This window comes from Bufo gargarizans, chromosome 4 (assembly GCF_014858855.1).
Source record: "Bufo gargarizans isolate SCDJY-AF-19 chromosome 4, ASM1485885v1, whole genome shotgun sequence".
Classification (NCBI taxonomy): Eukaryota; Metazoa; Chordata; class Amphibia; order Anura; family Bufonidae; genus Bufo; species Bufo gargarizans.
In genome coordinates, this window is record NC_058083.1 from 191,879,548 (window position 1) to 191,942,481 (window position 62,934).

The 62,934-nt window shown below is 45.0% G+C and overlaps 1 protein-coding gene across 1 annotated transcript; it reads left to right on the plus strand.

The window, feature by feature from the left end:
• Window positions 1-16,519: 16,519 nt before the first annotated feature.
• Window positions 16,520-51,289, plus strand: LSG1 (large 60S subunit nuclear export GTPase 1). The gene is made up of 14 exons (XM_044290298.1): window positions 16,520-16,671; window positions 19,942-20,068; window positions 22,572-22,692; window positions 22,815-22,901; window positions 22,994-23,080; window positions 24,595-24,655; window positions 27,491-27,667; window positions 33,987-34,340; window positions 36,005-36,106; window positions 37,188-37,331; window positions 38,227-38,350; window positions 46,901-46,980; window positions 47,078-47,251; window positions 50,937-51,289. Exons 1-14 carry the CDS (start codon window positions 16,579-16,581, stop codon window positions 51,114-51,116), a joined length of 1,911 nt encoding a protein of 636 aa, XP_044146233.1. The 5' UTR covers window positions 16,520-16,578; the 3' UTR covers window positions 51,117-51,289.
• Window positions 51,290-62,934: the final 11,645 nt, after the last annotated feature.

Below are 62,934 nucleotides of genomic sequence, written 5' to 3' on the forward strand. Positions count from 1 at the left end.
TTTGGTACTCCTTTCTTATTAACTCTCCGTTCTACATTGTTCCTCAGAACCAAATCCTTTAACCGTTTCACGGCCAGCACCGTTTTAAGATGGCGCCCGCTGCGGGCGCCATAGCCACAGATGACCACCTACTTTTTTTAGCAGACACCCGCGGCTCATGTCCGCAACCAGCAGTAATGGCGATCACGGACATTTGAACCCTCAGATGTCATAGTCAATCCTGACAACAGCATCTGAGCACGCTGAAACCGAAAGTTCGCACTTTCGGTTGTGCTCTGGCTCCCCCGTGTGGCGATCGGAGGAGCCGAAGTAAGTATGCAGCAGCCCCTGTCTTTATGAATGACAGGAGGCTGCTGCCTAGTATTTCCTATGGAGCCCTTGCCTGTAATAGGACTCCATAGGAAACTAGTAAAATCATTATAGATTCCAATGCAAGTGCATTGGAATCTATAATAACAATCAGATGATTGATTGTTATAGTTCCCTATGGGAACTATAAAAAAGTGTAAAAAAAATAAAATACACATCATGGGTGTCGCAGTGTGCGAAAATGCCCATAGTATAAAAATATATTCCCCGTACGGAAAACAGCAAAACTGAAAAAAAGCGTCCATATGGCCGATTCGTCATTTTTGGTCGCTTCATTTGGTCGCTTCATTTTCTACAATAAAAAGTGATCAAAAAGTCATACACGCCCCAGAATGGTATCAATAAAAAGTTCAGATCGCCCCACAAAAAATGAGCCCCATACAGTTCCATAAACATAATTGCAAAAAGTTATAGGGGTCAAAATATGGCGACAAAAAAATAAAACTGATTTTTTTCCCCACATTTAATTTTTTTTATCACTATCAAAACGCAAGAAAAACTATACATATAACATAACTTTTATTCATACTGACCTGTAGAATAAAAGTAATTAGTCAGTTTTATTGCACATCAAACGTCGTAAATAAAAAACCTGCTTTTTTTTTGCAATTTCACCTCATTTGGAATTTATTTCCCGCTTCCCACTACATGATATGCAATATTAAATGGTGGTGTTGGAAAGTACAACTTGTCCCTCAAAAAACAAGCCCTCCTATGGCTATGCGAACAGACAAATAAAAAAGCTATGGTTCTGGGAAGGTAGGGAGCGCAAAAAAAACAAAACAAAAAAACTCCGGGTTAATTCAGCAATGTCCCTCAAACTATATGCCCCATAAGGCTGGGAATAGATGTCACAGCCACCACATATGGCAAAGAGCACCATTGGCCACCATGGGTGGGTGGGTTCCAGGTTGCAAGAGGCAGCCGCCCTAAGGCTGGGTTTACAAGTTGTCGCCAAAATGCATAACTCCAAAGGAGATATGAAAAATGAATAGTGGAATCTGATTGGTTGCAGTGGGTAACTAAGCCAGTTTTTCTTTACACCAGTTTGGTAAAGCTCCCCCTATATGCCTTCCCAATTTTCTATAAAAGATACCACATGTACCACGGTGCAAGCTGTCCACTTGCCACTCTTTAATGTCTGATTTTATTTGCATATGTATCCTCTAAATCGCAGTATTCAGGAATACAATGGAGCTGTCTAAATTTTATTACATGTTAAGCTTTCTTTTTGCAGCAACATCAGTATAGGACAGTGATAGGCAAACTCCGGGTCTCCAGCTGTTGCAAAACTACAACTCCCACCATGCCCTGCTGTAGGCAGTCTTTACATGCTGGGAGTTGTAGTTCTGCAACAGCTGGAGAGCGGAAGTTTGCCTATCACTGGTATAGGATATTAACAATATATTATGGAAGGCTGCCACCTGCTGGCACTATATGGAATTACAACAAGGCTCTACAATATATCACATTTCTATAAATATTTATTATATCTTTTCATGGGACAACACTGAAGCTATGACACTTTGATACAATGTAAAGTAGTCAGTGTACAGCTTGTATAACAGTGTAAATTTGGTGTACCCTCAAAATAACTCAACACACTGTAGATGCATGGGTTATATTAGCAGGAAGAACTACACAAGCTATATGGAAAACCACACCCATTTTATAAATATTGCCACTGAAATCTATCTATCTATCCATTGTAATTAATCCACCCAGTGTGCCCTATGATCACAGAGAAAGCTGGAGATCTACTGTACATACCTGCTATAGCTTCTGACCACACCAACCACCCTTCTGCAAAGGAATGAGCAGCCCCAACACTGTCTAGTGTTCTTATAAATGCATCATTATGGCGATGTCATGAAATGCTGTGATGTCATGTGCTTATTTGCATATCCTTCTGCCAATCTGTTGTCTTTTAAATTCTGGAAATCTCCTTTTATCGCCACCCATCTCTTTATTTTGTATTTAGCGTCAGACTGGCCCACCAGACTATCCTCTGGTGGGAAATTATATAGTGGGCTCCAAAGGTCCAGAAGAAAAAAATGAGATATTTTTTTTGGGGGGGGGGGGGGGGGGGAGAGCACCTAGGGCGGGTTCCCCTCACAGTAGTTATGCCCAAATTGTGCCCCCTCATGGTATTTGTGCCAACACTGTGCCCCCTCACAATAGTTATGCCCTAATTGCCCTCCTTCACAGTAGTTATGCCCACATTGTGCTCCCCTCACAGCAGTTATCTCTTCATTGTGCCCTTTTCACAGTAATTATGCCCTCATTGAGCCCCCTCACAGTAGTTATCCATTCATTGTGCACCCTCACGGTACTGATGCCCACACTGCCCCCTCATAGTAGTTAGGCCCTCATTGCCCTCCTTCACAGTAGTTATGCCCTCATATTGCCCCCCTCACAGTAGTTATCTGTTCATTTTGCCCTTTTCACCGTAGTTATGCCCTCATTGAGCCCCCTCACAGTAGTTATCCATTCATTGTGCCCCCTCACAGTATTTATGCCCTCATTGTGACCCTCTCACAGTAGTTTTGCCCTGTCTGTGCCCACTTCATAGTAGTTGTGCCTTCATTGTGCCCCCTCACAGTAGTTATACCCTCTATGTGCCCCCTTCAGAGTAGTTATGCCCTCGTTGTGCCCCCTCACAGTAGATATGCCCTCTATGTGCCCCACTCATAGTAGTTATGTCCTCATTGTTTTCCCTGACAGTAGATATACCCTCTCTTTTTTTCTCTTATACTCTTAGCTCAGTATTTCTTCTTTGGCCACACAAATCCACTTGCTGATCTAATTTGTTGGAATATATATATATATATATATATATATATATATACAGTCAAGACCATAAATATTGGGACATCTACACAATTCTAACATTTTTGGCTCTATACACCACCACAATGGATTTGAAATGAAATGAATTTGAGGGTATTTACATCCAAATCAGGTGAACGGTGTAGGAATTACAACAGTTTGCATATGTGCCTCCCACTTGTTAAGGGACCAAAAGTAATGGGACAATTGGCTTCTCAGCTGCTCCATGGCCAGGTGTGTGTTATTCCCTCATTATCCCAATTACAATGAGCAGATAAAAGGTCCAGAGTTCATTTCAAGTGTGCTATTTGCATTTGGAATCTGTTGCTGTCAACTCTCAAGATGAAATCCAAAAAGCTGTCACTATCAGTGAAGCAAGCCATCATTAAGCTGGAAAAACACAAAACAAACCCATCAGAGAGATAGCAAAAACATTAGGCGTGGCCAAAACCACTGTTTGCAACATTCTTAAAAAGAAGGAACGCACCGGTGAGCTCAGCAACACCAAAAGACCCGGAAGACCACTCTCCAGGAGGTAGGTGTATGTGTGTCAAAGTCAACAATCAAGAGAAGACTTCACCAGAGTGAATACAGAGGGTTCACCACAAGATGTAAACCATTGGTGGGCCTCAAAAACAGGAAGGCCAGATTAGAGTTTGCCAAACGACATCTAAAAAAGCCTTCACAACATCCTATGGACAGATGAGACCAAGATCAACTTGTACCAGAGTGATGAGAAGAAAAGAGTATGGAGAAGGAAAGGAACTGCTCGTGATCCTAAGCATACCACCTCATCATTGAAGCATGGTGGTAGTAGTGTCATGGCATGGGCATGTATGGCTGCCAATGGAACTGGTTCTCTTATATTTATTGATGATGTGACTGCTGACAAAAGCAGCAGGATGAATTCTGAAGTGTTTAGGGCAATATTATCTACTCATATTCAGCCAAATGCTTCAGAACTCATTGGACGGCGCTTCACAGTGCAGATAGACAATGACCCAAAGCATACTGCAAAAGCAACCAAAGAGTTTTTTAAGGGAAAGAAGTGGAATGTTATGCAATGGCCAAGTCAATCACCTGACCTGAATCTGATTGAGCATGCATTTCACTTGCTGAAGACAAAACGGAAGGGAAAATGCCCCCAAAACAAGCAGGAACTAAAGTTGCAGTAGAGGCCTGGCAGAGCATAACCAGGGATGAAACCCAGCGCCTGGTGACGTCAATGCGTTCCAGACCTCAGGCTGTAATTGACTGCAAAGGATTTGCAACCAAGTATTAAAAAGTGAAAGTTTGATTTATGATTATTATTCTGTCCCATTACTTTTGGCCCCTTAACAAGTGGGAGGTACATATGCAAACTGTTGTAATTCCTACATCGTTCACCTGATTTGGATGTAAATACTGTCAAATTAAAGCTGACAGTCTGCAGTTAAAGCACATCTTGTTTGTTTCATTTCAAATCCATTGTGGTGGTATATAGAGCCAAAAATGTTAGAATTGTGTCGATGTCCCAATATTTATGGACCTGACTGTATGTGTATATATACATATATATATATATATATATATATATATAAAATATGTATTTGACCCTGTTCACACATTCTCCTGTTTATCCACCTTTAGTGCATTTAGTGGTGTGCTGCTACTTTTTCACATTGTTGCCATTGTAGCTTGCACCTGCAATTGTCTCTGGAGGTGCTGTTCCTTTTTCTAGTATGTATATATAAATATTTATTATTATTTTATATTTCTTATTTTATCTGGTTTTATCTATATTTATTATATTTTTTACATTTTCCTTTTGGCTATTTGTCTTCATTACTCTCTGCCTTATGAAATGGTGCGAATAGCCATCCAAAGGGGCGTTTTCATTTTTAGTGGGATCGGGACTTGGCACCGCCTGAGACCGCTCCACCCTGCTACACAGTGAACCGTCTGACTACCTACACTGAGGAACTAAGGATATTCCATCACTTTTACTGCACATACCTTTCCCTAATCAAGTAACAACTAGGTGTATATATACACTCACCTAAATAATTATTAGGAACACCATACTAATACGGTGTTGGACGCCCTTTTGCCTTCAGAACTACCTTAATTCTACGTGGCATTGATTCAACAAGGTGCTGATAGCATTCTTTAGAAATGTTGGCCCATATTGATAGGATAGCATCTTGCAGTTGATGGAGATTTGAGGGATGCACATCCACGGCACAAAGCTCCCGTTCCACCACATCCCAAAGATGCTCTATTGGGTTGAGATCTGGTGACTGTGGGGGCCATTTTAGTACAGTGAACTCATTGTCATGTTCAAGAAACCAATTTGAAATGATTCGAGCTTTGTGACATGGTGCATTATCCTGCTGGAAGTAGCCATCAGAGGATGGGTACATGGTGGTCATGAAGGGATGGACATGGTCAGAAACAATGCTCAGGTAGCCCGTGGCATTTAAACGATGGCCAATTGGCACTAAGGGGCCTAAAGTGTGCCCAGAAAACATCCCCCACACCATTACACCACCACCACCAGCCTGCACAGTGGTAACAAGGCATGATGGATACATGTTCTCATTCTATTTACGCCAAATTCGGACTCTACCATTTGAATGTCTCAACAGAAATCGAGACTCATCAGCCCAGGCAACATTTTTCCAGTGTTCAACAGTCCAATTTTGGTGAGCTCGTGCAAATTGTAGCCTCTTTTTCCTATTTGTAGTGGAGATGAGTGGTACCCGGAGGGGTCTTCTTCTGTTGTAGCTCATCCGCCTCAAGGTTGTGCGTGTTGTGGCTTCACAAATGCTTTGCTGCATACCTCGGTTGTAACGAGTGGTTATTTCAGTCAACGTTGCTCTTCTATCAGCTTGAATCAGTCGGCCCATTCTCCTCTGACCTCTAGCATCAACAAGGCATTTTCGCCCACAGGACTGCCGCATACTGGATGTTTTTCCCTTTTCACACCATTCTTTGTAAACCCTAGAAATGGTTGTGCGTGAAAATCCCAGTAACTGAGCAGATTGTGAAATACTCAGACCGGCCCGTCTGGCACCAACAACCATGCCACGCTCAAAATTGCTTAAATCACCTTTCTTTCCCATTCTGATATTCAGTTTGGAGTTCATGAGATTGTCTTGACCAGGACCATTGTCTTGTTCCTAATAATTCTTTAGGTGAGTGTGTATATATATATGTATTTATATATCTTTTAGATACAATGACCATTAACATTGTAACAAACATTGAGCGCATAGTTGTAAGGGATTGCGGAGCCTCCTGTAGAATAAGCGCTGGACGCGATTGCTACAGCTGCTCCCTGCAAGTGCTTCTTTTAGAAGAAATCGTTTTTATTGGCATTTTCTGTAACTTGGCAAGATGAGCCAAAATTTGCATTACTCCAAAGTATAACAATACGTGCCTACGCAGTAGGCTTGCTCATAATACAATAGTATACAAGTACAAATTGCATATCTGGTGAGGTCTGTAACACATAGACCATAACATTGAGGGGTAAGGGGGGGAGGAAAAGAAGGGAGGAAAGAAGGGGTTTGGGATGAGCCCTAACGTAGTCTACCCAGGTTCGAGAGACCTGTATCCACTAGGCGTACCTCACTGTCTTCCCTCTCAGTGCAGGAACGTCTTGGTTATTCAGGGGGAATAGTTGGAGTTATGGAACCATAGATCCCAAGTGAGAATCCTGGATTTAAGGGAGATAACCGTGGGAGGCAGTAAACTCTCATATCTACATGACTTGTTAATCTCCTGTATAACCTCTGCTATAGTCGGTGAAATGGATTGCTTCCAATAACGTGTAACAATCAGTTTAGCGCTAAGTAGGACGTGACCAACCAAGTTCCTACCATCCAAGGGGATGGTGTGTATGCCCAAGAACAAGAGAGCCAACTCAGGGCTAGGATCCACTGCCTGAGCTAGTACCCTAGAGATCAGGTCAAAAACACTGCGCCAGTAAGGGGTAATTACGGGGCATGCCCAAAGGATATGGAGTAGAGAACCTCTAGCACCGCATCCTCTCCAGCAATTGGGGGAGGACGAAGGATAGATTGTGTGTAGCCTCTGTGGGGTGAAATACCAGTGTAATAGGGTTTTCAACCCCGCTTCGTAGTGGGTAACGCATTTGAAATTAGAAACCAGAAATCCAATAGCTTGTGCCCAATCTTCACCAGGAAATGACTTCCCCAGTTCAGCTTCCCATTTTTGGATAGGCAAGGTTTTGGCAAAAGTGGCTTTGTCCCCTAGAACATCATATATATAGCGCGTGGTATGTTTTTTAAAAAGGAGCGGGAACTGGAATAATCTCAGGATGTCGGAATTTATTGAGGGTGGATTCTGCGTAATCTGCGCAATAAAGTGTCTAATTCTAAGGAAATTATAGAATTCAGTATGCGGCAATGCGAATAAACGGTGGATAGAAGCAAAGGGGAGAAGACATCCGTCTGACAAAATTTGCGATACAGAAGTAATCCCTTTTTCTCGCCAATTTGTCAAATTAATGTCAGGAATGGTTAATTCCAGTGTTCTCATAGTGGCGTGAGTTAAGAGGGTAGATGTCGTGTCTTTCTGAACAGTATGAATCGTGGACCATAGGTTACAAACATGCTGTACCGTGAGCAGATTCCTGCGCGGCAAGTGCTTCTTTTAAAGGGGTTCTGCACTTTGTTTTAACTGATGATCTATCCTCTGGACCCTCGCCGATCAGCTGTTTGAGAAGGCAGCGACGCTACAGTAGCGCCGTGGCCTTCTCACTGTTTACCGCCGGCCCACTGACATCACGACTAGTATCAACTAGCGCGGACGGGGCTAAGCTCTGTTAACTTGAATGGAGCTTAGCCGCGCCCACGCTAGTTGATACTAGTTGTGACGTCAGTGGGCCGGCGGTAAACAGTGAGAAGGCCGCGGTGCTGCTGGAGCGCCACTGCCTTCTCAAACAGCTGATCGGCAGGGGTCCCGGGTGTCGGACCCCCGCCGATCAGACGCTGATGATCTATCCAGAGGATAGATCATCAGTTAAATGAAAGTGCAGAACCCCTTTAAGGCTACTTTTACACTAGCGGCAAGGAAATCCGTCAGGCTGTTTTGGCGGGTGAACAGCCTGTCGGATACATGCTGCTGCTAGTACATGCATGCCCCCGGACTACCACTCCGGCCCCATTAACTATAATGGGGACAGGCCAGAGTTCCGGTGGCAGCACAGCAAACATGCCGAGAGGCGGCCGGAATAAATCTACGACATGTCGTACTTTTATTCCGGCCCCCTCTAGGCATGCCGGAACAGCCTGCTGGAGTTCCTTGCCGCTAGTGTGAAAGTAGCCTAAGGCTACTTTCACACTAGCGTTCGATCGGATCCGTTCTGAACGGATCCGATCATATTAATGCAGACGGTGGCTCCGTTCAGAACGGATCCGTCTGCATTATATTGGCAAAAAAAAGCTAAGTGTGAAATTAGCCTGAGCGGATCCGTCCAGACTTTTTACATTGAAAGCTGCAAGCAGCGTTCAGGTGTCCGCCTGCTGAGCGGAGCGGAGGCTGAACGCCGCCAGACTGATGCAGTCTGAGCGGATCCGCATCCATTCAGACTGCATCAGGGCTGGACGGAAGCGTTCGGGTCCGCTCGTGAGCCCCTTCAAACGGAGCTCACGAGCGGACAGCCGAACGCTAGTGTGAAACTAGCCTAAGACTGTAGATTAATAAAACAAGCATGATGTATAGATTACTACAAAGGAACCTTATACTATGGACTATATACGATGTATTATGGACTTAGTTAATTATCCAGAACACACATCTGTTGCTCCCCCTCCTCTTCCTGCCCCTGGCCAGCCCGCCAAAAGTGCTTTTAAATTGCCTTATGTATGTCACTCTGTTATTGTCCTGATGAAGGGGACGCTCCGTCACAGAAACGAGTTGACCATTTATTTTATATATATATATATATATATTTTTTATTTTTTTTTTAATTTTAAAAGAACATTTAAAGAACACTACTTCTCCATCCATATTGCTTGCAGCGGTTACCAGTGAGTTTCACTCTTTTTCTTCACATAGTCTATTCTCTGTGCCCCCATAACAATTATGCCCCATCACAGTAGTAATGCCCTCTGTTTCCCCATCACAGCAGAAATGCCCTCTCTGTGCCATCTTCACTGTATTAATGCCCTCTCTGTGCCCTCCTCACAGTAGTAAAGCTCACAATGTATCCCCCCCCCCCCCCCCCACTGGCCTTTGGAGACATTCAATTGTCACTAGGGTCTATTTCTTTGAATCGAAATCTATTAAGCCTCATTCACACGTCCGTGCTCAAATCCGTGAGCAGGTGGTTAGTGATGTATCCGTGTGTCCGTTTTTTGCTGTCCGTTTTACATCCGTGTTTCACTGACACTGATCAGCTGAAAAATAATTTTCAAAGAATCTCTTCTTAATGATCCGTGAAACACGGATGGCATCTGTGGTTTTCAAGGACCCATAGACTATAATGGGTGTGATGAATCTGTGAACATGGACAAAATAGAGCATGCATCCATGCTAAAAACACAAATCAACGGACCGTGCTAAAACACTGATGTGTGAATACACACATTAAAATGAATGGGGACTTGTGCTGTCTGCGGAGAACACATACATCACACGTCCGTGGAACATTGATGTGTGAATGAGGCTTTACACTTTATTGATAATATGGGAGTCTGACATGACTATGCTGCAATATCTCCAGTAAATATGGCCCCGGGCTTCTGCTTTTAGGACTGTATTAGGCTACAGTATGTTCACATCTCCGGCTGGCTGTTCCGGCACAGGGACAGCCTGCCAAATTCTCTACTTCACCGCTAGATCCCCATTGACCGGAAATTAGGTCCAGCAGTGATCCGTTAGATATCCGTCATAAATGCTGGGTTTGGGCTGGACAAACACCGTTGCATACGTTTTTTTGTCTGGCTAACACCCGGCATTTGCACTGGATCTCCAAAATTACAGAAAAATTAAATATGCAATAAAAAAAAAACATCATAGACATCGTCACGTCTGAAAACGCTTGTACTATTAAAATATAAATCCCATAAGGCAAACAGCTCAACGAAAAAAGATAAATCAAAATGGCTAATTTCGCCATTTTTTCCTCACTTCACCTCCATACAAAAACATAAAAAAGTTACAGGGGTCAGAATATGGCGATAAAAAGAAAAAAAAATTCCATTAAAACACAAAAAAAACTATACAAATGCGGTATTGTTGTAATCGTACTGACCGAGACATCATAAAAACAAAACCCACAAAACTGTCGCAGAGTTGTGTTTTTTTTCCAGTTCTACCTTTGGATTTTTGGGGTGAATGGAAAAATAAAAAAAACTATGGCTCTGGGAAGGCAGGGAGAAAAAAACTAAAACACGGAGAGATCACCTGGTCCTCTTTTTGGGGGCAATGAGAAAAAAACTGCAATCTTTATAAATTTTGCGGCCTGAATTTTTTTGCATAAATAACATGATCTTTACTCTCTGGGTCAGTACAACTACACCGATACCAAATATATATAGGGGGTCATTTATTAAAGAGGACCTTTCATCGGTCCAAACATTGTGAACTAAGTATCATGACATATACAGCAGCGCCCAGGGATCTCACTGCACATACTATTATCCCTGGGCGCCGCTCCGTTTTCCCGTTATGCCCTCCGGTATGTTCGGGGACTTGGTTATAGTAGGCGGTGTCTGCCCTTGTTCTGCTGGGCGTCTCCTTCTCTTAGGCTGTAGCGCTGGCCAATCGCATCGCAGAGCTCACAGCCTGGGAGAAAAAACTCCCAGGCTGTGAGCTCTGCGCTGCGATTGGCCAGCGCTACAGCCTAGGAGGAGGAGACGCCCAGCAGAACAAGGGCAGACACTGCCTACTATAACTTACAGAGGGAAGATACCGGAGGGCATAACGGGAGAACGGAGCGGTGGCCAGGGATAATAGTATGTGCAGTGAGATCCCTGGGCGCTGCTGTATATGTCATGATACTTAGTTCACAATGTTTGGACCGATGAAAGGTCCTCTTTAAGACATTTTAGACACCGGTCTTAATAAAGTCCCATCGCCGGCAGTGGATCACTGAAGTTATAAAGAGGCGCCAGTCTCTCCATAACTTCAGACATCCAGCGCCACTTCTAAATGTAAGACTGCTTCCTAGAACAGAAAATGGTGAATGAGATGGGCCTGCCGGACTGTCCCCTTCCCCACCCACTAATATTGGCATATTTCAGGTTGATAAATGACCTCCATAGTTTTTTTTATGTTATATTACTTTTGCACAATAAAAAAAACTCTTTAAAAAAAAAAAAAAGTTTTTGCATCGTCGTTTCCCAAGACCCATAACTTTTTAATTTTACACAGCCTCTTTCACGCGGGCGAGTTTTCTGCGCAGGTGCAATGCGTGAGGTGAACGCATTGCACCTGCACTGAATCCGGATCCATTCATTTCTTTGGGGCTGTGCACATAAGCGGTGATTTTCACGCATCACTTGTGCGTTGCGTGAAAATCGCGGCATGCTCTATATTGTGTTTTTCATGCAACGCAGGCCTTATAGAAGTGAATGGGGCTGCGTGAAAATCGCAAGCATCCACAAGCAAGTGCAGATGCGGTGCCATTTTCACTCATGGTTGCTAGGAGACGATGGGGATGGTTATAAGGGAAAATAATAGCATTCTTTAGGCCTCATGCACACAACCGTATTCTGTTGCCGTGTCCGAACTTCTGTGAAGAAGTCCGGGTTCGGGTCTGGGTACCAAACATGCCGATTTTTCTCACACGCATGCAAAACGCATTAAAACGCTTTGCACTCGCGCTGAAAAATCACGCACCCGCATCCTATCTGGCCCATGTGAAAGAGGCCTAAAAGGTGATCTTTTGATCGCTTCTATAATACACTGTACTGCTTAGGGTACTTTCACACTTGCGTTTTTCTTTTCCGGTATTAAGTTCCGTCCTAGGGGCTCTATACCAGAAAAAAAACTGATCAGTTTTATCCTAATGCATTCTGAATGGAGAGCAATCCGTTCAGGATGCATCAGTTCAGTCCCTCATACGTTTTTTGGACGGAGAAAATACCTCAGCATGCTGCAGTTTTCTCTCCGGCCAAAAATACTGAACACTTGCCGAAATGCTAGATCCGGCATTCATTTCCATTAAAATGCATTAATGCCCCAAGTGTTCTGGCACAACAGATCCGGTTTTGCGGTCTGCGCATGCGCAGATCTTTAAAAATGAGAAAATAAATACCGGATCCGTTATTCTGGATCACAACCGGAAAGATGGATCCGGTCATGCAATGCATTACAAATGCATCTGTTTGCGTCTGGCGACGGAACTGCCTGTCGGAATCCTCTGCCGCAAGTGTGAAAGTACCCTTAGGTAATAAAGAGTATTATACAGTCAGTGCTATAATGACAGTTACCAGATAGGTGCAGCCTGATAGGGATACGTATACTGCAGGCAGGCCAAAGGTTTTCATTAGGGACCAGGCTGCCATGTGAATACACTGGCACCCCACAATCTCATTCGCGGGGTGCCCATGGGAGACAGAGTAGATCCTGTGAAAATCCTTTCCTGTGAGGTCAGCGGGGTACCCTGTTTATTGTGAAAATGTCAACAATGGTTTAGGGTGCGCCTACACGGCGTACCCTTAGGCGTTTTTCACACAAGCAACACAGATTGTGGCAGGATCTGTTAAAAAAAAACTGATTGTTTTTGCACGCAAGTTCAGTCAGACTTGTCTGCACTTGCATTCAGTGTTTCAGTTTTTTCCACATGGGTGCAATCAGTTTTTGATCCGTTTTTCATGCGTGTGAAAAAAATTTAAGAATTGCATCTGGATGCAATTTATTTTTCAAACAAGCCCCATTCACTTCTATGGGACCAGGGCTGTGTGAAAAACGCAGAATATAGAACATGCTGTGATTTTTCCTGAACGCAGAAATGATGTATGAAAAAAAAAGCTCATGTATACCGACCTATGGAAATGAATGGGTCAGGATTCAGTGCGGGTGCTATGCGTTCACGTCACGCATTGCACCCGCACGGAAAACTCACTCGTGTGAAAGGGGCCCCGAGTGAGTTTTCTGCGTGGGTGCAATGTGTGACGTGAACGCATTGCACCCGCACTAAATCCGGACCCATTCATTTCTATGGGGCTGTGCACATGAGTGGTGATTTTCACGCATCACTTGTGCGTTGCGTAAAAATAGCAGCATGTTCTATATTCTGCGTTTTTCATGCACCGCAGGCCCCATAGAATTGAATGGGGCTGCGTGAAAATCACGCACGGTTGCTAGGAGACGATCGGGATGTGGACCCGATCATTATTATTTTCCCTTATAACATGGTTATAAGGGAAAATAATAGCATTCATAATACAGAATGCATAGTACAATAGGGCTGGAGAGGTAAAAAAAAATAAAAAAAATAATATAACTCACCTTAATCCACTTGATCGCGCAGCCTGGCTTCTCTTCTGTCTTCTTATTTGCTGTGCATAGGAAAAGGACCTTTGATGACGTCACTGCGCTCATCACATGGTCCGTCATATGATCCATCACCATGGTAAAAAAAAGATCATGTGATGAGCACAGTGACGTCATCAAAGGTCCAATTCCTCAAAGAAGAAGACATCAGAGATGCCGGCTACCGAACAAGTGGATTAAGGTGAGTTAAATTATTTTTTTTAACCCCTACAGCCCTATTATACACTCTGGGTACCACATTCAGTTTTTTTATCACGCGTGTGCAAAACACATTGAACCCACGTAATAAAAACTAAACAACGGAACGCAATTGCAGTCAAAACTGACTGCAATTGCGTACCTAATCGTGCGGGTTTGCCGCAACGCATTCGGACATGCTCGTCTGCAAGGGGCCTAAGAGTTGTGAATAGAAATCAGGAAGCAGCAATGCTGCTCCCTACTCCTTTCCCAGCCATCATGTGATCTTCACGGTCTATGGGTTTGCACAAGATGCTGAGTCTTAGCAGATCATCTCTGCAGAGAGGCTGTACAGCCTTCTACAATGTCTCTGGGGACTGTATTCTCCCTGTAACTAGGGCTAATATATCTGCTCCAATTACAGGACAAATCAGCAAAATAATAAAAAATTTATAAATAAAAATTATTAAATGCCACACTGCAGCTTCTAGCCGCCCCCCTGGTGACCATAACCTATACATCTTAGATATCAAAATGGTCTTGGGCACTGTCACCCACCCTGAGGATGATCTCTGAAATCTCTCTCTAAGGTGCTGTCGTAGGGGAGGGGAAAAATTATGATTACACTTACCGGAAATCGGATTTATTTTCCTGACCCCACGACAGCACCTCTTTATTCCCTCCCTTTGGTGTGTGGCTGTGTGTTCATGGGTGTCGCAAAAAAAATATATAAAAAAATATAATGTATATATGTATGGAATTTAAACTAACATAAAAGGGAGTCCCTCTCATGCTCTGAAAACTCACTGAGGTGGGAGAGCGGCTCCACCTTTTTATGCTGCAGGTTTCCTGTCCTGGAGGCGGAGCCCTCTCTCTAAGGTGCTGTCGTGGCGTCTGGAAAATCCGATTACCGGTAAGTGTAATCATCATTTTCCAGGTTATAAAAAAAAATATAAAAAATAAAAATGACAACAATAAAGTCAGATATATCACTGAAAAAAGGCGCAAACATTATTCACATAACTGAGCGGAAAAAAGTTATGTCTCTCAGAGACACATCTACTAAAAAGCTGGTCAGGAAAGAGGGAGAGGGGAAATGGCCCAGTCTTGCACAGGTTCTTTCCCACAAGTTGCTCTCAGCTAGGCCTCCATCGGTGGTATGTTCGAACAGCTCTTTCACACCACCGTTCTGGATTTCCAAAAATAACAGAACTGAGACTAGGGGGTCCTGCGCATGGCCATTCCATGCATTGGGGACCACAATGCACGGGCAACATCCGTGCGGATTCTGCAGATGGATTCAGACCCATTCAACTTGAATGGGTCCATGAACCGTCCGCACCGCAAAACGTGTGCACAATTTTTTATGGTGTAGAGGCACAGAGAGAAACCCTACGGAAGCACTCAGTGGCGCTTCCATGGGGTTCCGTGGCGCCGTTCTGCACTGGACCTTCCAGATTGTGGACCCATTCAAGTGAATGCAGGGTGCACACAGTCGGCTATTTGCAGGCCGCAACATGGGGACAGCAGGGCAACGGCCGTGCGCATGAGCCCTAAGGTCTCATGCACACATCCGTAATGTATTTGGTGGTCCGCAAAAAAAAAAGATGACATCCATATTGTATTTTTTGCGGATACATTGTAACAATACCGGTCCTTGTCCACAAAACAGACAAGAATAGGTCATTTTCATTTTTTGGGCAGAACGGACATGCAGACACAGTCATTTCCGTTTTTTCAAGCCCCTTTGAAGTGAATGGTTCCACATACGGACCTGTATAAAAATTGAATGAAATAAAAATATGTTCATGTGCATGAGCCCTAAAGGAGCTGAACTGACCTTATTGACTACAATGGGGTCCGTTCATGATACAGTTTTTTTTCGCTGGTCTTTTTGACAGAATCTGCGACGGAAACACTGAACAGAGCTTCCAACGCAGGTGTGAACAAGTCCATGTTTCTGTCTCACCAGATTGACGTCGTTCATGTCTGTCTTTTTTTCCATACTTTTATATGACCTCTTACACACGACCGTATGGCTTTTTCAGTATTTTGCGGTCCGCAAAAAATACAGATGATGTCCGTGTGCATTCCGTTTTTTTGCAGAACGGAACAGCTGGCCCCTGACAGAACAGTACTATCCTTGTGCATTATGTGGACAATAATAGGACATGTTCTATCTTTGAACGGAAGAGAAAAAGGGAAACGGAATGCATACAGGTTTTTTTTTTGCGGATCCATTGAAATTAACGGTTCCGTATATGGAAAGCAAAAAAAAAAACGGAACGTACACGGAAAAAAAAAACATTCGTGTGCAAGAGGCCTAAGGCCGAGTTCACACGGCGTTCAGCCTTTCCGTTCTCCTGCTCCGTTATAGGACATAACTGTACGGACCTCATGGTGATAATTAGGCTGGGAGCACAGACATTTTTTCCCTACGTTTAACGTATACATTGGAAAGAAAACGGATGGAAAGGCATAGTACGCTGGGCTTTTTCATTCAGACATAATTATCGGCTCTGTAGGCGCCCAGTAAACACTGTACTACCGAGCGTCCCGGGCGCCATATCTACTGAGGTAAGCGGAACCTTTGTACGGCGTTGGGGGAGAGGTTTAGATGCGGCACCACCTCCTTCCTGTGTGAACACGTTCTCCTTCCGTAGTTTCCTGTGTCGAGCGCCTGTGGAGGTAATGGGGAAAAAGAAGGCAACGTGTGGACTGGGGAGAGCCCTGATTAAAGAACGAGCCCAGAGCCAGAGGGGGCTGCGAGGGAAAGACTCCTGGGTGAGTGCCATCGCCTGTCCTTACACTGCCACCTGTGGGCACACCAGGAGCAGCACCCACCTCTCGCCCAGTGCCCTGCCAACAGCTTGTCACACTGGGTGCAGGGAGGAGACTTACACCCTTTCTGATGGAAGGAAACAGGATGATGGGGGCAGGATAGTTCCCTACATTCTGGACGCACACTGTTACCAAATGTAATGGGTATACGCCGCGGAGCGTAATTATACTTTTATTGAGATGCCCAAATCGTGACAGTATAGCTACATTTGTGTCCTTTGTCCTCACCACAGAGCACCAAGGACCCGTATACTGCACTGTTAGGCCATATTCACACAGCAGTGTAAAAAGCAAAACAGTCCACTGAATCCTTTCTGAGAAATGGGCTTTAAAAACAGTCCCCTTCAATTGTATGGGGTCTGTGAAAACGGACAAAATAGAACATGTTTTATCAAAAAAAACTGCTGTGTGAATAAACCATCAGCAGATGGGCGAGGAGAGCAGGAGATTATGAATAACCAGGACTCTTTTCCAGGACTGGGCTGCAATGATTATGATGCTGGTTCTCAGCAGCCACTGACTTTTAGCTGATGAGTGACACACCGCTGACATCGGCATTTCTGTCAGCACTTTATGCTGCCCTCAGTGAGGTTAGCGTACAGTTGATGACAGGTTCCCTTTTAGGCTAGGTCTACACGACGACATTTGTCGCGCGACAGATAGGGCGCAACAGTTGTCGCGCGACATTTTGTTGCACCAATGTCGCGCGACAATTTTTATAATGGCAGTCTATGGTGTCGCACTGCAACATGCGACATGTTGCGACTGCGACGCGACAGTCGCAGAAAAATCCATCTTGAGTGGATTTTCTGCGACTGTCGCGTCGCAGTCGCAGCATGTCGCATGTTGCAGTGCGACACCATAGACTGCCATTATAAAAATTGTCGCGCGACATTGGTGCAACAAAATGTCGCGCGACAAATGTCGTCGTGTAGACCTAGCCTTAATCTTACGTATAACAGACGTAAACAAAACAAAAATCCATCACACATCCGTTTTTTACTGTTGTGTGAATGTAGCCTTACCAAATTAACCCCTTTTTAAAATCATTGGTCCACTGTATCTGTGTTGTTCCCACAGCCCTCCCCTGTACTTCTCCCGGTTACTAGGGGGCAGCTTTTTCAGATTGGTCATACAGTATCTTTGCACATCTGTATGTCCTTTCTGTCAGGTATATAGTGGATCTCATCTCCTGGCACCACCCTGATCATTCAGACGGAATATATCACCCCTGATCAATATGATTTCACATGGAGCGGGAGATAGGTGACGGTCCAGACATTGCTGGTGCCATATACATCCCTCCTGGAAAAAAAACCCATCAGGGATGAAATGAGAGGAAAGGCTCCATTTTTATCACTTCTCTGTCTTCATAAACTTTAGACTGTTGGTAGATCCAGAAATAAAACTAATGTACAGGGCCCTGTCCATAGATCAGACTCTTCGGATGAGCAGATGTTTCTTCTCCAGCTGTGGTTCCAGAGCCATGTTGTCAGATTCTCCCCTGTAACAGTCTACACACTGCTGCTTAGTTACAGTTCATGTGGGCAATGAGTAATCGTTTGCCAGGTTCACAGATGTAGGCTTTGCGATAAAACTGAATGGTACGTATAGAACTTCTCGTCACCACTCCTGACATGTCTGTTTTAATAGCTTCATGCATTCTCCATGTAATAACAATTCTGGAGCATCTATTCTTATGACTGTATGTCCTGCCATTCCTTTATTATTTCTATTAGACGTTCTGAATGAATAGCCAGCAGTCTGCAGTAAGGGTACAGAGGTTCTCTTTAAAGAGGAGAGTCCAGTGTATGACACAGAAGTTCTCAATTTGCTGTTTTTGAATCTGAGTTATGTGCCGCCATCTTAGGCACTGCACTAGACATAAAACTACTGCTAGGCTGAAAATTCATTTCCAGTGCATATTATAGCAACGATCTGTGTAAACCACAGACCAAACACATTGTATCCATGTTGCGTCCATGGTTTTCATGGACATGTAGACTATGATGTGCGTAAGGGATCCATAATTGCTGCCAAAAAAGACATTCTTCTGTGCTGTCAAATCCACTGATGAGTGGATACACGCATTAAAGTGAATGGGTACGTGGACATTTCGTGGAGAACATGTACAGCACATGTCTGCGATTCATTGTGAAAGAGGACAAACTGTTTTGTCTGGATGTTTTTTTTGTTTTTTTTCCAATAATTTTTGGGGGCATTTTTTTTTTGTGGTAGCACTGCCTAAACCTATGAATGCAGCCCAAATGTCAAAGCCAAGCTTACCTTAAAGGGGTTCGACACCCGGGACCTCTGCCGATCAGCTGTTTGAGAAGGTAGCGGCGCTCCAGTAGTATCAACTAGCGTGGGCGTGGCTAAGCTCTGTTCACGTGAATGGAGCTTAGCCCCGCCCACACTAGTTGCTACAAGTCGTGACGTCACTCGGCCGGCGGTAAACAGTGAGAAGGCCGCGGCGCTACTGGAGCGCCGCTACCTTCTCAAACAGCTGATCGGCGGGGGACCCGGGTGTTGGACCCCTGCCGGTCAGACGCTGATGATCTATCCTCTGGATAGATCATCAGTTAAAACAAAGTGCAGAACCCCTTTAACATTTACAGGAGCTAGTGTCGCAGCATGTTCCGTGTGGGAGCAGGATTTCTTGGAATAAACACTACTCCTCTGATGTGAACTCGCAGCATTATAATGATTTATGATGCTGTGAATTCCCATTCCCCACGGGCCTACTTACTAAAACTGTATTCACGGCATTATGGGAGTAAAGTTCAGTAGAAATAAAATCATTCTGATGCTGCGAGTTTGTGTCAGAGAAGCCGTGTTCGTTCTGGAAAATCCTGCTCCTATGCGCAGCTTATTTCCTGCACTGAACGTGCTTGTGTGAACTGGCCTCAGGGTGGTTTCACATTGTCTGTCTTTTTTTTTTTTTTTTTTTCAAAACCCTGCAGCCATATGTTATATTACTGGCCTATAGGAGCTAAAAAAAACATTCTGGAAACATTGTGTTTTTTTTTATAGGGGCATTTTAAGACAGTTTTCTTGTGTTTTTTGCTCCCTTGACTTTTTTTTTTTTTTAGAGCATAGCATGCCCTGGGTGTAGACTTTATATGAATTTCATGGTGTTTTTTACAAGCCAAAAAAAGTAATATGGCAGCACAGCAAAACCTTTAAACTTCTGGTTTCATTTTTGTCTTGCAGCTCCACACAAGTGAACTAAATGATGGGTATGATTGGGGCAGACTGAATCTCCAGTCTGTGACAGAACAAAGCTCTATCGATGACTTTCTTGCCACAGCAGAGTTGGCAGGAACAGAGTTTGTTGCAGGTAAGGAGTCTAAATGCCACTTTTTAGTGGATATAACTATAGCTAAATGTGATGTGCATGCACAGGGCAACTGTAATAGCAGTAGAACTACTTTATAGCAAATGTAGCAAAAAACAGATTTAGATATAGATTTTAAAGCAGCTTTATTTCTAGGACGCTGTACATATGAAATACAAAATGTTTTAAATATGTAACAGTATAAAGAACGAGTACAGTAATCGTGAGCTTGCTGAGTAAATCAAAGGAGTTTGGCAGTTTGTTTAAACTGATGATCTAACCTCTGGATAGATCATCAGCATCTGACCGACAGGGGTCTGACACCTGGAACCCCCACCGATCAGCTGTTTGAGAAGGCAGCGGTGCTCCAGCAGCGCAGCGGCCTTCTCACTGTTTACCGCTGGCCCAGTGATGTCACGACTAGTATCACTGGCCTGGGCGCGGCTAAGCTCTGTTAACTTAAATGGAGCTTAGCCCCGCCCAGGCTATTGGATACTAGTCATGACGTTACTGGGTCCAACACCCCCGCTGGTCAGATACTGATGATCTATCCAGATGTTAGATCATCAGTTTAAACAAACTCCAGAACCCCTTTAATTTACTCAGCAAGATCACGATTACTGCATTCGTTCTTTATACTGTTACATATTTAATACCTTTGGTATTTCATATGTACAGCGTACTAGAATTAAAACTGCAGAGCCCCTTTAAATTTAAAGGGGTATTCTCATCCTGGCCTTTCATGACCTGACCGTGGTAGAGAATACCCAGAGTAATTTCCAGCTGGGGCAGGTGGAGTTATGGAAACACCCGGGTTGACTGTGCTTTGTTGTGCCCATAATTCATAGTGAGTGGGAGCTACGCAAATAAAGTAGCACAGCGAGTTATGCTGTTTCCGCAGCGCTCGAGTTTCTTGCTACTCCATTTGTCTGGCTCCCAATCACTATGTGAGTTATGGAAATAGAGGAGTGCAGCCAACTTGGATGTTTCCCAGCCGACACTTATACAGGTTATTCCCATCTCTGCCTTGAAAGGTCAAGATTAGGGATGAGCGAATTTCATATTTTGAAATTCGTTTTCGGTTTGTGTTGTGGTATAATGTGAAGTGCGTTATGGATTCCGTTACCACAGACCATAATGCAATTCCATGACAGAATGCCTTTAGAAGCAGAGTCCTGGAGTCCTCTCCTGCATAACGTAAACCGGACGGATCCGTTATGCAGCCCATAGACTTCTATTATGACGGAATGAATAACGGAATGCCTCTAAAGGCATTCCGTCATGGAATTGCGTTATGGTCCGTGGTAACAGAATCCATAACGCACTTCACATTATACCCAACACGAATCGAAAACAAATATTTAAAAAATTAAATTCGCTTATCGTTAGTCAAGATGCACAACATTAACCCCTTTGTTTCAATATATTATTGTTAAAGGGGATATCTGGACCCACAAGCGTTGTTGCCTCTCCTACACTTCTGGATATTGGGTTAGACCTGTAGTTTCAGTGAGCTCTGAATAAGACAAGTCCTACCATCCTCTTTGTTTTCTTCATCTCCTGCAATCTCCACCCTGCAAGCAGTTACAATATGCATGCGTTGGGAAATAATATAGAAGATGCATGATAAAGTTGGGGTCTTGCTTCCTATGATCAGATCAGACCTCAGATTAGACCCCAATCGGAGATAAAATAAATAAATGAACTTGCCTCTCCTGCTCCGCCACCACTCTGCTGGTCTGGTTGTCTCTCCTCCAGTCACCGCTCCCTGATCTTCCTCCAGGCGCAGACCTGCACGTGTTCTGACTGTGTACAGCGTCAGGACATAAAGCGTGCACTATGACCTGACACTGTACGCAGTCAGGACACGTGCAGCTCGGCGCCTGGAGGAAGACCAGGGAGCGGTGAGTACAGGCTGCGCTAGCAGTGCTATTGTCACCGCTCCCCACGCCTCCTGCATACTAGTGAACGCATTCATAATGGAAGCGCTCACTAGCATTCGCTTTATAAGACGCATTGACATTTTCCCCCAGTTTTAGATAACCCTTTTAGCATAGCTTAACAATTACACACACATTTTGAATTTTTAAATACTTTCTATAATGTTTTCACAAGTAAAACTAAAATTCCGACCCAATTTTAGCAGATGTCACACACTGGAACACTTTTCTAGTATGATTGTTGCATTTTCTTCACCCTGGAGCATAGTTTGGTAGCAGATGGCAATAGGGAATGGGACTGATGTGTGACTGTTGTGTTCTGTAGCACTCCTTATCAAAATGAGAGCAGAGGAGAGAAGATGAACCTGTGGTATGTGCTCAGGGGTGCTACTGAATCCTTTTTGTTTTTTTTGGTGCAATGTTTTTCTTCATCTTTTGCGACCTACTGCGTGTTATTCTAAAAATGCGCCATGCTTACTGTAAAGGAAAACCAGATTGTGGAAACTGATCCTTTTGAGTTTATTTTCAACTGTTTATAAGACCTTGGTCTTCATTTCTTTTTGCAGAAAAACTCAATATTAAGTTTGTTCCCGCTGAAGCCAGGACTGGATTACTGACATTGGAGGAATCTAGCAGAATCCATAAACTTCACGAAGAAAATAAGCAGTTTTTGTGTATCCCAAGAAGGTACAGACGTGGGAATTGTCTTACTACCGTACTTATTGTTGTGTGCTTCTTCAGGTTCTTTTATATCGTGGGCTCATACAAGCTCCCTATCCATGTCATTGTATTTTGCTCTTTCTTTGCAGACCACACTGGGATAGAAGTACCAGTGCTGAAGTCCTGAAGCAGTCTGAGCGGGATAACTTTTTGGAGTGGAGACGCCAGCTCGCTACGTAAGTTCTTACAAAATGCACTGCATTATTTTGGATAATAGTATAATAGGACACCGATAATCCAACTGTCTATTTTTCTTTTCTTTTATCAGACTTGAAGAAGAAAAGAAACTAATTCTTACACCATTTGAACGTAATCTAGATTTCTGGCGTCAGCTCTGGAGAGTCATAGAAAGGAGGTAAATATTTAATTGGTGTAAAGGAAAACTGCTTTCATTTTCCATAGGAGCTCTTAATTCGACCACTTTGTGTGCTTAGATTTAGTATATATTATCTGTAGCAATATTTGGTCCCCAGGAGCAGATCATGGGCATCACATCTACAGTATTTACATACATTGGGAGAGGTTTCTTTTTTAATTTTGATGTGCCTGTTTTGACATTATTTCATAAAAAAAAAAAAAAAAAAATGTAATTCAGCTTTTGTTGAATTGGATGAAGAATGCTTTCAAGCTGCACTGATTTATTACTGATAACTTCCGAGTTCTGATTTAATCAGGTAAAGCTTATTTATTGTATAGTGAACAGTTATACAGTTTTCCAATGTACTTTCTGTATGAATACCTCAATGTTTCACTATCTCTGCTCGTAGTTGTTTAGTTCTTCTTTGTTCAAGTGCAGTGGGTCAGCAACCTCCGTCTCTCGAGCTGTGGTGAAAGCGCAACTCCCAGTATGCTCCACTCACCTCTATGGGGGTTCTGAGAATAGCCAAGCAAGTGTGCATGCTGGGAGTCGTAGCTTCAGCGGAAGTGCCAAATGTTACTGATCCCTGTTCTACTGGATACAAATCTGTCCTGATGGATGATCACAATATTTGAATTGACTGCACCTACAGTCAGTTTCATTGTGAATGGCCATGTGGTTATGCAGATAAATGGCAGTTTACCGCGCAGCCATTACCAATGAAATTGCTTGTAGCCACAATCCACTTGAAAACTGCTTTAATCGACATAGCTGTGTGGTTTTAGGCGCATGGTGAATGCCCCTCAACATCTGTGACCTGTGAACCCAGCCTAAGAGCCCTATTCAAATGAACTATATGAAACTCTTCCATGTTGTGGAAGTTTTGGCATCCATGCGCGGTCCGTTGTAAAATGGGAGATGGATGGAGCATGCTGCCACTTTCTCAGCGCAGAACAAGTGCCCATGCAGAAAATTGTTCATGTAAATTGACCCATTGACTACAATTTGTCAATGTCTAGTCCAGATGCTATCCGTTCTGCACTTGGACAGCGCCCCCGGATGGAAAAATTGTTCATCTGAATGAGCACTTAGGAGCTCAGCTTGTCACAAGACGCAGCTCTGATAACTGTGCTGTGTCTGAAATAGGTCTTGCTCCTGTGTTTCACATGACCAGGACAGATTTTAACCCACAGGAAGTGAACAATGAAGGTTTCCATTCATTGACAACTAGAAGGGATCTTGAAAATTATGAGGAATTTGTACATAAAACACAAAAACTTTCATTAGATAAAAATAACATTATTTGTTAAAATTGCAATACCTTTTTTAATATTAAGGCTTACATATGCATTTTAGCCTTTCTTATGGGTCACAGACCTATAAAGTGCTGAAATTCTAATGCTGGACTATGTTGTAATACAGTTAGAGAAATGACTAACCATTAGAATTCACATACAAAAAGTGTCACTTTCCGTGTAAGGAGCTTATATATGTTTTATTACTTTTCACAGTGATGTTGTCGTGCAGATCGTGGATGCCAGAAACCCACTCTTATTCAGATGCCAGGATTTGGTAAGTGTAAGAGTTGTTACTAAATTACACTAAGGTTTGAAAACAACGTATTCTCTGAGCAGACGTAATGGGGCAGATTTACCAAACCTGTCTAATATTTCAGATTATAGATGCACCAAATTTATCACAGTGGTTTATGCTGGATGATAAATGTGGTTTAACTTCGTCTAACTTTACACCACCTATTGATTGGATTACTATTATCTGGGACAAGCCCCCTAGTTGCCTAAAATGAAAAATCATGTTGTACTCATCCCTTTCTCCAGCTTCATTCTTTGTGGCGCTGGTCCAGTCTTCCTGATGCTACTTACTTACAAACTGCAGAGGTGATATCCCATGAATATGGCATGCAAGTGTACGGCACGTGACCACTGCAGCCAATAATATATATTTATTTAGTTTAGGCAATTGGGAGACTTGGGCTACTTTCACGCTAGTGTTTTTTGCGGATCCGTCATGGATCTACAAAAACACTTCCGTTACAATGATACAACCGCAACCATCCGTCATGAACTGGTCCAGTTAGATTATAGCTTATAGCCATGACGGATCAGTCTTGAACACCATTGAAAGTCAATGGGGGGCGGATCCGTTTTCTATTGTGTCAGAGAAAACGGATCCGTCCTGACACACAATGTAAGTCAACAGTGACTGATCCGTTTTCTCTGACACCACACAACATCGCGGACAGAAAAACGCTGCTTGCAATGTTTTTTTCTGTCCGCGATGGGGACGCAACCAAATGGAACGGAATGCATTTTGGTGCATTCTGTTCAGTTCAGTTTTGTCCCTATTGACAATGAATAGGGAAAAAACTGAAGCTTTTTGTTTCCGCTATTGAGATCCTATGACGGATCTCAATAGCGGAATTGAAAACACTAGTGTGAAAGTAGACTTATCTGAGTTTTTAATTATCTCTGATAAACCCCTTTAATATTTAATAACAGTTGTACATCTCATACCTTTGCCATTTAAACACTTCCTGCTTTATCACAAAGATTCAAGCAGTTGCATTCAGGGGTCTGTCCATGGTTGTACTTTATGGTTACTTTCACATCTGCATTTTTAATTCAGGTTTTGAGATCCTCTTCAGCGCTCCATAGAGCGCTGCTTCCTCTTCATTACACTGCCCGTCATCTCGGAAGAGCAGTGTAATTACAAATACTCGCTCCATTCAAGTACTTGTAATTACACTATGCTGCCGCAGCAAGGGAGGGGACTTGCAGCGTACCAAAGAGGAAGTATCGCTTGCATACAGCGCCGTCTCCTCCTCAGTTTTTAATTATCTCTGATAAACCCCTTTAATATTTAATAACAGTTGTACATCTCATACCTTTGCCATTTAAACACTTCCTGCTTTATCACAAAGATTCAAGCAGTTGCATTCAGGGGTCTGTCCATGGTTGTACTTTATGGTTACTTTCACATCTGCATTTTTAATTCAGGTTTTGAGATCCGGCAGAGGATCTCAAAACCTGAATTAGGCTACTTTCACGCTAGCGTTAAAGTTTTCCAGTATTGAGTTCCGTCATAGGGGCTCAATACCGGAAAAAAACGCATCAGTTTTGTCCTAATGCATTCTGAATGGAGAGAAATCAATTCAGTATGCATCAGGATGTCTTCCGCTCCGTCCCTTTTACGGTATTTGGCTGGAGAATATACCGCAGCATGCTGCGGTATATTCTGCGGCCAAAATTCAGGAACGCTTGCCGGATCCGCATTAATTTCCATTGAAATGTATTAATGCCGGATCCGGTACCAATTGTTCATGAAATTGCCGCATTGACTGATCCGATTTTCCGATCTGTGCATGTGCAGACGTTTAGAAATGTGAAAAAAAAAAATATCGGATCCGTTTTTCCAGATGACACAGGAGAGACGGATCCGGTATTTCAATGCATTTGTCAGACGGAACCGGAAACAAATGATATCCGTTTGCATACGGATTTTCGGATCTTCTAACGCTAGTGTGAAAGAACCCTTAAACTAATCCGTTTTTTCCCTATTCTTTGTCAATGGGGACAAAAGTGATCAGAATGCGTCAGCTCAGTTGCGTTTTGGGGCTGGACACAAAACCGCCGCAAGCAGCGTTTTTGGGTCCGGTTTGCAAAACTGAACAAACCTGATGAAAATCTAAGTGCCTGATCAGGTTTGTTCAGTTTTGATTTAATACAACTGGATCCGGCTGAAACAGAGCCATCAGGATGTATTAAGTGGAACGGATTCTCTTAAGGGTGGGTTTACACTAGCGGTAGGGATTCCGTTATGTCTTTCTGTTATAACATGGTTATAACTGAATGCCCAGACAGAATGCAAAACGGAAGCCTTTTAAAAGGCATTCCGTTAGCTTTCTGTCCTAATAGGAGTCTATGGGAAAGCATAAGGATCCGCCTGGGTCCCGTTATGCAAGACGGAAAACAAAGTCCTGTCGACAGGACTTTGTTTTCCGTCTTGCATAACGGGACCCAGACGGATCCGTTTTGATTCCCATAGACTTCTTTTAGGTCGGAAAGCAAATGAAATGCCTTTTAAAGACTTACGTTTTTCTTTCCGTCATAATACAAGTCTTTAGGCAGAAGGAACGGATCCTTCCTTTCGTTTTATGGATTCCGTTATTTTTCATTATAACCATTGTAATAACGGAAAGCCATAACGGAATCCCTAACGCTAGTCTGAACCCACCCTTATTCAGGTTTTGAGATCATCTGCCGGATCTTAAAACCTGAATTAAAAATGCAGATGTGAAAATAACCTATCTGATGTGATATAACCACAGTACAGTTGTAGTGGCAAAATTACTTTTCACTTACACCATTTCATTTTTTTTTTTCAAAGGAAAGATATGTCAAAGAAGTAAATTCACAAAAAGAAAATATAATCCTAATAAACAAGGCGGACTTGTTGACTGAAGGCCAGCGGCAGGCATGGGCAGCCTACTTTGAGAAAGAAGGTATTAAAGTCGTGTTCTGGTCCGCTCTAGCTGAGGCACAAAGACTTTCAGAAGAAGCCAGGGTATGTTTCTTTTTAGCTTTTATCAATTTATAAATCAATTAAAGGAATTGTGCAGGTTGTATATATTGACCTATCCTCATGATAAGTCATCAATATGTGATCTGCGGGGGGTCTGACACCCATCACCTGTTTGAAGAGGAGGTGGTGCTCCATAGAGCGCTGCTTCCTCTTCATTACACTGCCCGTCATCTCGGAAGAGCAGTGTAATTACAAATACTCGCTCCATTCAAGTACTTGTAATTACACTATGCTGCCGCAGCAAGGGAGGGGACTTGCAGCGTACCAAAGAGGAAGTATCGCTTGCATACAGCGCCGTCTCCTCCTCAAACAGGTGTCGGACCCCCGCAGATCAGATATTGATGACCTATCCTGAAGATAGGCCATCAATATGTACTGTGTGCACAACCCCCTCAAATCTTTATTGAAAGTTTTACATTTTATGTCTTTTAAGGACAGTATTTGCTATTTGGTGTATAGAAGAGGTGTGTTTTTTTTTTTTGTTTTTTTTTTTACAAGTTAATTTGATTTTAGAGAACAATACCAGATACAGTCTGTGGATAGGTGTGGGGTGGGGGTTGGCCTTCTCTTTGATTTTATACATCATTCCTTAGTGTGTCTGTTGTAATTTCTTCATGGACATCTTCAAACCACTTCAGAAACCAGTTAGTTAGGCCTCATGCACACAAACGTATTTTGTTTTGTGTCCGTTCCGTTATTTTTGCGGATAGGATGCAGACCCATTCATTTCGTGTGCTGTCCGCATCAGTATGTCCGTTCTGTAACCCCGCAAAAAAATCTAACTTGTCCCTATTCTTGTCCGTTTGTTACAATGGATCCACCAAAAAACTAACGGATTTGCAGACCGCAAAACACATACGGTCGTGTGCATGTAGCCTTATCCTGCAGTCAGTGAAGCGTTTGTTTTCCTTCTGCCTCTCAATCTTCGGCAGGGGACTGACAAGGTGGCTTGTAAACTAGCTTGAGCTCACAGACAGACAGGAAGTTTGAGAAGGGGCTTAGCATTGGATTCACTTCAATAGACAATCACAGCTCTGTGAAAAGGCAGGAAGCTGCAAAACTTCAGCAATTTCTTACTAAACGTCTCCTGTATATGTGTAGGGATCCTATACAGTACCAGGGCACTGAGACTACAGAAAGTGCTACCTGGCTTTCCCAGGTGCCTGAACGTCAAGTTTGCCTATATAGGTGGGAGGGATTTCTTACTGTCTGTCTAGGCAAATTTTACATTCATCAGTGGATCAGACCTGGATTACAAGTCTCGTGGCTCCGTACCCACTGGAACTCCAAATCGCATTAAGGGTCACTAACAAAAATCCACTGCGTGGTCTAATTAGGGTTGTTTCGATACCAAAATTTTGATTCGGTTTCAATACCATAAAAATGTATTGCAATACTCTATACCATTCGATACCACACAATTTTTTTTTTTTTTTTTTAAAAAGCCAAAAAAAAACACATGCATTTTATGGAACGTCTGGCCCATAATCAAACTGTCCTATCCTATTTTTTTGGGGGGGCATGGTGGTTTTTTTAGCCACCATGCCCCCCCAAAAAATAGGATAGGACAGTGTGTTTTTTCTTTTACGGTGTTCACCGTATAGATTTTTTTTAACCCTTAGAAAAGTTTTCTTTTTTGCGTTTTAATTTTTCGTCCCTATTTTCCGTGAGCCATAACTTTTTTATATTTCCAGTCACATAGCTGTCTGAGGGCTTATTTTTGGCGGGACAAGTTGTACTTTCTAATACCGCCATTAATTATGGCATAAAATGTAGTGGGAAGCGGGGAAAAAATTCCAAATGGGTGGAATTGGAAAAAAAAAATGCAATCCCACCACCGTTTTATGGGTTTTGTTCCCACGGTGTTTTGTTTACGGCAAAAGCGACCCTTGCCCTTCATTTTCTGGATCATTACGATTACAACAATACCCCATATGTATAGGTGTTTTATGTGTAAATAGTGTTAAAAAAAAGAAGTAAACTTTGAGATTTTTTTTTTTCTTTTTTTTTTTTTTTACATCACCATATTCTGACCCCCATAACTTTTTTAGACTTATGACTACTGAGCTGTTTAGGGGCTTATTTTTTGCGGGACAATTTATAGCTTTTATTGATATCATTTTGGAGTGTGCGTGATTTTTGGATCACATTTTATTAAATTTTTTTGGGTAAGAGAAGCAATGAAAAAATGGCAAATCGGCCATTTTGACCCTTTTTTCTATTACGCCATACGCCGTATTGGATTTTTTATTTATTTTAATATTATGGGCGTTTTCGGTCGCGGTGACACCCAGGATGTTTATTTATTATTTAGGTATTTTAATTATACGGAAAGGGGGGTGATTTAAACATTTATTTTACGGGGGAAAAAAAAAATAAAAAATTATATATATATATATATATATATATATATATATATATATATATATATTTATTTTTTTGTTTTTAAATGTATCATCATTTTAAGCATTATAAATGATGTTTTAAAATTTTTCATTAAAATTTTTTTTAAATTCCTTAGCATTTTGCCAATTTCTTATGTTGGCCTACCATCTGGTGGCCAAAATAAGAATTGCAGCATTAATGCTCTGAATTTCTTCATAGAGATTCAGAGCATTTAGCGAATGTACTGAAGTCCCAATTGGCCGCACGGGCTTCAGTACTAAACCCGTTTTTGCGCATTCAGGTGCTGTGATCTCACTTGATCACGACATCTAAAGCATTTAATTACTGCGATCGGCATTATTGCCATTTGCGGTAATTAGCCGCAGGTCTCTGCTGTTTGAAACAGCAGAGACTGCGTACGGTGCTGGTAGCTAAAGGGTTAAATATTTTAATAGTTTGGACTTTTCGAACGTGGCGATATGTAATATGTTTATTTATTGTTTATATATTTTATATGTAAAATTGGGAAAGGTAGTGATTTATACTTAAAGGGGTATTATCTTAATGATCACTGTTAAATCTGTTAATGATTTAACAGTGATCATTTTTCTAAATATATTTCATTAACAAATCCCCACCCCTTAGAAAAAAATAAACCTATACTTACCTGACTGTTGTCTTCCGTCTCCCCTGGTTACGGCCACCGCTCTTCTCAGGAATCGCGGTGGCCGCGCGTGCGCAGACGTCTTCTTTTCTTCTCCCGGCCGGCCGCGCGCTGTACTGAACGCGCACGCCGAGTCCGCGCATGCGCCCTGGTGACTTCTTCCTGGCAAGTATACTATACTGGCCAGGAAGAAGTCACCAGGGCGCATGCGCGGACTCGGCGTGCACGTTCAGTACAGCGCGCGGCGCGGCCGGGAGAAGGCTTCAATCAAATGGAGCCTGCCGAGTGCCGAAACCAGGAAGTGGATGGTGCGCTGGGAGCAGGTAAGTATGAAATAGCGTGTTGAGAAAACACCCACCAAAATATGAAAGGGGTGTGTGTGTGTTTTTTTTTTATTTTTATTTTTATTTTTAAACTTTTTATTTATTAACTATTTCCCCCCTTAGGGGCTAGAACCTGGGATCTTTTAATCCCTTGTCCTATTCACCATAACAGAGATCTATTATTGTGAATAGGACTTCACACTCTCCCTGCTGCCCTGTGCATAGTACACACAGCAGCAGGGAGCTGACTATGGCAGCCAGGACTTCAGTAGCGTCCTGGCTGCCATGGTAACCGATCGGAGTCCCAGGATTACACTTCTAGGGCTCCGATCAGAAGTTGCCACTGCCACCAATGAGAGGAGGTAAGGGGACTCTGTGGCCATTTGCCACCTATGATTTTAATACTGGGGGGGAGGGGGCACACTGTGCCACCAATGATTTTAATACTGAGGCGGGGCGCACTGCGCCACCATTGATAGTTAACGTTTAATACAAATACAGCCAGCGGCAGAAACACATTGCCGGCACCCGACCTATTGACAGGGAGCTGCGATCAGCAGCAGTTAACCCCTCAGGTGCGGCATCTGGGGGGTTAATTGCAGCGGATCGCAGCGCCCTGTCAGAGGTTGGGTGCTGCCGGCAATGTGTTTCTGCCACCGCCTGCATTTGTAATGTATTAAACGTTAGTTATCATTGGTGGCGCAGTGCACCCCCCCTTGGTATTAAAAACATTGGTGAAGCAGTGCGCCCTCCCCTCCTCTTCGTTCCCATTGGTAGCTGCGGCAGCACAGGGGGAAGGGAGAGAGTGACTCCTTCTACCCGTGCCGCTGAGGGAACATGGCCCTGATACTGTGCAGTAGCACAGCCTAGTATCGATAAATGGCAAATCCCAGTATTACATTGATACCAGGACAAAAGTATCGATTGGGTATGGAAAATTCGATACCCGAAACAACCCTAGGTCTAATTATGCCAAACGCCAACAATATGAAACCACACATATAATCAAAATATATCCTTTATTTACTCATAGTAAAAAAATTACAATTAAAAGACCAAACATTACTGTTTGGACTTGCTAATCAGACAAAAACACCTCCTGGGAACCCAGGTCAGCATCGATTCCACAGTCTCTAAAATAAAAACTACAAACCGGATTCCAAAAAAGTTGGGACACTAAACAAATTGTGAATAAAAACGGAATGCAATGATGTGGAGATGGCAAATGTCAATATTTTATTTGTAATAGAACGTAGATGACAGATCAAACGTTTAATCCGAGTAAATGTATCATTTTAAAGGAAAAATACGTTGATTTAAATTTTCGCGGTGTCAACAAATCCCCAAAAAGTTGGGACAAGTAGCAATAAGAGGCTGGAAAAAGTAAATTTAAGCATAACGAAGAGCTGGAAGACCAATTAACACTAATTAGGTCAATTGGCAACATGATTGGGTATAAAAAGAGCTTCTCGGAGTGGCAGTGTCTCTCAGAAGCCAAGATGGGTAGAGGATTACCAATTCCCACAATGTTGCGCAGAAAGATAGTGGAGCAATATCAGAAAGATGTTACCCAGCGAAAAATTGCAAAGACTTTGCATCTATCATCATCAACTGTGCATAACATCATCCGAAGATTCCGAGAATCTGGAACAATCTCTGTGCGTAAGGGTCAAGGCCGTAAAACCATACTGGATGCCCGTGATCTCCGGGCCCTTAAACGACACTGCACCACAAACAGGAATGCTACTGTAAAGGAAATCACAGAATGGGCTAAGGAATACTTCCAGAAACCATTGTCAGTGAACACAATCCACCGTGCCATCAGCTGAAACTCTACAGTGCAAAGAATAAGCCATTTCTAAGCAAGATCCACAAGCTCAGGCGTTTTCACTGGGCCAGGGATCATTTAAAATGGAGTGTGGCAAAATGGAAGACTGTTCTGTGGTCAGACGAGTCACGATTTTAAAGTTTTTGGGAAATCTGGGACGCCATGTCATCCGGACCAAAGAGGACAAGGACAGCCCAAGTTGTTTATCAACGCTCAGTTCAGAAGCCTGCATCTCTGATGGCATGGGGTTGCATGAGTACGTGTGGCATGGGCAGCTTGCATGTCTGGAAAGGCACCATCAATGCAGAAAAATATATTCAGGTTCTAGAACAACATATGCTCCCATCCAGACGTCATCTCTTTCAGGGAAGACCCTGCATTTTTCAACAAGATAATGCCAGACCACATTCTGCATCAATCACATCATGGCTGCGTAGGAGAAGGATCCAGGTACTGAAATGGCCAGTCTGCAGTCCAGATCTTTCACCTATAGAGAACATTTGGCGCATAATAAAGAGGAAGGTGCAACAAAGAAGGCCCAAGACGATTGAACAGTTAGAGGCCTTTATTAGACAAGAATGGGAGAGCACTCCTATTTCTAAACTTGAGAAACTGGTCTCCTCGGTCCCCAGACGTCTGTTGAGTGTTGTAAGAAGAAGGGAAGATGGCACACAGTGGTGAAAATGGCCTTGTCCCAACTTTTTGGGGATTTGTTGACACCATGAAATTCTGATTCAACATATTTTTCCCTTTAAAATGGTACATTTTCTCAGTTTAAACTTTTGTTCCGTGATTTATGTTCTATTCTGAATAAAATATTAGAAGTTGGCACCTCCACATCATTGCATTCAGTTTTTATTCATGATTTGTATAGTGTCCCAACTTTTTTGGAATCCGGTTTGTACCATGGGGTTAGCTTTTATGTAAAAATCTCATCATGCAAAGGAAATCCTTTCTCCTATTGTTTGATACTGGTCATAACTGGTTTTATTTATAATGTACGCTTATTTTCTGCTTTTAAAATGCCTCTAAATGTATTGAACTTTGCATGTAAGAGAATTGTTGACATGGTCTCATTTCTCTCCTTTTTTTTCTAAATAGCAAAGTGATGAAGAGGACGTGGATGCACAGAATGAAATTGCGACTACGGATGAAGAAAACAGTGAAAATGATGAGGATCTCAGCGAAGCGGAAACTTCTCCTGCCAGAGACCATGAGCGTAGCGACTCCGACACAAGCGATGAATATGAAGATTGTGAGGATGATGAAGGCTGGCAGACATGCTCTGAAGATGCCGAGGAAGAAAGAGTTATACCAGAGCATGGTTCTGAAAGGACTGAACAAAAAGTTGTCAGAAATGAAAGCCACTTAGTGCAAGGAGATGAACTCCTGGAAATTTTCAAATCAATACATACAGGAAACAGGATTAGAGAGGAACAGATCACCGTTGGTCTGGTGAGTGGCTGCTTGTGGGGGTATTGATGTTTTCTGTCGTCCTGCCTTGCATCTATTGGTGTGCACGTATGTCCACTGGTTCCAGGTGGTCGTATAGATACAACACATGCTCCCTTACACTGCCCTTTGTACAGCTGTTAGTGGTTGTATTTTTCCGATATCCTCCCACTTTCTGAATTCAAAGATGTGATGTATCCGATACATAAAACAGAAGAAGGGGCATGTTGCAGTGGTTCTTTATTTTTTGCTTGTACTTTAATTACTCTGTCCTTGCGGTAATGGATCATCCATGTAGCTGTGCTTTTGTAGGGCTTGTGCTTATTCATTGGAGCCAATCTGACCAGTCAGATCTGTGGGTCATAACATAAGGAGACATTTAGACCTTTTCTAGCTCCCATTATTAGACAATGCATCCTAGACAAGTTACGGAAATCGCAGCTCTGCCCTAATAAGCAAACCACACTAAAGAACATGAATTGCAGGTATTCATTGGTTACTCACTAACATCATTCATGAACTGGATTATCTGCCTTGGGCTACATGCACACGACCGTTCCGTTTTTTGCAGTCTGCAAACCGCGGATCTGCAAAAAACAGAAGCCGCCTGTGTGCCTTCCGCAATTTGCGGCCCATTGTAGACATGCCTATTCTTGTCCGCAAAACGGACAAGAATAGGACATGCTATATTTTTTTTGCGGTGCTACGGAACGGAGCAACGGATGCTGACAGCACACAGAGTGCTGTCCGCATCTTTTGCGGCCCCATTTTGCGGCACCCGAGCCACAAAAACGGTGGATCGGATGCGGACCAAAACAACGGCCGTGTGCATGAGGCCTTAAAGAGTTATGAAAAAAATAATAATGCTCAAACACAAAACAAAAACATCCAAAATGGTTTGTATATAGTTCATTTCATAGTGTAGTATAGACTTTAAACTACGAGAAAACTGCCAAAAACTCTATGCATGAAAGCTCACCGTACTCCATGTCTGTTAAACTGATCATTCAGTTTCACATAGAAAATATTGGCCCACATTTAGTAAAGGTGTTTGTGCCTAGAGCAGGCACGTCCAACCTGCGGCTTACCAGCTGTTGTAAAACTACTACTCCCACCATGCCCTGCTGTAGGCTGATAGCTGTAGGTGGTCTGTCCATTCTGGGAGTTGTAGTTTTGCAACAGCTGGAGAGCCTTTAGGTTGCCAAGCAGATGTGATTTAGCAGGAACCCAAAGTCTGCCGTAAAGTAAGCCAACCAGAAGGTGGTATAAAGTTAGACAAAAGTGCCTGAGCCACTTTGATAAATTTGGTGCATATTTAGACTCTATTGCACTGCCTGCAGTTTCAACGGAATTGATAAATCTGCCCCATTGCCTTTATCTCAAGCAATTTTGATCATGTTGAATCGGGCCTGGAAGCAGAAAAATAATTACCTCGTCATAAATAAAGTTCCTTCTGTGAGCGATTATTGGCCCTCTAGATAAGAACAGATGGCCTGTGTGCTGCAGATATGTGGTGGCCAATGACTACACCATTTTTAAGGTAATATCTCAGTTTTACCAACCTTTTACAACACAGTACAAATCTTCCCCTTTGTAGTCATGAAAATGTACTTTACAATAAAGTAATTAGCATTACAGATCTTTTTTTCATCCTCTATCTACTTCAGGTTGGTTATCCCAATGTCGGTAAGAGTTCAACAATCAACACTATTCTGGGAAACAAGAAGGTTTCTGTATCCGCAACGCCAGGCCACACCAAGCACTTTCAGGTAATTTTTAAAGTAAAGGTGAATTGTATTTTTGGATAGCTTTATAGAGCCTTCAGACATTTTTTCATACCATAATTTTTGTTATTTTTGCACTCCAAAAAAATTCAGCTTTGGCGCCCAGTGGGTATTATCTTTGAGTGAAATGTGCATAGCGGTCTAGCAGTACATACTACCCACTCTCCGTCTCCACCGTGCTGCATGCCTGTTTTTCCCTGCATTGAGGCAGCCATTTCTTCCTACTCCATACCATTCAAGGCTGGACTGTCTCCCCAGTGCTCCCCTTCTCTGCTGGTACTGAGACGGTACTTCTCACTTGCCTGCTTTGTGATACAAGACCCAAACTGTTTTCTAAGGGAGGGTACTACTGACCCTGTCTTTGTGTCTGCTTCGGAGTGTATTTAAAGGGGTATTCCCATCTTATAAAGTGATTACATATCGCTAGGATATCTCATCGTTTTATGATTGCTGTGGCCCCTTCAGTCTCCCTTCATTCGGGATCGGTGGGAGTCCCAGAGGTGTCCACACACATTAGGAAAATGGTGTCATAGTGATATGACATCAAGTTATAAGATGGGAACTCCCCTTTAACCATCTAGGGAGCCCTTCGTACCAAGGCTTTTATTTCATTAGAAGATCATTGTTATTTCCATCTCCATTTGTGTCCACATCACTACCATTTACCCTCTTCTATTCCCAGGGCCAGGAGGACTGTCTAATGTCTGTAAACTCACTGGGGTTCAGTCTGACATTGTGCTTACACTAGTCAATGGGAAATTAGACCGTAAAGGCAAACAATGCTCTGGTTGCTATGGTTAGTGAATAGCACCATTGTCTCCTGCAGACCTGTCTGGACAGACTAGAGCCAGGCATTTGGAAGGACATAGCCTGGATATTCTGGGAACAATAGGTTATCATGTGTTGCTGTATAGTAAATTTGTAGTTAACTGTTAACTCTCTGCATGTTTTATTGGTAATGTTTGTTCTTTTTCCCCTAAGAATGATAGACCAAGTATAGCAATCGGTTCCATGTGTATGCATATTGCATCGTCATTTCTAAAGTACATTCTCTTCTTCCCTGCAGACACTGTTCGTTGAGCCTGGCCTTTGTCTCTGTGATTGCCCTGGCCTTGTGATGCCTTCATTTGTTTCCACAAAAGCAGAGATGATATGCAGCGGCATCCTACCAATTGATCAGATGAGAGACCATGTACCACCAATCTCTCTCATATCCTTCAAAGAAATGCTGAATGTTCAGGGTGCAGTTATTGGCACTGGTTGCATGTCATGTCACGGCCAGGATAGCAGACTAGCAGTGATCCCATAGAAATGAATGGGATCGCTGCGCGAGTCGCCCAAAAAAAATAATAATCCAACAGCTGGATCTGAATGCTGGAGTTCACAATGCAGATGTGACCTTGGCTGTACATCTCCATTTCTCCCACATCCAGCGCAAAGGCTCTAAAACCTCTTTCACATGGGCGCCCTGGATTTGCTCCGGATGCGTCACGTGTGCATTGCGGGAAACCCACGTGAGTAAAAACGCAATTGCAGTCAGTTTTGACTGCGATTGCGTTACGATGTTTATTTTTTTACGTGCGAGTGCAATGCGTTTTGCACGCACGTGAGAAAAAACTGAATGTGGTACCCGAACCCGGACTTCTTCACTGAAGTTCGGGTTTGGGTTAGGTGTTCTATTAATAATTTTATTACTTTCCCTTATAACATGGTTATAAGGGAAAATAATAGCATTCTTAATACAGAATGCTTAGTAAAGCGTGCAAAGCACATTGCACTTGCGTGGAAAAAACTGAACATCAGAACACAATCGCAGACAAAACTGACTGCAATTGTGTGCCTACTTGCGTGGTAGGCACACACGTCGCATCCGGAGCAAATCCGGGACGTCCGCATGAAAATGGCCTAACAGTTCCCCAGTCTTGATTTATAAGTGTCCTGCAGAAAATTTTCAGTTTTGGAACTGGTCCTAAAAGAGAAATTGTACAATGCAGAAAAGTTGCTGTAGAAGTGTTATTTTCTAGGGAATCAAGTATTTCCTAAGACCTTTCAGGAGAGCTAGATCGATTGGTTGAATTACCTTATATATTCCTTAACGTACTCACATCGCACAGCGAATTCCGCGGCACGTGGTAGAATCCATTTATGGTATAAACATCATCAGGCCTCGGGAAGATGAGGATCAGGATCGTGCACCCACATCAGAAGAACTGTTAGCTGCATATGGATGTATGTTATTTACCTAATGACCATCTTTCTGGATTGTACAACACATGAGTTTATTGGTATACTCTGATCTGTCTCTATACTATTTACATAGTCACTCAGGTTGAAAAAAGACATTCGTCTTGTATAGACCAATTGTGCGACATTACTTGTTAGATTAATTATAAACCTCAAGGTCGTTTGCTATTAGGTAAGCATCCGGCTTACATAGTATTTGCCGTTACTTTCTCTTGGGGTATGGCATTTCACAGTTTGACTACTCTAACTGTAAAGAACTATTTCCTATATTGATATCTAAATTGCCTTTCCTCTGCTTGTAATTAATGTCCCCTGATCCTTCGTAAACACCCTGGAAATAATTAATCGTGTGCCAGTTCTTTGTGTTGACTATACACGTATGTATACATGTAAATTACATCACCTTTTCAGGCTTCTTTTTTTCAAAGCTGAACAGGCCCAATTTTTCTCGCCCATTTTCCTTGGGGGACACAGACCTTGGTATAGCTCAGCTCCCTAGGAGGCGTGACACTAAGTAAAACTGTTAAGCCCCTCCTCCATCAGCTATACCCTCAGCCTGGAGATAGAGGCTACCAGTTTTAGCTTAGTGTCCAAGGAGGCAAGACACTCCCTGCTACTGCAGGGCTGTTTTCTCCTTGATATTTTATTTTTCTAATTTTGTTATTTTACTTTTTCCTAGGGATACCAGAGACGCATGGACCTCTCTGCTCTCCCGGGGTTGAGCTGCGCCAGTGCCAATTTATCTGCACTGCTGCCTCCCCCACAGAAGCAATAGGAGGATCTGGGCAGCAATGGCTCCCCTACATCCCGCCAGCTAGGGGGTCGCCCGCACGCCAAGCCCCTCTACCAGCTTCCTGCCACTGCGGTGCCAGTGGCTGAAGGGGCGACCCTGCTGGAAGGAACTGAGGGTGAAGACGTCGTTCGGTGAGATGGCTATTCCAGCCCATACCCCGTCCCTATTTGCAGCACCTACCCCTCTGGGTAAGGGGGGCACCCGTGGTCGCTTATTCTGAGCGCTCAAGCAGACCCTCCCCAGCTCCCCTCAGGTTATCCTCAGCAGGGGGGCCGCCTTCCTCCACGCCGTTCCCCCCACGCTGCTTTCTTCAGCCCGGCATTCTCTCTCCCTTCCCGCCGCCGCCCGCTCCGTTCCGATCGGGGGGCGGGGCTTATGCCCGACATGGGCAGATCGCGGCGGAGCTTGTTTCTCGGCGAAACAGGGGACTTGGTGGCAGAGGGTCACCCACCTGGGCAAATCACCGCACTCCAGGGGCCTGCGGGCCCTTTATTTTCTGGCATCTGGCTTCTTCTTAGCCCTGAGAGCATTTTCGGCAGCAGGGGGCGTGGCTTACGCGCGCGTCCTGTTGGGGGCGGAGCAAGCGCTGGAGGGGGCGGAGCTTGTTTTCCCCGCGATTCTGCTGAGATTTCCCGCGCTTCCTCACTCCTGACAGGAAGCTGAGACACGGTGGGGGACTCTAAACTCCTGTGTACATCGCTCGGCTTCTGTGGGCGCTATCTGCTGGCTCACTGCTGTTGCTGCTCTCTGCTGCTGCTGATCTGCTCCATCTCTACTCCTGACGTTCTTCTGAGGCACTGGTAGGACAGTTAACCCTCTCCTAACCCTCCTGGTCATAGCTGCTATAACCCTTTGTGGTCTCTGTATTAGAGTACAACCACCTTTCAGCATGTCAGATCCCACAGGTGCCCCCAAACCCTGGTACCATGCCTGTACCGCCTGTAAGGAACTTTTTCCGCGTGGACAATCTGAGCCGCATTGCCTTGCATGTCAGGCCCCGATGCAGGGCCCGCTTCCCGCTGCGACCCCCGGTGCCTCTGAACCCCCTGACTGGGCTAGGTCTCTGTCTCAGGCAGTGGAAAGCCTTACACACGTAGTGGGCCGTCTCGTGGATAGACCGCCTCTCCCGCAGGCTGCCACAATCCCTGTCGCACCCGCTGGGACTACCGTTTCTGCCGCCCCCACTGGTTCCCTGCCTCCCAGCGAATCTTCCAGGGCCCGGCATACTCAGAAACGTTCAAGGGTTGAGCGCACATCTTCTCCAGATGCTTCGCTCTCTCCGCCATGCGTGCGAGCTCAGTCGAGTCTATCCTCTCAAAGGGATACGCTTTCTGAGGGAGAACTGGCGGATTCGGACGTGGACATGGACTCAGAGCTTCCGTCCAAATTGGCGTCCGCGGTGGGGCATCTTATCGCTAGCATCCGTGATACCTTTCAGATACACGATGACCCCCCCAGCTCCGAACAGGCCGGCGTGTCCTTTCTCCGCCCCAGACAGGCCTCCAAGGTTTTTCCCATACACGCTGATTTTTCTTCTGTGGTATCCAAGGCTTGGACCCGGCCTAACGTCTGCTTTATTACACCCAAAAAGCTGGACATTTGCTATCCCTTTCCAGCGGATTCTGTGACCACGTGGACATCCCCGCCTAAGGTTGATCCTCCCGTGGCTCGCCTGTCCAAAAGCACTACTATTCCGGTACAGGACGGATCTTCCCTCCAGTCTGTTGAGGACCGTCGTACGGAATCCCTCTCCAAGGCCATATTTACTGCCTCTGGTTCGGCCCTTAGACCGGTTTTTGCCTCCGCCTGGGTTGGTAAAGCGGTCTCTGAATGGGGTTTGCAACTGGAACGGGAGTTAGGGTCGGACGTCCCTGTTCAGGACCTCCGCTCCTTAGCCCAACTAATTGTTCAGGCCGGAAAATTCGTCTGTGAGGCCTCCCTTGATGCGGGTGCCCTCATTGCCCGTTCCTCTGCCCTGGCAGTTTCTGTCAGGAGGGAACTCTGGCTGAAGGTTTGGGCGGCGGACGCCGCTTCCAAACGCTCTTTGGCCGGCCTACCATTTACGGGTTCCCGCCTGTTCGGAACCCGTCTGGACGAACTTATATCAGAGGCCACGGGTGGGAAGAGTACTCTCCTCCCCCAGTCCAGGCCAAAGGGCGCCCCCCGTGGTCGCGCTGGTTCGTCCCGGTTTCGGTCCTTTCGCAAGACCACCGGGTCTAGACCCGCGGCCAGTTCTTCTTCCTCTGGCCCAGCCCAAGATGGGCGCAAGAAGCCGTTTTTTCGGACGCAACCTACCTGGCGCAAGTCCCAGCCTGCACGGGCTCCCACAGGCCAGCAGCCCTCTGCCTGAAGGTGCGCCCCCACCCACCCGGGTGGGGGGCCGCCTTCTCCTGTTCAGGAACGTATGGCGGGCCCACATCTCAGACGCATGGGCGCTCGAGATTGTATCTTGCGGATACAAGATCGAATTTGCGTCCATTCCGCCAGACCGTTTCTTCCGATCCCGTCCTCCGCGGGATCCCGTACGAGCGGCCGCCTTCTTCGCGGCTATTCGCTCTCTAATGGACAAGGGTGTCGTCGCCCCCGTGCCTCCGACGGAAAGGTTCAGGGGGTTCTACTCGAACCTCTTTGTGGTTCCCAAGAAGGAAGGCTCAGTGCGACCGATCTTGGACCTAAAACGCCTGAACCGTTTTCTCCGACTACAGAGATTCCGGATGGAGTCTCTCAGGTCCGCAGTGGCCTCCCTGGAAAGAGGGGATTTCATGGTTTCGATCGACATTCAGGATGCATACCTCCACGTTCCGGTTGCTCCATGTCATCACCGCTTCCTGCGCTTCGCGGTGGGGGACGATCACTTCCAATTCGTCGCCCTTCCCTTTGGTCTGGCGACGGCTCCTCGGGTGTTCACCAAGGTCCTGGCCCCTGTCTTGGCCCTTCTACGTTCAAGAAGTGTTTTTCTTCTCCCATACTTGGACGACATCCTGGTCAAGGCACCCTCCTTCTCTCAGGCATCCGGCAGTGTGGACCTCACCCTGGAGACCCTGACGCGGTTCGGTTGGGTTATCAACCACCCCAAGTCTTCCCTTATCCCCTCCAGACGGCTGATCTTCCTGGGGATGCTCCTGGATACAGAGTTGGCGGAGGTCCGCCTCCCGTCGGACAAGCGTCTGGCCCTTCGCGGGTCGGTTCACAGTCTCCTCCGTCATCGCCGCCCTTCCCTCAGATCCAGCATGCGGTTGTTGGGAAAGATGGTTGCCTGTTTCGAAGCGGTGCCGTTCGCACAATTCCGATCCCGCACCTTTCAGAGGGCAATTCTGTCGGCCTGGGACAAATCACCGGGGAGTCTGGACAGGACCTTTCTTCTGCCTCCCCTGGCTCGGGCTTCCCTCAGCTGGTGGTTGCATATCCCTCTAAGGGGGAAGTCCTTCCTCCCACTGAACTGGCTGGTGATTACCACCGATGCCAGCTTACGGGGGTGGGGGGGGGTTTTCCCTCCCCGGTCCGTCCAGGGCGTTTGGTCTCTATCGGAGTCCAGACTTCCAATCAATATTCTGGAACTGAGGGCGATTTTTCTGTCCCTCAGACACTGGACCCATCTACTGAAGGGCCACCCTGTTCGGATCCAATCGGACAATGCCACGGCTGTGGCATACATAAACCATCAGGGAGGCACTCGCAGCGATGCAAGAGGTGACCCTCATTCTCCTCTGGGCGGAGACGCACGTGCCGGCCTTATCTGCGATTTACATCCCGGGGGTGGACAACTGGGCGGCGGATTTCCTCAGCCGGTCCACCATCGACCCGGGAGAATGGTCCCTGCACCCAGAGGTGTTCGAAGCCCTTTGTCTTCGCTGGGGTCGCCCCGACGTGGACCTCATGGCTTCCAAATTCAACCACAAGGTCCCCCTATACCTGGCCAGGGCACGGGACCCGAAGGCATACGGCGCCGACGCGCTCGTCCTTCCGTGGCGCGAATTCTCCCTTCTGTACGTCTTTCCTCCTTTTCCCCTCCTGCCACGGGTTCTTCGGAGGATCGCGGCAGAGGGCGTTCCCGCGATTTTAATCGCCCCGGATTGGCCCCGCCGGTCTTGGTACGCCGACCTAATGTTGCTGTTGGCAGACGCACCGTGGCCACTGCCCTCCAGGGAAGACCTTCTCTCTCAGGGACCGATCTTCCACGAGCATTTAGGCTCGCTACGTTTGACGGCGTGGCTATTGAGACCGCCGTCTTAACGCGACGGGGTTTCTCCGCGGACGTAATCCGCACCATGATCCGTGCTCGTAAGCCTGTATCCTCTAGGATCTACTATCGGGTTTGGAGGTCCTATCTGGGGTTCTGTGAGTCCCGGAGCATCCCTCCTCTCCGATTCTTCCTTCCCACACTCCTGTCCTTCCTCCAGTCGGGTCTGGACCTGGGGCTGAGCCTCAGTTCTCTGAAGGGACAGATTTCGGCGCTGTCTATTCTTCTCCAGCGTCCCCTGGCCCCTCTAGGGCCCATTAAGACCTTCTTACAAGGGGTGGCTCACTCTGTTCCGCCGTACCGCCCTCCAGTTCCTTCCTGGGACCTGAATGTGGTGCTCTCGGCGCTCCAATCCGCCCCCTTCGAGCCTTTACGGGAAGTCTCCCTTCGTCTTCTGTCCTGCAAGGTCATCTTTCTTGTGGCCATCACGTCTCTCCGACGGGTGTCGGAGTTAGCGGCTCTTTCTTGCTCCGACCCTTTCCTGGTCTTCCACCAGGATAAGGTTGTGCTTCGGCCTGTCCCGACCTTCCTGCCAAAGGTGGTTTCCGCCTTTCACATCAATGAGGACATCGTCCTTCTGTCGCTCTGTCCCTCTCCTTCCCACCCCAGAGAACGGGAACTGCACCGTCTGGATGTGGTCAGGGCGTTGAGGTTTTACTTGGAGGTCACCGGATCCTTTCGGCGCACGGACTCCCTGTTTTTGGTTCCGGAGGGTTCGCGCAAGGGTTTGGCGGTCTCCAAGGTGGCTATTGCCCGTTTCATTAAGGCTGAGGCTTATCGAGCCAAGGGCAGAGCTCCGCCTTTCGGCATCACTGCTCATTCCACCAGAGCAGTCGGTGCTTCCTGGGCGCAGAGGCATCGGGCCTCGGCTGAACAGTTGTGCAAGGCAGCCACTTGGTCCTCTCTGCACACTTTCACAAAGTTCTATAGAGTGCATACGCATGCATCAGCGGATGCTGCTTTGGGCCGCCTGGTTTTGCAGGCAGCGGTTTCCTGATGCTCTGGTGGTGTTCCGCCTTGGGTTTGTGGTCCCTCCCTTCTTGGACTGCTCTTGAACGTCCCAAGGTCTGTGTCCCCCAAGGAAAATGGGCGAGAAAAGGAGATTTTTGTATAACTTACCAGTTAAATCTCTTTCTCGCTCTTCCTTGGGGGACACAGCACCCACCCTTCTGTGTTTGGTTACAGGGTTATGGTTTGGCGCCCCGTTGGGTTGCTGGTTGGTTGTTCCTGTTATTGGTTGTTTTCCTTTCACTACTTGGACACGCAACTGGTAGCCTCTATCTCCAGGCTGAGGGTATAGCTGATGGAGGAGGGGCTTAACAGTTTTACTTAGTGTCACGCCTCCTAGGGAGCTGAGCTATACCAAGGTCTGTGTCCCCCAAGGAAGAGCGAGAAAGAGATTTAACTGGTAAGTTATACAAAAATCTCCTTTTTAAGCCTCTGCTTATAAAAGACCTTCCATCCTGTTTGATAATGCAGTTGCCCACCTCTGAACCATTTCTATATCAGGGATGCTCAACCTGCCGCCCTCGAGCTATTGTAAAACTACAACTCCCATCATGCTCTACTGTAGGCTGATAGCTGTAGGTTGTCCGGGCATGCTGGGAGTTGTAGTTTTGCAACAGCTGGAGGGACGCAGGCTGGACATCCCTGTTCTATATCCTTTGTAGTATATAGAGTCCAAAACTGAATCCCATATTCAAGATGTGGCTTTACGAGGGCAATATTACATTGGGATCAAAGATTATTTCTTCCTAAAATTGTATTTGCTTTTGCAGCTGCTGCCTGACATTGAGTACTTCTGCTTACCTTACTAGTAGCTAGAATACCCAAGTCCTTTTCCTGTTCCCAGTTTTATTCCATTTAATATGTATGCAGCCATGCGATTACTATGGTCCATGTGCATTACTATATACTTATCAACATTAAAATTCATCTGCCATGTTCTTGCCTATGCCACCAGTTTTTCTAGGTCTTTCGGTAATATCTTACAATCAAGCTTGTTTTAAGTATCCTACACAGTTTTATGTCATCACTAGAGATGAGCGAACTTCTGTTTTAAGTTCGGCGTCTAAAGTTCGGGGGCGGGTTAGCGGAGAATCCCGATCTGGAACCGGATATGGATTCCGACTTCCGTTGTGGTCCGTGGTAGCGGAATCAATAATGGCCGATTATTGATTCCGCTACCACGGACCACAACGGAAGTCGGAATCCATATCCGGTTCCAGATCGGGATTCTCCGCTAACCCGCCCCCGAACTTTAGACGCCGAACTTAAAACAGAAGTTCGCTCATCTCTAGTCATCACCAAAAACTGATACTCTCACACTCCTACAAGATCAGTGATAGAGTTTAAAGTGCACTGGACCTAACACAGATCCTTGTGGTACCCCATTGCTGATTTCAGCCCATTTTGAGTATGTACCATTTACTATCCCTCTTTGTTTTCTGTCCCATAACCAATTCTTTACCTATATCCCCCAGTCCCTGCTTTTGTAGCTTCAGCACAAGGCTCTTGTGTGTCATTGTATCAAATGCTTTTGCAAAATCTGGATATCGCATCTGCCACATGACCAGCATCCACATTTACACTTACCTCCTGATGGAAACCCTGCATGTGGGTTAGGCACAGCCTGTTTTGTATGAATCCATGCTTGTTATCAGTTATACATTTTTCACTGTTGTATACTTCTGCAGCTCATCTCTTAAAGGGAATTTGTCATCAGAAAATGGTCTATTGTTTAAATAACGTTTTTATGTTTAACACATTTTTTAAGAATTTTTTTATGCTATTTTTTTTTTTTATTTCCCTATCGATATTTAAGAAAAAAACATATAATCCTGCCTAACTGGTGGCACTTCTTGATCTGTACAGATCACGTTACAACGGTTACCTGCTTATCTGTCATTCTAATCCTGCCTGTAATGATATCACCTCTGAGTATAGATGAGACAGGATCCACCATTCATGATAGGCAATTGTCAAATGTTATCTATCCTTTCCTTGTACAATCACCTCTGCACAGGTCACAGAGTATGTCTAGAAGTCTCTCTCATAGAAGTCAAGGAGGTCCCTTCCTGACCATTGTGTCAATTTCCCAAGGGGCAGTTTTCTTAATTCTTTCTAAATGCTGTTAAGAACAGCTCAGGCAAGATGGCCGCCTCCATAATAATGTTTAATAAATCTGTATGGGGATGAACGATAGCAGTAGCCTCCTAGAGTGAAGGTGATCTCCACATGTAAATACAGTGCTTCACCTCCACTAATGAGCAGCATGTAGATGCAGAATTAGAATGCCTTCAAATATTGTACATACCACAGATGTAGTGCTGGGCGATTTAGCCCAAAAATAAAATCTCGATTTCTAAACACTGTATAACCCTCCACATTTGGGACTCATCCAGCCAAGGTTCTGTTATGCACACTACATAATAATTCCTCATTGTCCCTTCCTATATCTCACTACCTACTCTTTCTACCCCATATTGTTTTGTTTTTACAGATATGAGAGGTTTTATGACTGCCCATGGACAGCCTGATCAGCCAAGGTCGGCACGGTATATATTAAAGGACTATGTCAATGTGCGTCAACAGGGTTTGGTATTTCTTTATACATATATAGTTAGAATTTATCGGAATCGAAGCAGAATATCTAAATGAAATGCTTTGTATATTTTAGGGTAAACTGCTGTATTGTCATCCTCCACCTGGTATAGATCCTTCAGACTTCCAGCCTCGAAATTCCCTGCATAGCGAAACAAATGTGTTAGATGGCATGGCAGAGGCAAAGGGTCATGGCCGCAGGAAAGTCAAACATATCGAGAATGTGGTGGACAAAACCTTTTTTCATCAGGTATAGTTTTCGAATCCCTATTTTCCGAATTTTTATACTGATGACTAGGGATGAGCGAATCGGCTTTGGATGAAACATTTCAGGTGGCTTTGCATAAAACTTTGTTTCAATACTGGACAGTATTAGAATGTATTGGCTCAGATGAGCCAAAGTTATTACTTTGCAAAGTCTTGTGGGACTTTGCGTAATAACTTCATAAATTCATACTGTAAAAAAAAAAAAACATTTCCTGAACTCGGGTTTGGTTCCAAGTGGTACCTTAGAACCGAATCCGACTTCGGGAAATGTTTTTTTTACAGTAGAAATCAATTTATGAAGTTATTACGCAAAGGCCCGCAAGACTTTGCAAAGTAATAACTCTGGCTCATTGGAGCCAATACATTCTAATACTGTATGGAGCTGAGACCCACGCAAATCAGTTGTTTGAGAAGGCAGCAGCCTTCTCACAGCTTTTCCTAGGCCACTGACGGCACGTTAATGTGTCACGTGGTCTAGGAACAGCTGAACCCCATTGAAGTGAATGAGGCTGAGCTTGATACCAAGCATAGCAGCTATACAATGTACTGCGCTATTCTTGGTAAGCAGAGAGAAGGCTGCAGCACTTACAGAAGCGCCAGTGCCTTCTCAAGCTGCTGATCGGTGGGGGTCCCGGGAGTTGGACCCCCACCAATCAGATACTGATGACCTATCCTGTGGATAGGTCATCAGTATAAAAATCTCAAAAACCCCTTAAAATTTGGGAAATTGCAACAGAGAATTAGACAATGCTACAAAATGTAGAAATGTAGATGGCTGCCTTCCTCCAGAAATAGGACCACACCTGTCTACAAGTTGTGTGAGGTATTACAGCTCAACACCATTCACTTCAATGGAGCTGAGCTGCAGTATCGAGCACATCCCATGGACAGGTTTGTATCTGTTTTTTTTAAATAAAGCAGCCATGTTTTTCTTAAACTGGACAACCCTTCAATGATTTTCCAGGGAAATTATTTTATAAAAAAAAAAAAAAAGTGTGGAATAGGTTACAAATGGTAAAGAATCATTACTCTCCTTACCAATCCCCTGATGCTGATCCTGGACTCTCTGCTGTCGACTTTATTTTCCTAACCTCGACACACATGAAATGTCTGGCCCGCCAGTTCCAGGCTGAGGTGGGTCACTTGGGCAAGTCAAGTCCAGGGGGGACTAGAGCGCACAACTGCTTCACATAGTTTCAATGCAGCTTCTTAGGGGACTTCTAATAAATAAATAAAAGTCTAGAAAAAACGTGTTCAATAGAAATGCTGCAAAGCAAACTTAATTTATTTACATCCTGAAATCAGCCAAATCTGCTTAAGTGATCAGAGAAAATTGAAATTGCATGGTTGCACTTCAATATTATAAAAATAAATAAAAAGGAAAGCACCTTCTGACGATGCCTGTTGAGGTGAAATCTGCATTGAGGTGCTAGCCCTTGGGGCTGTATTCTCTATACCAGCCATGTCTCAGGATATGTACAATTGGTATGTAACACTCGTGTGTGGGAGGAAAACACCCCACCGAGCATAGAAGGGAAAGGGAATACCGGAATAAGGCCTGGAAACTAAGGAAGAAAGATGGACACCTCCTAGAGAAAACCCTAACTCTAGTCTTGGCAGACTACCAGTATGAACAGGCCCCAAAGGTAGGCAAGTTCATACACCGGATACCTAGAATCCCATCTTACCCTATAGGACCCTGGAACTAATATCAGGACTGAGTCTACCTGTTCCTCCAAAGGGAAGGACTAACAGGAGTCTCCCTCAGGCCTAATGACAAACAGGGAAAGGCAACACACACATATACAGTATAGAAACAAAATACAAAAGGGAAAGTAAACACTTATCATCAATTAAGCTTTGGTAGCACCAGGAACTCAGCCGAGAACCAAACACAAGCTAACCACAAGGCCAACAGAAGCTATAAACCGCACAGCATAGTGGGAGAAACAACAATAAATAGAAAAGGTAAAATGACCACAATAGCCACACCTGGGGAAAGAAGGTGTGGCAAGCACCAGAAACAACAGACGTCATTTGATCCAAAAGGAAAACATGTCAGATCAAACCACGTGTTGCCAGTCTCGCAGATCTCCTGCCACCTGTCGCGGGAACGTCCGTACGTTCGTAACATAGTAGCTTGATGTCTTTTCTTTAAGATTTCGAGACATCTGCTTTTACAACGTCTTTAACACCCTTATGTGACATTTGCATGAATGGGTTTGTTACCCTTTAGTTAGCCTCACCAGATTTGTTGTACGGCTACTTTCACACTAGCGTTCGGGGCTCCGCTTGTGAGTTCTGTTTGAAGGCTCTCACAGCGGCCCGAACGCATCCGTACTGCCCTAATGCATTCTGAGTGGATGCGGATCCGCTCAGAATACATCAGCCTGGCGCTGTTTGTCCTCCGCTCAGCAGGTGGACACCCAAAAGCTGCTTGCAGCGTTCGGATGTCCGCCTGGCCGTGCGGAGGCAAACGGATCCGTCCAGACTTACAATGTAAGTCAATGGGGACGGATCCGTTTGAAGTTGACACAATATGGCTCAATTTTCAAACTGATCCGTCCCCCATTGACTTTACATTGAAAGTCTGGGCGGATCCGTCTGAGCAACTTTCACACTTTTTTTTTTAGAATTTTTTCTAACCTATAATGCAGACTGATCGGTTCTGAACTGATCCCATCGTCTTCATTATAGGAGCGGATCCGTCTGTGGAGACACCAGACGGATCCGCTCTGAACGCAAGTGTGAAAGTAGCCTAACTGGTATAATATGGTGTGGAGATGTGACAGGAAATAGGTATTGACCTGCATATTTTTATTAGCATTGTTCTATACAGACCCCAGCTATTCCTTCTAGCTGATCTTTCTCAATTGTTTTTTATAAAAAATATGGAGTCCTTTTTTTTTTTTTTTTTTTTTTTTTTTTTTTTTTGTACATAGCGGAGATGCTCTTGTAGCAGCCTGTGGATTTTCTCTTTTCTGTCAATTGGGGAGCTGATGGACTCCTTATCTCTGCTCTCTAACCATATAAACACTCATATAGCTCAGTTATCTTACTGATAAGAATGTGGCTTAAATATGTTTTTATGAACTCTCCGTAGTTTAGAGATGAGGGTTATTAGACCAGCACAAAGTGAAAGTACCAGTCACACAGTTAGGCCTCTTGCACACGACCGTATGCCTTCCGAGACATACGGTCCGTGAGTAGGCCATATATCCCGGAGCGGCATACATTGTGCGCACAGGAGCGCACAGTATCATAGGTTACTATGATTCTGTGCGCATTGGGCCGCCCGCGGGGCTATTGTCCCGTTCTCATAATATCATATGAGTGTGGGACAATAGTTCCTCGGGCAGCCCGATGAGCACAGCATCATTATAATCTATGATGCTGTGTACTCCCGTGCACACGATGTATGCCTCCGAAGGTGTACATGGCCTTTAAGGGCAACTATGCAATTTCAATAAACTTGGTCATTTACTATGATGACCTTTGTTGTGAGTTTCCTCATTGTTTACAATGGTATAGACTGTTGTTTCCTATGGACAACTGTTGTTCTATGATGTAGGTTGGTGAGGTTTTTTGTAAGTGATACACGTACTTAGAAGACGATATTACCTCATTTTAATTTTAGCTAACTTCTTTTCTTTTCTTTTTTCTTCTAGGAAAACGTCAGAGCTCTGACCAAAGGCGTGCAGTCTGTAATGGGCTACAAGCCTGGCAGCGGTCCTGTACCATTAACTACAACCAGCGCAGAGACACTTTCAGGAAAGCCCTGGAAAAAGCATGGAAACCGAAATAAGAAAGAGAAAGTGCGCAGACTTAACAAGCACTTGGATGCATGAATATGAAATCAAGGACTGCTGAAACCTAGAACAGCGCTGTATATTTTAAAAATATGAACACAATCTGATTTTTTATATTCCAAATTCTATTCCCCAATTGCAGATGTGCAATCCTGTCATGTCAGTAACTGCTGTGTGCAATAAACTCGACCACCATTCCAGGGGCCAAATTATTTACTACTGTAATATTTCTTTATTTTTAAAGTTGGCACAAAGACCATGGTCAGTGGCTTGTACACATTTGTAAGATCTGTCAGCCATTTAGCAAAACTACTCACAAACAGAACATTAGACAGCACAGTGAGCCCCATGTCTGATAGTGTTCTAATATCAGCTGGTTTCATCAGTTGTCATCCTTATGGAAGGAGAAGGACACCAGAATTTTCATAGGTAGCTGCTACACTTCCTTGACATGATTCGCCTGCACTCATATGACTCCAGGTAGTTCAGTTCTGGTAGGACTTTGTACAATAGAGCAGATTCTGTTTGGGCAAAAATACAGAAGAAATTAAGTCTTGAAATGCACCTGTGTACATAGGAACCAGGTGTAGTTCACCAGTTTAAGACTGGGTCCTTTAGAACTCAGAACCCCCCCCCCCCACCCCCGAATTTTTTTTTTTTTGTAAACGCGTCATTGAAAGCCATAATTTTTTTTTCCGCTCTGTTATGTAAATAATTTTTGTGACTTTTTTTTTTCTGTGCTTTTTTTATGTATTGTTTATTTTAGTATTTTTAAAAATGTTTAAAAATGAACTTTTTTTTTTTAAGTTTTTGTTTAATAGCAAAACATGCAACTAATATATAATTTTTTTTTATGGTGTACCCTTCGCATAACGGTCATTTTGATATATAGGATGTTTGGGTCATGGTCACTGGGTCCAGATCTAGAAAATGCAATGTGGCATGTGATTGCGTTTTTTGTCTTTTTTTTATGTTACGCTTTTTGCTCCCCATAAGAAGACCTTTGGGGACATTTTAACATTCAATTTTTTTATTTGCATTTATTGCTGAATACAGACCCCAGAGAGGTTCTACAACCACACCACAGAACTGATCCGGGTCTGTTAAGACGCAGCAGCTTGCACAGACTCCTGAACTTCAGCGATCACATGATCGCTAGGACTGGAGCAATAAGTGGCATTGCAGCTTCCCACTTTATATACACAGCACTGGTTGAGCGATGGGGAAGACTGTCCCTGCCTTCTCTGCTGTTCCCACAGCCATCCATGGCGGCAATTCTGAGAAAAACACTGTTTAATCAATATGCAAATTATGTCTTAAAGGGTTTGTCCAGCCTAGGAGCTGACAACTCCTATGTTCTTAATGTGTACTTCATTAAAAAAAACAAAAAAAAAACACACCTGTACGTGCTCCAGCCATGCCCACGCCATTGCCCTTTTCCCAGCCACTTCCTGTCCCCACAAGACCAGGAAGTGGCATGGTCCCATGACCACTGCTTCATCTCTGTTTGAATGTGTCAATGCTGGGGACCGGAAGTGGCCTGGAATGGGGCACAGCAGGACTGTGGACAGGTAACTAGAGTTGAGCGAACACCTGGATGTTCGGGTTCGAGAAGTTCGGCCGAACTTCCCGGAAATGTTCGTGTTCGGCACTAAAACGGCTGTAAAACAGCCCAGGAAAGGGCTAGAGGGCTGCAAAAGGCAGCAACATGTAGGTAAATCCCCTGCAAACAAATGTGGATAGGGAAATGAATTAAAATAAAAATTAAATAAATAAAAATTAACCAAAATCAATTGGAGAGAGGTCCCATAGCAGAGAATCTGGCTTCCCGTCACCCACCACTGGAACAGTCCATTCTCAGATATTTAGGCCCCGGCACCCAGGCAGAGGAGAGAGGTCCCGTAACAGAGAATCTGGCTTCATGTCAGCAGAGAATCAGTCTTCATATCATAGCAGAGAATCAGGCTTCACGTCACCCACCACTGCAACAGTCCATTTTCATAAATTTAGGCCCAGCACCCAGGCAGAGGAGAGAGGTCCCGTAACAGAGGATCTGGCTTCATGTCAGCAGAGAATCAGTCTGCATGTCATAGCAGAGAATCAGGCTTCACGTCAGCCACCACTGCAACAGTCCATTGGCATATATTTAGGCCCAGCACCCAGGCAGAGGAGAGAGGTCCCGTAACAGACAATCTGGCTTCATGTCAGCAGAGAATCAGGCTTCACGTCAGCCACCAGTGCAACAGTCCATTGTCATAAATTTAGGCCCAGCACCCAGGCAGAGGAGAGAGGTCCCGTAACAGACAATCTGGCTTCATGTCAGCAGAGAATTAGTCTTCATGTCATAGCAGAGAATCAGGCTTCACGTCACCCACCACTGCAACAGTCCATTGTCATAAATTTGGGCCCAGCACCCAGGCAGAGGAGAGAGGTCCCGTAACAGAGGATCTGGCTTCATGTCAGCAGAGAATCAGTCTGCATGTCATAGCAGAGAATCAGGCTTCACGTCACCCAACATTGGAACAGTCCATTGGCATATACAGGTCCTTCTCAAAAAATTAGCATATTGTGATAAAGTTCATTATTTTCTGTAATGTACTGATAAACATTCGACTTTCATATATTTTAGATTCATTACACACCAACTGAAGTAGTTCAAGCCTTTTATTGTTTTAATATTGATGATTTTGGCATACAGCTCATGAAAACCCAAAATTCCTATCTCAAAAAATTAGCATATCATGAAAAGGTTCTCTAAACGAGCTATTAACCTAATCATCTGAATCAACTAATTAACTCTAAACACCTTCAAAAGATTCCTGAGGCTTTTAAAAACTCCCAGCCTGGTTCATTACTCAAAACCGCAATCATGGGTAAGACTGCCAACCTGACTGCTGTCCAGAAGGCCATCATTGACACCCTCAAGCAAGAGGGTAAGACACAGAAAGAAATTTCTGAACGAATAGGCTGTTCCCAGAGTGCTGTATCAAGGCACCTCAGTGGGAAGTCTGTGGGAAGGAAAAAGTGTGGCAGAAAATGCTGCACAACGAGAAGAGGTGACCGGACCCTGAGGAAGATTGTGGAGAAGGACCGATTCCAGACCTTGGGGGACCTGCGGAAGCAGTGGACTGAGTCTGGAGTAGAAACATCCAGAGCCACCGTGTACAGGCGTGTGCAGGAAATGGGCTACAGGTGCCGCATTCCCCAGGTCAAGCCACTTTTGAACCAGAAACAGCGGCAGAAGCGCCTGACCTGGGCTACAGAGAAGCAGCACTGGACTGTTGCATGTCATTCGGAAATCAAGGTGCCAGAGTCTGGAGGAAGACTGGGGAGAGGGAAATGCCAAAATGCCTGAAGTCCAGTGTCAAGTACCCACAGTCAGTGATGGTCTGGGGTGCCATGTCAGCTGCTGGTGTTGGTCCACTGTGTTTTATCAAGGGCAGGGTCAATGCAGCTAGCTATCAGGAGATTTTGGAGCACTTCATGCTTCCATCTGCTGAGAAGCTTTATGGAGATGAAGATTTCATTTTTCAGCACGACCTGGCACCTGCTCACAGTGCCAAAACCACTGGTAAATGGTTTACTGACCATGGTATTACTGTGCTCAATTGGCCTGCCAACTCTCCTGATCTGAACCCCATAGAGAATCTGTGGGATATTGGGAAGAGAAAGTTGAGAGACGCAAGACCCAACACTCTGGATGAGCTTAAGGCCGCTATCGAAGCATCCTGGGCCTCCATAACACCTCAGCAGTGCCACAGGCTGATTGCCTCCATGCCACGCCGCATTGAAGCAGCCATTTCTGCAAAAGGATTCCTGACCAAGTATTGAGTGCATAACTGAACATAATTATTTGAAGGTTGACTTTTTTTGTATTAAAAACACTTTTATTTTTTTGGTCGGATGAAATATGCTAATTTTTTTAGATAGGAAATGTGGGTTTTCATGAGCTGTATGCCAAAATCATCAATATTAAAACAATAAAAGGCTTGAACTAATTCAGTTGGTGTGTAATGAATCTAAAATATATGAAAGTCTAATGTTTATCAGTACATTACAGAAAATAATGAACTTTATCACAATATGCTAATTTTTCGAGAAGGACCTGTATTTAGGCCCAGGCACCCAGACAGAGGAGAGGTTCATTCAACTTTGGGTAGCCTCGCAATATAATGGTAAAATGAAAATAAAAATAGGATTGAATGAGGAAGTGCCCTGGAGTCCAATAATATATGGTTAAGGGGAGGTAGTTAATGTCTAATCTGGACAAGGGACGGACCGATCCTGTGGGATCCATGCCTGGTTCATTTTTATGAACGTCAGCTTGTCCACATTGGCTGTAGACAGGCAGCTGCGTTTGTCTGTAATGACGCCCCCTGCCGTGCTGAATACACGTTCAGACAAAACGCTGGCCGCCGGGCAGGCCAGCACCTCCAAGGCATAAAAGGCTAGCTCTGGCCACGTGGACAATTTAGAGACCCAGAAGTTGAATGGGGCCGAACCATCAGTCAGTACGTGGAGGGGTGTGCACATGTACTGTTCCACCATGTTAGTGAAATGTTGCCTCCTGCTAACACGTTGCGTATCAGGTGGTGGTGCAGTTAGCTGTGGCGTGTTGACAAAAGTTTTCCACATCTCTGCCATGCTAACCCTGCCCTCAGAGGAGCTGGCCGTGACACAGCTGCCTTGGCGACCTCTTGCTCCTCCTCTGCCTTGGCCTTGGGCTTCCACTTGTTCCCCTGTGACATTTGGGAATGCTCTCAGTAGCGCTTCTACCAACGTGCGCTTGTACTCGCGCATCTTCCTATCACGCTCCAGTGCAGGAAGTAAGGTGGGCACATTGTCTTTGTAGCGTGGATCCAGCAGGGTGGCAACCCAGTAGTCCGCACAGGTTAAAATGTGGGCAACTCTGCTGTCGTTGCGCAGGCACTGCAGCATGTAGTCGCTCATGTGTGCCAGGCTGCCCAGGGGTAAGGACAAGCTGTCCTCTGTGGGAGGCGTATCGTCATTGTCCTGCCTTTCCCCCCAGCCACGCACCAGTGATGGACCCGAGCTGCGTTGGGTGCCACCCTGCTGTGACCATGCTTCATCCTCATCCTCCTCCACCTCATCCTCGTCCTCCAGTAGTGGGCCCTGGCTGGCCACATTTGTACCTGGCCTCTGCTGTTGCCAAAAACCTCCCTCTGAGTCACTTCGAAGAGACTGGCCTGAAAGTGCTAAAAATGACCCCTCTTCTCCTCCTCCTCCTGGGCCACCTCCTCTTCCATCATCGCCCTAAGTGTTTTCTCAAGGAGACATAGAAGTGGTATTGTAACGCTGATAACGGCGTCATCGCCACTAGCCATGTTGGTGGAGTACTCGAAACAGCGCAACAGGGCACACAGGTCTCGCATGGAGGCCCAGTCATTGGTGGTGAAGTGGTGCTGTTCTGTAGTGCGACTGACCCGTGCGTGCTGCAGCTGAAACTCCACTATGGCCTGCTGCTGCTCGCACAGTCTGTCCAGCATGTGCAAGGTGGAGTTCCACCTGGTGGGCACGTCGCATATGAGGCGGTGAGCGGGAAGGCCGAAGTTACGCTGTAGCGCAGACAGGCGAGCAGCAGCAGGATTTGAACGCCGGAAGCGCGAACAGACGGCCCGCACTTTATGCAGCAGCTCTGACATGTCAGGGTAGTTGTGAATGAACTTCTGCACCACCAAATTCAGCACATGCGCCAAGCAAGGGATGTGCGTCAAATTGGCTAGTCCCAGAGCTGCAACGAGATTTCGCCCATTATCACACACCACCAGGCCGGGCTTGAGGCTCACCGGCAGCAACCACTCGTCGGTCTGTTGTTCTATACCCCGCCACAACTCCTGTGCGGTGTGGGGCCTGTCCCCCAAACATATGAGTTTCAGAATGGCCTGCTGACGTTTACCCCGGGCTGTGCTGAAGTTGGTGGTGAAGGTGTGTGGCTGACTGGATGAGCAGGTGGAAGAAGAGGAGGAGGAAGCCGAGAAGGAGGAGGTGGCAACAGGAGGCAAAGAATGTTGCCCTGCGATCCTTGGCGGCGGAAGGACGTGCGTCAAACAGCTCTCCGCCTGGGGCCCAGCTGCCACTACATTTACCCAGTGTGCAGTTAGGGAGATATAGTGTCCCTGGCCGTGCTTACTGGTCCACGTATCTGTGGTTAGGTGGACCTTGCTACAGATGGCGTTGCGCAGTGCACACTTGATTTTATCGGATACTTGGTTGTGCAGGGAAGGCACGGCTCTCTTGGAGAAGTAGTGGCGGCTGGGAACAACATACTGTGGGACAGCAAGCGACATGAGCTGTTTGAAGCTGTCTGTGTCCACCAGCCTAAATGACAGCATTTCATAGGCCAGTAGTTTAGAAATGCTGGCATTCAGGGCCAGGGATCGAGGGTGGCTAGGTGGGAATTTACGCTTTCTCTCAAATGTTTGTGAGATGGAGAGCTGAACGCTGCCGTGTGACATGGTTGAGACGCTTGGTGACGGAGGTGGTGGTGGTGTTGGTGGTACATCCCCTGTTTGCTGGGCGGCAGGTGCCAACGTTCCTCCAGAGGCGGAGGAAGAGGCCGAGGCGGCAGCAGCAGAAGAGGCTGAGGCGGCAGCAGCAGAAGAGGTAGCAGGGGGAGCCTGAGTGACTTCCTTGGTTTTAAGGTGTTTACTCCACTGCAGTTCATGCTTTGCATGCAGGTGCCTGGTCATGCAGGTTGTGCTCAGGTTCAGAACGTTAATGCCTCGCTTCAGGCTCTGATGGCACAGCGTGCAAACCACTCGGGTCTTGTCGTCAGCACATTGTTTGAAGAAGTGCTATGCCAGGGAACTCCTTGAAGCTGCCTTTGGGGGTGCTCGGTCCCAGATGGCGGCGGTCAGTAGCAGGCGGAGTCTCTTGGCGGCGGGTGTTCTGCTTTTGCCCACTGCTCCCTCTTTTGCTACGCTGTTGGCTCGGTCTCACCACTGCCTCTTCCTCCGAACTGTGAAAGTCAGTGGCACGACCTTCATTCCATGTGGGGTCTAGGACCTCATCGTCCCCTGCATCGTCTTCCACCCAGTCTTGATCCCTGACCTCCTGTTCAGTCTGCACACTGCAGAAAGACGCAGCAGTTGGCACCTGTGTTTCGTCATCATCAGAGACATGCTGAGGTGGTATTCCCATGTCCTCATCATCAGGAAACATAAGTGGTTGTGCGTCAGTGCATTCTATGTCTTTCACCGCTGGGGAAGGGCTAGGTGGATGCCCTTGGGAAACCCTGCCAGCGGAGTCTTCAAACAGCATAAGAGACTGCTGCATAACTTGAGGCTCAGACAGTTTCCCTGGTATGCATGGGGGTGATGTGACAGACTGATGGGGTTGGTTTTCAGGCGCCATCTGTGCGCTTTCTGCAGAAGACTGGGTGGGAGATAATGTGAACGTGCTGGATCCACTGTCGGCCACCCAATTGACTAATGCCTGTACCTGCTCAGGCCTTACCATCCTTAGAACGGCATTGGGCCCCACCATATATCGCTGTAAATTCTGGCGGCTACTGGGACCTGAGGTAGTTGGTACACTAGGACGTGTGGATGTGGCAGAACGGCCACGTCCTCTCCCAGCACCAGAGGGTCCACTAACACCACCACGACCATGTCCACGTCCGCGTCCCTTACTAGATGTTTTCCTCATTGTTATGGTTCACCACAACAACAAAAATATTATTTGGCCCAATGTATTGTATTCAAATTCAGCGGGATATAAATTTGAGGCCTAGTATTTAGGCGCTGGGTGACCGGTATGGATTTAGTGACAGAATTAGACTTGGAAATGCACAGTAGCGTGTGTGTGAAGTTATTCTGAATGACCCTATGTGCACCTTGAATATTATATACCCTTTTAGGGATAGATTTCAAATAGCTCTGATATAGCAGAAACCACTAAATTATGAAATTGCTAAATTGGGAATTGTATTTCAACCCAGAACAAAAAAATGTGCTTTGACGGACACTAAATAACTTTCCCATCCACAACAGTACAGCGGTAACGAGAGATTTAGCGGGATATAAATTTGAGGCCTAGTATTTAGGCGCTGGGTGACTGGTATGGATTTACTAACAGAATTAGACTTGGAAATGCACAGTAGCGTGTGTGTGAAGTTATTCTGAATGACCCTATGTGCACCTTGAATATTATATACCCTTTTAGGGATAGATTTCAAATAGCTCTGATATAGCAGAAACCACTAAATTATGAAATTGCTAAATTGGGAATTGTATTTCAACCCAGAACAAAAAATGTGCTTTGACGGACACTAAATAACTTTCCCATCCACAACAGGACAGCGGTAACGAGAGATTTAGCGGGATATAAATTTGAGGCCTAGTATTTAGGCGCTGGGTGACCGGTATGGATTTAGTGACAGAATTAGACTTGGAAATGCACAGTAGCGTGTGTGTGAAGTTATTCTGAATGACCCTATGTGCACCTTGAATATTATATACCCTTTTAGGGATAGATTTCAAATAGCTCTGATATAGCAGAAACCACTAAATTATGAAATTGCTAAATTGGGAATTGTATTTCAACCCTGAACAAAAAATGTGCTTTGACGGACACTAAATAACTTGCCCAGCCACAACAGTACAGCGGTAACGACAGATTTAGCGGGATATAAATTTGAGGCCTAGTATTTAGGCGCTGGGTGACCGGTATGGATTTAGTGACAGAATTAGACTGGGATATGGCCAAAAAATAACCACACTATTGCTGGTTAAATGCACTTGGTGTGACAGCTTGACCAACCACACTACTGAGGGTTAAATGCACTTGGTGACGGGCGCAGCTTGCCCCTGGTGTAGTATATGGCCAAAAAATGAACAGACAATTGCTGGTTAAATGCACTTGGTGTGACAGCTTCACCCTGATGTAGGCTTTAGCCAAAAAACAACCACACCATTGAGGGTTTAAATGCACTTGGTGACAGGCGCAGCTTGCTCCTGATGTAGTATATGGCCAAAAAATGAACAGACTATTCCTGGTTAAATGCACTTGGTGTGACAGCTTGACCAACCACACTACTGAGGGTTAAATGCACTTGGTGACGGGCGCAGCTTGCCCCTGATGTAGTATATGGCCATAAAATGAACAGACTATTGCTGGTTAAATGCACTTGGTGTCACAGCTTGACCAACCACACTACTGAGGGTTAAATGCACTTGGTAACGGGCGCAGCTTGCCCCTGATGTAGTATATGGCCAAAAAATGAACAGACTATTCCTGGTTAAATGCACTTGGTGTGACAGCTTGACCAACCACACTACTGAGGGTTAAATGCACTTGGTGACGGGCGCAGCTTGCCCCTGATGTAGTATATGGCCATAAAATGAACAGACTATTGCTGGTTAAATGCACTTGGTGTCACAGCTTGACCAACCACACTACTGAGGGTTAAATGCACTTGGTAACGGGCGCAGCTTGCCCCTGATGTAGTATATGGCCAAAAAATGAACAGACTATTGCTGGTTAAATGCACTTGGTGACGGGCGCAGCTTGCCCCTGATTTAGTATATGGCCAAAAAATGAACAGACTATTGCTGGTTAAATGCACTTGGTGTGATAGCTTGACCAAACACACTACTGAGGGTTAAATGCACTTGGTGACGGGCGCAGCTTGCCCCTGATGTAGTATATGGCCAAAAAATAAACAGACTATTGCTGGTTAAATGCACTTGGTGTGACAGCTTCACCCTGATGTAGGCTTTAGCCAAAAAACAACCACACCATTGAGGGTTAAATGCACTTGGTGATAGCGCAGCTTGCCCCTGATGTAGTATATGGCCAAAAAATAAACAGACTATTGCTGGTTAAATGCACTTGGTGTGACAGCTTCACCCTGATGTAGGCTTTAGCCAAAAAACAACCACACCATTGAGGGTTAAATGCACTTGGTCGCAGCTTGGATGCACTTGGTCGCAGCACCGCACAAGACACAAAATGGCCGCCGATCACCCCAGAAAAAAGTGACTGACAAACGGTCTGGGCAGCCTAAAAACAGTGAGCAATTGAGTATCAGCAGCTCAATGACCCACAGCTGCAGATCGATCAATTAATCAAGTGCTTTGGAGGAGTTAATCAGCCTGATCTCGCCCTACTGTCGCAGCCGCAACCTCTCCCTACGCTAATCAGAGCAGAGTGACGGGCGGCGCTATGTGACTCCAGCTTAATTAGAGGCTGGGTCACATGGTGCTCTAGCCAATCACAGCCATGCCAATAGTAGGCATGGCTGTGATGGCCTCTTGGGGCAAGTAGTATGACGCTTGTTGATTGGCTGCTTTGCAGCCTTTCAAAAAGCGCCAAGAAAGCGTCACAAAAGCGCCAAGAAAGCGACGAACACCGAACCCGAACCCGGACTTTTACGAAAATGTCCGGGTTCGGGTCCGTGTCACGGACACCCCAAAATTCGGTACGAACCCGAACTATACAGTTCGAGTTCGCTCATCCCTACAGGTAACGTGTTTTTTTTTTTTTTTTTTTTTTTTTTTATGGGGCTCACATTTGGACAATAGGGTTTGGGTTGTTGGCTCCTAGGCTGGACAACCCCCTTTAAAAGCAGCAATGACCGACCAGAGCCACTTTGTGGACCCTGGCTCCTCCTCTCTCTTGTTAGCTACTCCTTCTTTTACTTGATTGATAGGGCCAGGCAAGATAATAATTCAATCGTCTGGCCCTGTCAATCAAGTGGAAGGGGGAGTGGGAATTGGTTATATATAGTATATAACAGTGTTTTTCTCAGAATTGTGTTATGGATGACAGAATCCCTTTAAGAATTAGTTTATATCCAGGAATTGTACTTTCATTTCTGTGTATAAAATTGTCCATAAACATTATATAAGTGGTCCCCAGAAAGTGGCTGGCAACCTCCACTTGTGTGGCACTTAATAAGAACCCTAAGTTCTGACAATATGCATGGGTTACAATAAGATTTTGAGATTGCGGACTTTGAAGCCCTATCATAATCCCCACAAGTGGCAGTTTGGATACTGTTATACCTGCTTACAATGGTATGTTCTACCCAAAACAGCTTAAACTACTTTCTTCAGCCCATCCAAGATTAGAGAGGTAACCTCTGAGGACCTGAAGTTAACGGGGCTTGCTGACATGGCTGCCAAATCTCGCACTAAAATGTCCGTCTGTAAATGTTCAATTTCATGTTCTTTTTCATGTTGGAGACCTCTGCTTTAGATGAATGTCGGCAAACATGCTGCCTCTGTAGACCAATTGACTTATTCCATGGCTGGGTGCGTGTGCTACTTGCCAGGGAAGAGATGGCACAGGATACATTCTGAGAAGAAGGCAAGCCGGAGGAGGAGGTGTGATGCCCTGGGCAATGTTCTGATAGAAAACCTTGGGTCCTGGCATTCGTGTAGATATTACTTTGACATGTACCACCGATCTAAAAAATTGTTGCAGAACAAGTATACCCCTTCATGTCAGAGTATTCACTAGTGGCATCCGTCTCTTGCAGGAGGATAATACTCCCTGCCACAGTGGAAAAATTATTTAGGAATGGTTTGAGGAACATGACAGCATTGACAGATCTGATGTTTAGCGGTGCATGCAAATTGGCTGATGAGGATTTGAAGGCATATAAGCAGCCAATGCGCCAATACTTGCTGTAACGGTGCATGTGAGAGATTATGAAGGCTGTGCGAGATGTGTGCCCACGTTAACCTGCCAACAGAGTGTCTACAGCTATAGGAACACTCCCTTGCAAGTGTAAATTTGTTGAGAAATTGATTAGCTAATCCCTAATCTGAACTCAATTGAGCAATTTTGTCACCTTGCAGGTACCTTTTGTGTTATGGCTAATTGATGCATT

Bases quoted from the DNA above. Each gene is read 5' to 3' on its own strand.
- LSG1 (XM_044290298.1), top strand. From the start codon at position 16,579: ATGGGGAAAAAGAAGGCAACGTGTGGACTGGGGAGAGCCCTGATTAAA. The intron at 23,081-24,594 runs GTAAATATTTAA...TACTTTTCACAG, and splicing joins TGGAGAGTCATAGAAAGGAG to TGATGTTGTCGTGCAGATCG. The intron at 47,252-50,936 runs GTATAGTTTTCG...TTTTTCTTCTAG, and splicing joins ACAAAACCTTTTTTCATCAG to GAAAACGTCAGAGCTCTGAC.